Consider the following 72,089-nt stretch of genomic DNA (forward strand, 5'->3'; position numbering starts at 1 on the left):
AAAAGGGAATAACGTGGCCTAGCCTTATTGAATCGAAGCATGTAATAGTTCCGAGGAAATCTATCAAGCATATCTACGACTTCCATGGTTTATTTCAAAACTTTCAAAAACGGCCAAAATGGGGGTTAAGTGAATTTCCTTGTTAATTTACGGATTTTACTCTTTTTGACCCTTTATCTTTCACTAAAAAGGGCACAACGTGGCCTAGCCTTATTGAATCGAAGCGTGTTATAGTTCCTAGGAAATCTAACAAGCATATCTACGACTTCCATGGCTTATATTAAAATTTTCATAAACTGCCAAAATGGGGGATAAGTGAATTTCCTTGTTAATTTACGGATTTCACTCGTTTTTTTACCCTTTTTCTTTCACAAAAAAGGGCATAAAGTGGCCTAGCCTTATTGAATCAAAGCTTGCAATAGTTCCTAGGAAATCTAACCAGCATATCTACGACTTCCATGATTAATTTTAGAGTTTTCGAAAACAGCCGAAGTGGGGGTTAAGTGAATTTCCTTGTTAATTTACGGATTTTACTCTTTTTGACCCTTTTTCTTTCACTAAAAAGGGCATAACGTGGCCTAGCCTTATTGAATCGAAGCGTGTAATAGTTCCTAGGAAATCTAACAAGCATATCTACGACTTCCATGGTTTATTTTTAAATTTTCATAAACGGCCAAAATGGGGGTTAAGTGAATTTCCTTGTTAATTTACGGATTTCACTCGTTTTTGACCCTTTTTCTTTCACTAAAAAGGGCATAAAGTGGCCTAGCCTTATTGAATCGAAGCGTGTAATAGTTCCTAGCAAATCTAACAAGCATATCTACGACTTCCATGGTTTATTTTAAAATTTTCATAAACGGCCAAAATGGGGGTTAAGTGAATTTCCTTGTTAATTTACGGATTTCACTCATTTTTTTACCCTTTTTCTTTCACTAAAAAGGGAATAACGTGGCCTAGCCTTATTGAATCGAAGCATGTAATAGTTCCGAGGAAATCTATCAAGCATATCTACGACTTCCATGGTTTATTTCAAAACTTTCAAAAACGGCCAAAATGGGGGTTAAGTGAATTTCCTTGTTAATTTACGGATTTTACTCTTTTTGACCCTTTATCTTTCACTAAAAAGGGCACAACGTGGCCTAGCCTTATTGAATCGAAGCGTGTTATAGTTCCTAGGAAATCTAACAAGCATATCTACGACTTCCATGGCTTATATTAAAATTTTCATAAACTGCCAAAATGGGGGATAAGTGAATTTCCTTGTTAATTTACGGATTTCACTCGTTTTTTTACCCTTTTTCTTTCACAAAAAAGGGCATAAAGTGGCCTAGCCTTATTGAATCAAAGCTTGCAATAGTTCCTAGGAAATCTAACCAGCATATCTACGACTTCCATGATTAATTTTAGAGTTTTCGAAAACAGCCGAAGTGGGGGTTAAGTGAATTTCCTTGTTAATTTACAGATTTCACTCGTTTTTAACCCTTTTTCTTTCACTAAAAAGGGCATAATGTGGCCTAGCCTTATTGAATCGAAGCATGTAATAGTTCCTAGGAAATCTAACAAGCATATCTACGACTTCCATGGTTGATTTTAGACTTTTCAAAATTGACCAAATGGTGGTTAAGTGAATTTCCTTGTTAAATTACGGATTTTACTCTTTTTGACCCTTTTTTTTCACTAAAAAGGACATAACGTGGCCTAGCCTTATTGAATCGAAGCATGTAATAGTTCCTAGGAAATCTAACAAGCATATCTACGACTTCCATGGTATATTTCAAAATTTTCAAAAATGGCCGAAATGAGGGTTAAGTGAATTTCCTTGTTAATTTACGGATTTCACTCGTTTTTGACCATTTTTCTTTCACTAAAAAGGGCATAATGTGGCCTAGCCTTATTGAATCGAAGCATGTAATAGTTCCTAAGAAATCTAACAAGCATATCTACGACTTCCATGGTTGATTTTAGACTTTTCAAAATTGACCGAATGGGGGTTAAGTGAATTTCCTTGTTAATTTACGGATTTTACTCTTTTTGACCCTTTTTCTTTCACTAAAAAGGGCATAACGTGGCCTAGCCTTATTGAATCGAAGCATGTAATAGTTCCTAGGAAATCTAACAAGCATATCTACGATTTCCATGGTATATTTTAAAATTTTAAAAAACGGCCGAAATGGGGGTTAAGTGAATTTTCTTGTTAATTTACGGATTTCACTCGTTTTTGACCCTTTTTCTTTCACTAAAAAGGGCATAAAGTGGCCTAGCCTTATTGAATCGAAGCGTGTTATAGTTCCTAGGAAATCTAACAAGCATATCTACGACTTCCATGGCTTATATTAAAATTTTCATAAACTGCCAAAATGGGGGATAAGTGAATTTCCTTGTTAATTTACGGATTTCACTCGTTTTTTTACCCTTTTTCTTTCACAAAAAAGGGCATAAAGTGGCCTAGCCTTATTGAATCAAAGCTTGCAATAGTTCCTAGGAAATCTAACCAGCATATCTACGACTTCCATGATTAATTTTAGAGTTTTCAAAAACAGCCGAAGTGGGGGTTAAGTGAATTTCCTTGTTAATTTACAGATTTCACTCGTTTTTAACCCTTTTTCTTTCACTAAAAAGGGCATAATGTGGCCTAGCCTTATTGAATCGAAGCATGTAATAGTTCCTAGGAAATCTAACAAGCATATCTACGACTTCCATGGTTGATTTTAGACTTTTCAAAATTGACCAAATGGTGGTTAAGTGAATTTCCTTGTTAATTTACGGATTTTACTCTTTTTGACCCTTTTTTTTCACTAAAAAGGACATAACGTGGCCTAGCCTTATTGAATCGAAGCATGTAATAGTTCCTAGGAAATCTAACAAGCATATCTACGACTTCCATGGTATATTTCAAAATTTTCAAAAACGGCCGAAATGGGGGTTAAGTGAATTTCCTTGTTAATTTACGGATTTCACTCGTTTTTGACCCTTTTTCTTTCACTAAAAAGGGCATAATGTGGCCTAGCCTTATTGAATCGTAGCATGTAATAGTTCCTAAGAAATCTAACAAGCATATCTACGACTTCCATGGTTGATTTTAGACTTTTCAAAATTGACCGAATGGGGGTTAAGTGAATTTCCTTGTTAATTTACGAATTTTACTCTTTTTGACCCTTTTTCTTTCACTAAAAAGGGCATAACGTGGCCTAGCCTTATTGAATCGAAGCGTGTAATAGTTCCTAGGAAATCTAACAAGCATATCTACGACTTCCATGGTTTATTTTAAAATTTTCATAAACGGCCAAAATGGGGGTTAAGTGAATTTCCTTGTTAATTTACGGATTTCACTCATTTTTTTACCCTTTTTCTTTCACTAAAAAGGGAATAACGTGGCCTAGCCTTATTGAATCGAAGCATGTAATAGTTCCGAGGAAATCTATCAAGCATATCTACGACTTCCATGGTTTATTTCAAAACTTTCAAAAACGGCCAAAATGGGGGTTAAGTGAATTTCCTTGTTAATTTATGGATTTTACTCTTTTTGACCCTTTATCTTTCACTAAAAAGGGCACAACGTGGCCTAGCCTTATTGAATCGAAGCATGTAAAAGTTCCTAGGAAATCTAGCAAGCATATCTACGATTTCCATGGTATATATTAAAATTTTAAAAAACAGCCGAAATGGGGGTTAAGTGAATTTTCTTGTTAATTTACGGATTTCACTCGTTTTTGACCCTTTTTCTTTCACTAAAAAGGGCATAAAGTGGCCTAGCCTTATTGAATCGAAGCGTGTTATAGTTCCTAGGAAATCTAACAAGCATATCTACGACTTCCATGGCTTATATTAAAATTTTCATAAACTGCCAAAATGGGGGATAAGTGAATTTCCTTGTTAATTTACGGATTTCACTCGTTTTTTTTACCCTTTTTCTTTCACAAAAAAGGGCATAAAGTGGCCTAGCCTTATTGAATCAAAGCTTGCAATAGTTCCTAGGAAATCTAACCAGCATATCTACGACTTCCATGATTAATTTTAGAGTTTTCAAAAACAGCCGAAGTGGGGGTTAAGTGAATTTCCTTGTTAATTTACAGATTTCACTCGTTTTTAACCCTTTTTCTTTCACTAAAAAGGGCATAATGTGGCCTAGCCTTATTGAATCGAAGCATGTAATAGTTCCTAGGAAATCTAACAAGCATATCTACGACTTCCATGGTTGATTTTAGACTTTTCAAAATTGACCGAAAAGTGGTTAAGTGAATTTCCTTGTTAATTTACGGATTTTACTCTTTTTGACCCTTTTTTTTCACTAAAAAGGACATAACGTGGCCTAGCCTTATTGAATCGAAGCATGTAATAGTTCCTAGGAAATCTAACAAGCATATCTACGACTTCCATGGTATATTTCAAAATTTTCAAAAACGGCCGAAATGGGGGTTAAGTGAATTTCCTTGTTAATTTACGGATTTCACTCGTTTTTGACCCTTTTTCTTTCACTAAAAAGGGCATAATGTGGCCTAGCCTTATTGAATCGAAGCATGTAATAGTTCCTAAGAAATCTAACAAGCATATCTACGACTTCCATGGTTGATTTTAGACTTTTCAAAATTGACCGAATGGGGGTTAAGTGAATTTCCTTGTTAATTTACGGATTTTACTCTTTTTGACCCTTTTTCTTTCACTAAAAAGGGCATAACGTGGCCTAGCCTTATTGAATCGAAGCGTGTAATAGTTCCTAGGAAATCTAACAAGCATATCTACGACTTCCATGGTTTATTTTTAAATTTTCATAAACGGCCAAAATGGGGGTTAAGTGAATTTCCTTGTTAATTTACGGATTTCACTCGTTTTTGACCCTTTTTCTTTCACTAAAAAGGGCATAAAGTGGCCTAGCCTTATTGAATCGAAGCGTGTAATAGTTCCTAGCAAATCTAACAAGCATATCTACGACTTCCATGGTTTATTTTAAAATTTTCATAAACGGCCAAAATGGGGGTTAAGTGAATTTCCTTGTTAATTTACGGATTTCACTCATTTTTTTACCCTTTTTCTTTCACTAAAAAGGGAATAACGTGGCCTAGCCTTATTGAATCGAAGCATGTAATAGTTCTGAGGAAATCTATCAAGCATATCTACGACTTCCATGGTTTATTTCAAAACTTTCAAAAACGGCCAAAATGGGGGTTAAGTGAATTTCCTTGTTAATTTACGGATTTTACTCTTTTTGACCCTTTATCTTTCACTAAAAAGGGCACAACGTGGCCTAGCCTTATTGAATCGAAGCGTGTTATAGTTCCTAGGAAATCTAACAAGCATATCTACGACTTCTATGGCTTATATTAAAATTTTCATAAACTGCCAAAATGGGAGATAAGTGAATTTCCTTGTTAATTTACGGATTTCACTCGTTTTTTTACCCTTTTTCTTTCACAAAAAAGGGCATAAAGTGGCCTAGCCTTATTGAATCAAAGCTTGCAATAGTTCCTAGGAAATCTAACCAGCATATCTACGACTTCCATGATTAATTTTAGAGATTTCGAAAACAGCCGAAGTGGGGGTTAAGTGAATTTCCTTGTTAATTTACAGATTTCACTCGTTTTTAACCCTTTTTCTTTCACTAAAAAGGGCATAAAGTGGCCTAGCCTTATTGAATCGAAGCATGTAATAGTTCCTAGGAAATCTAACAAGCATATCTACGACTTCCATGGTTGATTTTAGACTTTTCAAAATTGACCAAATGGTGGTTAAGTGAATTTCCTTGTTAATTTACGGATTTTACTCTTTTTGACCCTTTTTTTTCACTAAAAAGGACATAACGTGGCCTAGCCTTATTGAATCGAAGCATGTAATAGTTCCTAGGAAATCTAACAAGCATATCTACGACTTCCATGGTATATTTCAAAATTTTCAAAAATGGCCGAAATGAGGGTTAAGTGAATTTCCTTGTTAATTTACGGATTTCACTCGTTTTTGACCATTTTTCTTTCACTAAAAAGGGCATAATGTGGCCTAGCCATATTGAATCGAAGCATGTAATAGTTCCTAAGAAATCTAACAAGCATATCTACGACTTCCATGGTTGATTTTAGACTTTTCAAAATTGACCGAATGGGGGTTAAGTGAATTTCCTTGTTAATTTACGGATTTTACTCTTTTTGACCCTTTTTCTTTCACTAAAAAGGGCATAACGTGGCCTAGCCTTATTGAATCGAAGCATGTAATAGTTCCTAGGAAATCTAACAAGCATATCTACGATTTCCATGGTATATTTTAAAATTTTAAAAAACGGCCGAAATGGGGGTTAAGTGAATTTTCTTGTTAATTTACGGATTTCACTCGTTTTTGACCCTTTTTCTTTCACTAAAAAGGGCATAAAGTGGCCTAGCCTTATTGAATCGAAGCGTGTTATAGTTCCTAGGAAATCTAACAAGCATATCTACGACTTCCATGGCTTATATTAAAATTTTCATAAACTGCCAAAATGGGGGATAAGTGAATTTCCTTGTTAATTTACGGATTTCACTCGTTTTTTTACCCTTTTTCTTTCACAAAAAAGGGCATAAAGTGGCCTAGCCTTATTGAATCAAAGCTTGCAATAGTTCCTAGGAAATCTAACCAGCATATCTACGACTTCCATGATTAATTTTAGAGTTTTCAAAAACAGCCGAAGTGGGGGTTAAGTGAATTTCCTTGTTAATTTACAGATTTCACTCGTTTTTAACCCTTTTTCTTTCACTAAAAAGGGCATAATGTGGCCTAGCCTTATTGAATCGAAGCATGTAATAGTTCCTAGGAAATCTAACAAGCATATCTACGACTTCCATGGTTGATTTTAGACTTTTCAAAATTGACCAAATGGTGGTTAAGTGAATTTCCTTGTTAATTTACGGATTTTACTCTTTTTGACCCTTTTTTTTCACTAAAAAGGACATAACGTGGCCTAGCCTTATTGAATCGAAGCATGTAATAGTTCCTAGGAAATCTAACAAGCATATCTACGACTTCCATGGTATATTTCAAAATTTTCAAAAACGGCCGAAATGGGGGTTAAGTGAATTTCCTTGTTAATTTACGGATTTCACTCGTTTTTGACCCTTTTTCTTTCACTAAAAAGGGCATAATGTGGCCTAGCCTTATTGAATCGAAGCATGTAATAGTTCCTAAGAAATCTAACAAGCATATCTACGACTTCCATGGTTGATTTTAGACTTTTCAAAATTGACCGAATGGGGGTTAAGTGAATTTCCTTGTTAATTTACGGATTTTACTCTTTTTGACCCTTTTTCTTTCACTAAAAAGGGCATAACGTGGCCTAGCCTTATTGAATCGAAGCGTGTAATAGTTCCTAGGAAATCTAACAAGCATATCTACGACTTCCATGGTTTATTTTTAAATTTTCATAAACGGCCAAAATGGGGGTTAAGTGAATTTCCTTGTTAATTTACGGAATTCACTCATTTTTTTACCCTTTTTCTTTCACTAAAAAGGGAATAACGTGGCCTAGCCTTATTGAATCGAAGCATGTAATAGTTCCGAGGAAATCTATCAAGCATATCTACGACTTCGATGGTTTATTTCAAAACTTTCAAAAACGGCCAAAATGGGGGTTAAGTGAATTTCCTTGTTAATTTACGGATTTTACTCTTTTTGACCCTTTATCTTTCACTAAAAAGGGCACAACGTGGACTAGCCTTATTGAATCGAAGCGTGTTATAGTTCCTAGGAAATCTAACAAGCATATCTACAACTTCCATGGCTTATATTAAAATTTTCATAAACTGCCAAAATGGGGGATAAGTGAATTTCCTTGTTAATTTACGGATTTCACTCGTTTTTTTACCCTTTTTCTTTCACAAAAAAGGGCATAAAGTGGCATAGCCTTATTGAATCAAAGCTTGCAATAGTTCCTAGGAAATCTAACCAGCATATCTACGACTTCCATGATTAATTTTAGAGTTTTCAAAAACAGCCGAAGTGGGGGTTAAGTGAATTTCCTTGTTAATTTACAGATTTCACTCGTTTTTAACCCTTTTTCTTTCACTAAAAAGGGCATAATGTGGCCTAGCCTTATTGAATCGAAGCATGTAATAGTTCCTAGGAAATCTAACAAGCATATCTACGACTTCCATGGTTGATTTTAGACTTTTCAAAATTGACCAAATGGTGGTTAAGTGAATTTCCTTGTTAATTTACGGATTTTACTCTTTTTGACCCTTTTTTTTCACTAAATAGGACATAACGTGGCCTAGCCTTATTGAATCGAAGCATGTAATAGTTCCTAGGAAATCTAACAAGCATATCTACGACTTCCATGGTATATTTCAAAATTTTCAAAAACGGCCGAAATGGGGGTTAAGTGAATTTCCTTGTTAATTTACGGATTTCACTCGTTTTTGACCCTTTTTCTTTCACTAAAAAGGGCATAATGTGGCCTAGCCTTATTGAATCGAAGCATGTAATAGTTCCTAAGAAATCTAACAAGCATATCTACGACTTCCATGGTTGATTTTAGACTTTTCAAAATTGACCGAATGGGGGTTAAGTGAATTTCCTTGTTAATTTACGGATTTTACACTTTTTGACCCTTTTTCTTTCACTAAAAAGGGCATAACGTGGCCTAGCCTTATTGAATCGAAGCGTGTAATAGTTCCTAGGAAATCTAACAAGCATATCTACGACTTCCATGGTTTATTTTTAAATTTTCATAAACGGCCAAAATGGGGGTTAAGTGAATTTCCTTGTTAATTTACGGATTTCACTCATTTTTTTACCCTTTTTCTTTCACTAAAAAGGGAATAACGTGGCCTAGCCTTATTGAATCGAAGCATGTAATAGTTCCGAGGAAATCTATCAAGCATATCTACGACTTCCATGGTTTATTTCAAAACTTTCAAAAACGGCCAAAATGGGGGTTAAGTGAATTTCCTTGTTAATTTACGGATTTTACTCTTTTTGACCCATTATCTTTCACTAAAAAGGGCACAACGTGGACTAGCCTTATTGAATCGAAGCGTGTTATAGTTCCTAGGAAATCTAACAAGCATATCTACAACTTCCATGGCTTATATTAAAATTTTCATAAACTGCCAAAATGGGGGATAAGTGAATTTCCTTGTTAATTTACGGATTTCACTCGTTTTTTTACCCTTTTTCTTTCACAAAAAAGGGCATAAAGTGGCCTAGCCTTATTGAATCAAAGCTTGCAATAGTTCCTAGGAAATCTAACCAGCATATCTACGACTTCCATGATTAATTTTAGAGTTTTCAAAAATAGCCGAAGTGGGGGTTAAGTGAATTTCCTTGTTAATTTACAGATTTCACTCGTTTTTAACCCTTTTTCTTTCACTAAAAAGGGCATAATGTGGCCTAGCCTTATTGAATCGAAGCATGTAATAGTTCCTAGGAAATCTAACAAGCATATCTACGACTTCCATGGTTGATTTTAGACTTTTCAAAATTGACCAAATGGTGGTTAAGTGAATTTCCTTGTTAATTTACGGATTTTACTCTTTTTGACCCTTTTTTTTCACTAAAAAGAACATAACGTGGCCTAGCCTTATTGAATCGAAGCATGTAATAGTTCCTAGGAAATCTAACAAGCATATCTACGACTTCCATGGTATATTTCAAAATTTTCAAAAACGGCCGAAATGGGGGTTAAGTGAATTTCCTTGTTAATTTACGGATTTCATCGTTTTTGACCCTTTTTCTTTCACTAAAAAGGGCATAATGTGGCCTAGCCTTATTGAATCGAAGCATGTAATAGTTCCTAAGAAATCTAACAAGCATATCTACGACTTCCATGGTTGATTTTAGACTTTTCAAAATTGACCGAATGGGGGTTAAGTGAATTTCCTTGTTAATTTACGGATTTTACTCTTTTTGACCCTTTTTCTTTCACTAAAAAGGGCATAACGTGGCCTAGCCTTATTGAATCGAAGCATGTAATAGTTCCTAGGAAATCTAACAAGCATATCTACGATTTCCATGGTATATTTTAAAATTTTAAAAAACGGCCGAAATGGGGGTTAAGTGAATTTTCTTGTTAATTTACGGATTTCACTCGTTTTTGACCCTTTTTCTTTCACTAAAAAGGGCATAAAGTGGCCTAGCCTTATTGAATCGAAGCGTGTTATAGTTCCTAGGAAATCTAACAAGCATATCTACAACTTCCATGGCTTATATTAAAATTTTCATAAACTGCCAAAATGGGGGATAAGTGAATTTCCTTGTTAATTTACGGATTTCACTCGTTTTTTTACCCTTTTTCTTTCACAAAAAAGGGCATAAAGTGGCCTAGCCTTATTGAATCAAAGCTTGCAATAGTTCCTAGGAAATCTAACCAGCATATCTACGACTTCCATGATTAATTTTAGAGTTTTCAAAAATAGCCGAAGTGGGGGTTAAGTGAATTTCCTTGTTAATTTACAGATTTCACTCGTTTTTAACCCTTTTTCTTTCACTAAAAAGGGCATAATGTGGCCTAGCCTTATTGAATCGAAGCATGTAATAGTTCCTAGGAAATCTAACAAGCATATCTACGACTTCCATGGTTGATTTTAGACTTTTCAAAATTGACCAAATGGTGGTTAAGTGAATTTCCTTGTTAATTTACGGATTTTACTCTTTTTGACCCTTTTTTTTCACTAAAAAGAACATAACGTGGCCTAGCCTTATTGAATCGAAGCATGTAATAGTTCCTAGGAAATCTAACAAGCATATCTACGACTTCCATGGTATATTTCAAAATTTTCAAAAACGGCCGAAATGGGGGTTAAGTGAATTTCCTTGTTAATTTACGGATTTCATCGTTTTTGACCCTTTTTCTTTCACTAAAAAGGGCATAATGTGGCCTAGCCTTATTGAATCGAAGCATGTAATAGTTCCTAAGAAATCTAACAAGCATATCTACGACTTCCATGGTTGATTTTAGACTTTTCAAAATTGACCGAATGGGGGTTAAGTGAATTTCCTTGTTAATTTACGGATTTTACTCTTTTTGACCCTTTTTCTTTCACTAAAAAGGGCATAACGTGGCCTAGCCTTATTGAATCGAAGCATGTAATAGTTCCTAGGAAATCTAACAAGCATATCTACGATTTCCATGGTATATTTTAAAATTTTAAAAAACGGCCGAAATGGGGGTTAAGTGAATTTTCTTGTTAATTTACGGATTTCACTCGTTTTTGACCCTTTTTCTTTCACTAAAAAGGGCATAAAGTGGCCTAGCCTTATTGAATCGAAGCGTGTTATAGTTCCTAGGAAATCTAACAAGCATATCTACAACTTCCATGGCTTATATTAAAATTTTCATAAACTGCCAAAATGGGGGATAAGTGAATTTCCTTGTTAATTTACGGATTTCACTCGTTTTTTTACCCTTTTTCTTTCACAAAAAAGGGCATAAAGTGGCCTAGCCTTATTGAATCAAAGCTTGCAATAGTTCCTAGGAAATCTAACCAGCATATCTACGACTTCCATGATTAATTTTAGAGGTTTCAAAAACAGCCGAAGTGGGGGTTAAGTGAATTTCCTTGTTAATTTACAGATTTCACTCGTTTTTAACCCTTTTACTTTCACTAAAAAGGGCATAATGTGGCCTAGCCTTATTGAATCGAAGCATGTAATAGTTCCTAGGAAATCTAACAAGCATATCTACGGCTTCCATGGTTGATTTTAGACTTTTCAAAATTGACCGAATGGTGGTTAAGTGAATTTCCTTGTTAATTTACGGATTTTACTCTTTTTGACCCTTTTTTTCACCAAAAAGGACATAACGTGGCCTAGCCTTATTGAATCGAAGCATGTAATAGTTCCTAGGAAATCTAACAAGCATATCTACGACTTCCATGGTATATTTCAAAATTTTCAAAAACGGCCGAAATGGGGGTTAAGTGAATTTCCTTGTTAATTTACGGATTTCACTCGTTTTTGACCCTTTTTCTTTCACTAAAAAGGGCATAATGTGGCCTAGCCTTATTGAATCGAAGCATGTAATAGTTCCTAAGAAATCTAACAAGCATATCTACGACTTCCATGGTTGATTTTAGACTTTTCAAAATTGACCGAATGGGGGTTAAGTGAATTTCCTTGTTAATTTACGGATTTTACTCTTTTTGACCCTTTTTCTTTCACTAAAAAGGGCATAACGTGGCCTAGCCTTATTGAATCGAAGCGTGTAATAGTTCCTAGGAAATCTAACAAGCATATCTACGACTTCCATGGTTTATTTTAAAATTTTCATAAACGGCCAAAATGGGGGTTAAGTGAATTTCCTTGTTAATTTACGGATTTCACTCGTTTTTGACCCTTTTTCTTTCACTAAAAAGGGCCTAAAGTGGCCTAGCCTTATTGAATCGAAGCGTGTAATAGTTCCTAGGAAATCTAACAAGCATATCTACGACTTCCATGGTTTATTTTAAAATATTCATAAACGGCCAAAATGGGGGTTAAGTGAATTTCCTTGTTAATTTACGGATTTCACTCATTTTTTTACCCTTTTTCTTTCACTAAAAAGAGAATAACGTGGCCTAGCCTTATTGAATCGAAGCATGTAATAGTTCCGAGGAAATCTATCAAGCATATCTACGACTTCCATGGTTTATTTCAAAACTTTCAAAAACGGCCAAAATGGGGGTTAAGTGAATTTCCTTGTTAATTTACGGATTTTACTCTTTTTGACCCTTTATCTTTCACTAAAAAGGGCACAACGTTGCCTAGCCTTATTGAATCGAAGCATGTAATAGTTCCTAGGAAATCTAACAAGCATATCTACGATTTCCATGGTATATTTTAAAATTTTAAAAAACAGCCGAAATGGGGGTTAAGTGAATTTTCTTGTTAATTTACGGATTTCACTCGTTTTTGACCCTTTTTCTTTCACTAAAAAGGGCATAAAGTGGCCTAGCCTTATTGAATCGAAGCGTGTTATAGTTCCTAGGAAATCTAACAAGCATATCTACGACTTCCATGGCTTATATTAAAATTTTCATAAACTGCCAAAATGGGGGATAAGTGAATTTCCTTGTTAATTTACGGATTTCACTCGTTTTTTTACCCGTTTTCTTTCACAAAAAAGGGCATAAAGTGGCCTAGCCTTGTTGAATCAAAGCTTGCAATAGTTCCTAGGAAATCTAACCAGCATATCTACGACTTCCATGATTAATTTTAGAGTTTTCAAAAACAGCCGAAGTGGGGGTTAAGTGAATTTCCTTGTTAATTTACAGATTTCACTCGTTTTAACCCTTTTTCTTTCACTAAAAAGGGCATAATGTGGCCTAGCCTTATTGAATCGAAGCATGTAATAGTTCCTAGGAAATCTAACAAGCATATCTACGACTTCCATGGTTGATTTTAGACTTTTCAAAATTGACCGAAAAGTGGTTAAGTGAATTTCCTTGTTAATTTACGGATTTTACTCTTTTTGACCCTTTTTTTTCACCAAAAAGGACATAGCGTGGCCTAGCCTTATTGAATCGAAGCATGTAATAGTTCCTAGGAAATCTAACAAGCATATCTACGACTTCCATGGTATATTTCAAAATTTTCAAAAACGGCCGAAATGGGGGTTAAGTGAATTTCCTTGTTAATTTACGGATTTCACTCGTTTTTGACCCTTTTTCTTTCACTAAAAAGGGCATAATGTGGCCTAGCCTTATTGAATCGAAGCATGTAATAGTTCCTAAGAAATCTAACAAGCATATCTACGACTTCCATGGTTGATTTTAGACTTTTCAAAATTGACCGAATGGGGGTTAAGTGAATTTCCTTGTTAATTTACGGATTTTACTCTTTTTGACCCTTTTTCTTTCACTAAAAAGGGCATAACGTGGCCTAGCCTTATTGAATCGAAGCGTGTAATAGTTCCTAGGAAATCTAACAAGCATATCTACGACTTCCATGGTTTATTTTTAAATTTTCATAAACGGCCAAAATGGGGGTTAAGTGAATTTCCTTGTTAATTTACGGATTTCACTCGTTTTTGACCCTTTTTCTTTCACTAAAAAGGGCATAAAGTGGCCTAGCCTTATTGAATCGAAGCGTGTAATAGTTCCTAGGAAATCTAACAAGCATATCTATGACTTCCATGGTTTATTTTAAAATTTTCATAAACGGCCAAAATGGGGGTTAAGTGAATTTCCTTGTTAATTTACGGATTTCACTCGTTTTTGACCCTTTTTCTTTCACTAAAAAGGGCATAAAGTGGCCTAGCCTTATTGAATCGAAGCGTGTTATAGTTCCTAGGAAATCTAACAAGCATATCTACGACTTCCATGGCTTATATTAAAATTTTCATAAACGGCCAAAATGGGGGATAAGTGAATTTCCTTGTTAATTTACGGATTTCACTCGTTTTTTTACCCTTTTTCTTTCACAAAAAAGGGCATAAAGTGGCCTAGCCTTATTGAATCAAAGCTTGCAATAGTTCCTAGGAAATCTAACCAGCATATCTACGACTTCCATGATTAATTTTAGAGGTTTCAAAAACAGCCGAAGTGGGGGTTAAGTGAATTTCCTTGTAAATTTACAGATTTCACTCGTTTTTAACCCTTTTACTTTCACTAAAAAGGGCATAATGTGGCCTAGCCTTATTGAATCGAAGCATGTAATAGTTCCTAGGAAATCTAACAAGCATATCTACGGCTTCCATGGTTGATTTTAGACTTTTCAAAATTGACTGAATGGTTGTTAAGTGAATTTCCTTGTTAATTTACGGATTTTACTCTTTTTGACCCTTTTTTTTCACCAAAAAGGACATAACGTGGCCTAGCCTTATTGAATCGAAGCATGTAATAGTTCCTAGGAAATCTAACAAGCATATCTACGACTTCCATGGTATATTTCAAAATTTTCAAAAACGGCCGAAATGGGGGTTAAGTGAATTTCCTTGTTAATTTACGGATTTCACTCGTTTTTGACCCTTTTTCTTTCACTAAAAAGGGCATAATGTGGCCTAGCCTTATTGAATCGAAGCATGTAATAGTTCCTAAGAAATCTAACAAGCATATCTACGACTTCCATGGTTGATTTTAGACTTTTCAAAATTGACCGAATGGGGGTTAAGTGAATTTCCTTGTTAATTTACGGATTTTTCTCTTTTTGACCCTTTTTCTTTCACTAAAAAGGGCATAACGTGGCCTAGCCTTATTGAATCGAAGCGTGTAATAGTTCCTAGGAAATCTAACAAGCATATCTACGACTTCCATGGTTTATTTTAAAATTTTCATAAACGGCCAAAATGGGGGTTAAGTGAATTTCCTTGTTAATTTACGGATTTCACTCGTTTTTGACCCTTTTTCTTTCACTAAAAAGGGCCTAAAGTGGCCTAGCCTTATTGAATCGAAGCGTGTAATAGTTCCTAGGAAATCTAACAAGCATATCTACGACTTCCATGGTTTATTTTAAAATATTCATAAACGGCCAAAATGGGGGTTAAGTGAATTTCCTTGTTAATTTACGGATTTCACTCATTTTTTTACCCTTTTTCTTTCACTAAAAAGAGAATAACGTGGCCTAGCCTTATTGAATCGAAGCATGTAATAGTTCCGAGGAAATCTATCAAGCATATCTACGACTTCCATGGTTTATTTCAAAACTTTCAAAAACGGCCAAAATGGGGGTTAAGTGAATTTCCTTGTTAATTTACGGATTTTACTCTTTTTGACCCTTTATCTTTCACTAAAAAGGGCACAACGTGGCCTAGCCTTATTGAATCGAAGCATGTAATAGTTCCTAGGAAATCTAACAAGCATATCTACGATTTCCATGGTATATTTTAAAATTTTAAAAAACAGCCGAAATGGGGGTTAAGTGAATTTTCTTGTTAATTTACGGATTTCACTCGTTTTTGACCCTTTTTCTTTCACTAAAAAGGGCATAAAGTGGCCTAGCCTTATTGAATCGAAGCGTGTTATAGTTCCTAGGAAATCTAACAAGCATATCTACGACTTCCATGGCTTATATTAAAATTTTCATAAACTGCCAAAATGGGGGATAAGTGAATTTCCTTGTTAATTTACGGATTTCACTCGTTTTTTTACCCTTTTTCTTTCACAAAAAAGGGCATAAAGTGGCCTAGCCTTGTTGAATCAAAGCTTGCAATAGTTCCTAGGAAATCTAACCAGCATATCTACGACTTCCATGATTAATTTTAGAGTTTTCAAAAACAGCCGAAGTGGGGGTTAAGTGAATTTCCTTGTTAATTTACAGATTTCACTCGTTTTTAACCCTTTTTCTTTCACTAAAAAGGGCATAATGTGGCCTAGCCTTATTGAATCGAAGCATGTAATAGTTCCTAGGAAATCTAACAAGCATATCTACGACTTCCATGGTTGATTTTAGACTTTTCAAAATTGACCGAAAAGTGGTTAAGTGAATTTCCTTGTTAATTTACGGATTTTACTCTTTTTGACCCTTTTTTTTCACCAAAAAGGACATAACGTGGCCTAGCCTTATTGAATCGAAGCATGTAATAGTTCCTAGGAAATCTAACAAGCAAATCTACGACTTCCATGGTATATTTCAAAATTTTCAAAAACGGCCGAAATGGGGGTTAAGTGAATTTCCTTGTTAATTTACGGATTTCACTCGTTTTTGACCCTTTTTCTTTCACTAAAAAGGGCATAATGTGGCCTAGCCTTATTGAATCGAAGCATGTAATAGTTCCTAAGAAATCTAACAAGCATATCTACGACTTCCATGGTTGATTTTAGACTTTTCAAAATTGACCGAATGGGGGTTAAGTGAATTTCCTTGTTAATTTACGGATTTTACTCTTTTTGACCCTTTTTCTTTCACTAAAAAGGGCATAACGTGGCCTAGCCTTATTGAATCGAAGCGTGTAATAGTTCCTAGGAAATCTAACAAGCATATCTACGACTTCCATGGTTTATTTTTAAATTTTCATAAACGGCCAAAATGGGGGTTAAGTGAATTTCCTTGTTAATTTACGGATTTCACTCGTTTTTGACCCTTTTTCTTTCACTAAAAAGGGCATAAAGTGGCCTAGCCTTATTGAATCGAAGCGTGTAATAGTTCCTAGGAAATCTAACAAGCATATCTATGACTTCCATGGTTTATTTTAAAATTTTCATAAACGGCCAAAATGGGGGTTAAGTGAATTTCCTTGTTAATTTACGGATTTCACTCATTTTTTTACCCTTTTTCATTCACTAAAAAGGGAATAACGTGGCCTAGCCTTATTGAATCGAAGCATGTAATAGTTCCGAGGAAATCTATCAAGCATATCTACGACTTCCATGGTTTATTTCAAAACTTTCAAAAACGGCCAAAATGGGGGTTAAGTGAATTTCCTTGTTAATTTACGGATTTTACTCTTTTTGACCCTTTATCTTTCACTAAAAAGGGCACAACGTGGCCTAGCCTTATTGAATCGAAGCGTGTTATAGTTCCTAGGAAATCTAACAAGCATATCTACGACTTCCATGGCTTATATTAAAATTTTCATAAACTGCCAAAATGGGGGATAAGTGAATTTCCTTGTTAATTTACGGATTTCACTCGTTTTTTTACCCTTTTTCTTTCACAAAAAAGGGCATAAAGTGGCCTAGCCTTATTGAATCAAAGCTTGCAATACTTCCTAGGAAATCTAACCAGCATATCTACGACTTCCATGATTAATTTTAGAGTTTTCAAAAACAGCCGAAGTGGGGGTTAAGTGAATTTCCTTGTTAATTTACAGATTTCACTCGTTTTTAACCCTTTTTCTTTCACTAAAAAGGGCATAATGTGGCCTAGCCTTATTGAATCGAAGCATGTAATAGTTCCTAGGAAATCTAACAAGCATATCTACGACTTCCATGGTTGATTTTAGACTTTTCAAAATTGACCAAATGGCGGTTAAGTGAATTTCCTTGTTAATTTACGGATTTTACTCTTTTTGACCCTTTTTTTTCACTAAAGAGGACATAACGTGGCCTAGCCTTATTGAATCGAAGCATGTAATAGTTCCTAGGAAATCTAACAAGCATATCTACTTCTTCCATGATATTTCAAAATTTTCAAAAACGGCCGAAATGGGGGTTAAGTGAATTTCCTTGTTAATTTACGGATTTCACTCGTTTTTGACCCTTTTTCTTTCACTAAAAAGGGCATAATGTGGCCTAGCCTTATTGAATCGAAGCATGTAATAGTTCCTAAGAAATCTAACAAGCATATCTACGACTTCCATGGTTGATTTTAGACTTTTCAAAATTGACCGAATGGGGGTTAAGTGAATTTCCTTGTTAATTTACGGATTTTACTCTTTTTGACCCTTTTTCTTTCACTAAAAAGGGCATAACGTGGCCTAGCCTTATTGAATCGAAGCGTGTAATAATTCCTAGGAAATCTAACAAGCATATCTACGACTTCCATGGTTTATTTTTAAATTTTCATAAACGGCCAAAATGGGGGTTAAGTGAATTTCCTTGTTAATTTACGGAATTCACTCGTTTTTGACCCTTTTTCTTTCACTAAAAAGGGCATAAAGTGGCCTAGCCTTATTGAATCGAAGCGTGTAATAGTTCCTAGGAAATCTAACAAGCATATCTACGACTTCCATGGTTTATTTTAAAATTTTCATAAACGGCCAAAATGGGGGTTAAGTGAATTTCCTTGTTAATTTACGGATTTCACTCATTTTTTACCCTTTTTCTTTCACTAAAAAGGGAATAACGTGGCCTAGCCTTATTGAATCGAAGCATGTAATAGTTCCGAGGAAATCTATCAAGCATATCTACGACTTCCATGGTTTATTTCAAAACTTTCAAAAATGGCCAAAATGGGGGTTAAGTGAATTTCCTTGTTAATTTACGGATTTTACTCTTTTTGACCCTTTATCTTTCACTAAAAAGGGCACAACGTGGCCTAGCCTTATTGAATCGAAGCATGTAATAGTTCCTAGGAAATCTAACAAGCATATCTACGATTTCCATGGTATATTTTAAAATTTTAAAAAACGGCCGAAATGGGGGTTAAGTGAATTTTCTTGTTAATTTACGGATTTCACTCGTTTTTGACCCTTTTTCTTTCACTAAAAAGGGCATAAAGTGGCCTAGCCTTATTGAATCGAAGCGTGTTATAGTTCCTAGGAAATCTAACAAGCATATCTACGACTTCCATGGCTTATATTAAATTTTTCATAAACTGCCAAAATGGGGGATAAGTGAATTTCCTTGTTAATTTACGGATTTCACTCGTTTTTTTACCCTTTTTCTTTCACAAAAAAGGGCATAAAGTGGCCTAGCCTTATTGAATCAAAGCTTGCAATAGTTCCTAGGAAATCTAACCAGCATATCTACGACTTCCATGATTAATTTTAGAGTTTTCAAAAACAGCCGAAGTGGGGGTTAAGTGAATTTCCTTGTTAATTTACAGATTTCACTCGTTTTTAACCCTTTTTCTTTCACTAAAAAGGGCATAATGTGGCCTAGCCTTTTTGAATCGAAGCTTGTAATAGTTCCTATGAAATCTAACAAGCATATCTACGACTTCCATGGTTGATTTTAGACTTTTCAAAATTGACCGAATGGTGGTTAAGTGAATTTCCTTGTTAATTTACGGATTTTACTCTTTTTGACCCTTTTTTTCACTAAAAAGGACATAACGTGGCCTAGCCTTATTGAATCGAAGCATGTAATAGTTTCTACGAAATCTAACAAGCATATCTACGACTTCCATGGTATATTTCAAAATTTTCAAAAACGGCCGAAATGGGGGTTAAGTGAATTTCCTTGTTAATTTACGGATTTCACTCGTTTTTGACCCTTTTTCTTTCACTAAAAAGGGCATAACGTGGCCTGGCCTTATTGAATCGAAGCGTGTAATAGTTCCTAGGAAATCTAACAAGCATATCTACGACTTCCATGGTTTATTTTAAAATTTTCATAAACGGCAAAAATGGGGGTTAAGTGAATTTCCTTGTTAATTTACGGATTTCACTCATTTTTTTTACCCTTTTTCTTTCACAAAAAAGGGCATAAAGTGGCCTAGTCTTATTGAATCGAAGATTGTAATAGTTCCTAGGAAATCTAACTAGCATATCTACGACTTCCATGATTAATTTTAGAGTTTTCAAAAACAGCCGAAGTGGGGGTTAAGTGAATTTCCTTGTTAATTTACAGATTTCACTCGTTTTTAACCCTTTTTCTTTCACTAAAAAGGGAATAACGTGGCCTAGCTTATTGAATCGAAGCATGGAATAGTTCCTAGGAAATCTAACAAGCATAACTACGACTTCCATGGTTGATTTTAGACTTTTCAAAATTGACCGAATGGGGGTTAAGTGAATTTCCTTGTTAATTTACGGATTTTACTCTTTTTGACCCTTTTTCATTCACTAAAAAGGGCATAAAGTGGCCTAGCCTTATTATATCGAAGCATGCAATAGTTCCTAGGAAATCTAACAAGCATATCTACGACTTCCATGGTTGATTTTAGTGTTTTCAAAAATGGCCGAAATGGGGGTTAAGTGAATTTCCTTGTTAATTTACGTATTTTAATCGTTTTTGACCTTTTTCATTCACTAAAAAGGGCATAAAGTGGCCTAGCCTTATTGAATCGAAGCATGTAATAGTTCCTAGGAAATCTAACAAGCATATCTACGACTTCCCTGGTATATTTTAAAATTTTCAAAAACGGCCAAAATGGGGGTTAAGTGATTTTCCTTGTTAATTTACGGATTTTACTCTTTTTGACCCTTTTTCTTTCACTAAAAAGGGCATAACATGGCCTAGCCTTATTGAATCGAAGTATGTAATAGTTCCTAGGAAATCTAACAAGCATATCTACTACTTCCATGGTTTATTTTTAAATTTTTAAAAACGGCCAAAATGGGGGTTAAGTGAATTTCCTTGTTAAGTTACGGATTTCACTCGTTTTTGACCCTTTTTCTTTCACTAAAAAGGGCATAAAGTGGCCTAGCCTTATTGAATCGAAGCATGCAATAGTTCCTAGGAAATCTAACAAGCATATCTACGACTTCCATGATTGATTTTTGTGTTTTCAAAAATGGCCGAAATGGGGGTTAAGTGAATTTCCTTGTTAATTTACGTATTTTAATCGTTTTTGACCTTTTTCATTCACTAAAAAGGGCATAAAGTGGCATAGCCTTATTGAATTGAAGCATGTAATAGTTCCTAGGAAATCTAACAAGCATATCTACGACTTCCATGGTATATTTTAAAATTTTCAAAAACGGCCAAAATGGGGGTTAAGTGAATTTCCTTGTTAATTTACGGATTTTACTCTTTTTGACCCTTTTTCTTTCACTAAAAAGGGCATAACATGGCCTAGCCTTATTGAATCGAAGTATGTCGTAGTTCCTAGGAAATCTAGCAAGCATATCTACGACTTCCATGGTTTATTTTAAAATTTTCAAAAACGGCCAAAATGGGGGTTAAGTGAATTTCCTTGTTAATTTACGGATTTCACTTGTTTTTGACCTTTTTTCTTTCACAAAAAAAGGGCATAAAGTGGCCTAGCCTTATTGAATCGAAGCATGCAATAGTTCCTAGGAAATCTAACTAGCGTATCTACGACTTCCATAGTTGATTTTAGAGTTTTTAAAAACGGCCGAAGTGGGGGTTAAGTGAATTTCCATGTTAATTTACAGATTTCACTCGTTTTTAACCCTTTTTCTTTCACTAAAAAGGGAATAACGTCGCCTAGCCTTATGGAATCGAAGCATGGAATAGTTCCTAGGAAATCTAACAAGCATAACTACGACTTCCATGGTTGATTTTAGACTTTTCAAAATTGACCGAATGGGGGTTAAGTGATTTTCCTTGTTAATTTACGGATTTTACTCTTTTTGACCCTTTTTCATTCACTAAAAAGGGCATAAAGTGGCCTAGCCTTATTGAATCGAAGCATCTAATAGTTCATAGGAAATCTAACAAGCATATCTACGACTTCCTTGGTTTATTTTAAAATTTTCAAAAACGGGCAAAATGGGGGTTAAGTGAATTTCCTTGTTAATTTACGGATTTCACTCGTTTTTGACCCTTTTTCTTTCACTAAAAAGGGCATAAAGTGGCCTAGCCTTATTGAATCGAAGCATGCAATAGTTCCTAGGAAATCTAACAAGCATATCTACGACTTCCATGATTGATTTTTGTGTTTTCAAAAATGGCCGAAATGGGGGTTAAGTGAATTTCCTTGTTAATTTACGTATTTTAATCGTTTTTGACCTTTTTCATTCACTAAAAAGGGCATAAAGTGGCCTAGCCTTATTGAATTGAAGCATGTAATAGTTCCTAGGAAATCTAACAAGCATATCTACGACTTCCATGGTATATTTTAAAATTTTCAAAAACGGCCAAAATGGGGGTTAAGTGAATTTCCTTGTTAATTTACGGATTTTACTCTTTTTGACCCTTTTTCTTTCACTAAAAAGGGCATAACATGGCCTAGCCTTATTGAATCGAAGTATGTCGTAGTTCCTAGGAAATCTAGCAAGCATATCTACGACTTCCATGGTTTATTTTAAAATTTTCAAAAACGGCCAAAATGGGGGTTAAGTGAATTTCCTTGTTAAGTTACAGATTTCACTCGTTTTTGACCTTTTTTCTTTCACAAAAAAAGGGCATAAAGTGGCCTAGCCTTATTGAATCGAAGCATGTAATAGTTCCTAGGAAATCTAACTAGTGTATCTACGACTTCCATAGTTGATTTTAGAGTTTTTAAAAACGGCCGAAGTGGGGGTTAAGTGAATTTCCATGTTAATTTACAGATTTCACTCGTTTTTAACCCTTTTTCTTTCACTAAAAAGGGAATAACGTGGCCTAGCCTTATGGAATCGAAGCATGGAATAGTTCCTAGGAAATCTAACAAGCATAACTACGACTTCCATGGTTGATTTTAGACTTTTCAAAATTGACCGAATGGGGGTTAAGTGATTTTCCTTGTTAATTTACGGATTTTACTCTTTTTGACCCTTTTTCATTCACTAAAAAGGGCATAAAGTGGCCTAGCCTTATTGAATCGAAGCATCTAATAGTTCATAGGAAATCTAACAAGCATATCTACGACTTCCTTGGTTTATTTTAAAATTTTCAAAAACGGGCAAAATGGGGGTTAAGTGAATTTCCTTGTTAATTTACGTATTTTAATCGTTTTTGACCTTTTTCATTCACTAAAAAGGGCATAAAGTGGCCTAGCCTTATTGAATTGAAGCATGTAATAGTTCCTAGGAAATCTAACAAGCATATCTACGACTTCCATGGTATATTTTAAAATTTTCAAAAACGGCCAAAATGGGGGTTAAGTGAATTTCCTTGTTAATTTACGGATTTTACTCTTTTTGACCCTTTTTCTTTCACTAAAAAGGGCATAACATGGCCTAGCCTTATTGAATCGAAGTATGTCGTAGTTCCTAGGAAATCTTGCAAGCATATCTACGACTTCCATGGTTTATTTTAAAATTTTCAAAAACGGCCAAAATGGGGGTTAAGTGAATTTCCTTGTTAATTTACGGATTTTACTCTTTTTGACCCTTTTTCTTTCACTAAAAAGGGCATAACATGGCCTAGCCTTATTGAATCGAAGTATGTCGTAGTTCCTAGGAAATCTAGCAAGCATATCTACGACTTCCATGGTTTATTTTAAAATTTTCAAAAACGGCCAAAATGGGGGTTAAGTGAATTTCCTTGTTAAGTTACGGATTTCACTCGTTTTTGACCTTTTTTCTTTCACAAAAAAAGGGCATAAAGTGGCCTAGCCTTATTGAATCGAAGCATGTAATAGTTCCTAGGAAATCTAACTAGTGTATCTACGACTTCCATAGTTGATTTTAGAGTTTTTAAAAACGGCCGAAGTGGGGGTTAAGTGAATTTCCATGTTAATTTACAGATTTCACTCGTTTTTAACCCTTTTTCTTTCACTAAAAAGGGAATAACGTGGCCTAGCCTTATGGAATCGAAGCATGGAATAGTTCCTAGGAAATCTAACAAGCATAACTACGACTTCCATGGTTGATTTTAGACTTTTCAAAATTGACCGAATGGGGGTTAAGTGATTTTCCTTGTTAATTTACGGATTTTACTCTTTTTGACCCTTTTTCATTCACTAAAAAGGGCATAAAGTGGCCTAGCCTTATTGAATCGAAGCATCTAATAGTTCATAGGAAATCTAACAAGCATATCTACGACTTCCTTGGTTTATTTTAAAATTTTCAAAAACGGGCAAAATGGGGGTTAAGTGAATTTCCTTGTTAATTTACGGATTTCACTCGTTTTTGACCCTTTTTCTTTCACTAAAAAGGGCATAAAGTGGCCTAGCCTTATTGAATCGAAGCATGCAATAGTTCCTAGGAAATCTAACAAGCATATCTACGACTTCCATGATTGATTTTTGTGTTTTCAAAAATGGCCGAAATGGGGGTTAAGTGAATTTCCTTGTTAATTTACGTATTTTAATCGTTTTTGACCTTTTTCATTCACTAAAAAGGGCATAAAGTGGCCTAGCCTTATTGAATTGAAGCATGTAATAGTTCCTAGGAAATCTAACAAGCATATCTACGACTTCCATGGTATATTTTAAAATTTTCAAAAACGGCCAAAATGGGGGTTAAGTGAATTTCCTTGTTAATTTACGGATTTTACTCTTTTTGACCCTTTTTCTTTCACTAAAAAGGGCATAACATGGCCTAGCCTTATTGAATCGAAGTATGTCGTAGTTCCTAGGAAATCTTGCAAGCATATCTACGACTTCCATGGTTTATTTTAAAATTTTCAAAAACGGCCAAAATGGGGGTTAAGTGAATTTCCTTGTTAATTTACGGATTTCACTCGTTTTTGACCTTTTTTCTTTCACAAAAAAAGGGCATAAAGTGGCCTAGCCTTATTGAATCGAAGCATGTAATAGTTCCTAGGAAATCTAACTAGTGTATCTACGACTTCCATAGTTGATTTTAGAGTTTTTAAAAACGGCCGAAGTGCGGTTTAAGTGAATTTCCATGTTAATTTACAGATTTCACTCGTTTTTAACCCTTTTTCTTTCACTAAAAAGGGAATAACGTGGCCTAGCCTTATGGAATCGAAGCATGGAATAGTTCCTAGGAAATCTAACAAGCATAACTACGACTTCCATGGTTGATTTTAGACTTTTCAAAATTGACCGAATGGGGGTTAAGTGATTTTCCTTGTTAATTTACGGATTTTACTCTTTTTGACCCTTTTTCATTCACTAAAAAGGGCATAAAGTGGCCTAGCCTTATTGAATCGAAGCATCTAATAGTTCATAGGAAATCTAACAAGCATATCTACGACTTCCTTGGTTTATTTTAAAATTTTCAAAAACGGGCAAAATGGGGGTTAAGTGAATTTCCTTGTTAATTTACGGATTTCACTCGTTTTTGACCCTTTTTCTTTCACTAAAAAGGGCATAAAGTGGCCTAGCCTTATTGAATCGAAGCATGCAATAGTTCCTAGGAAATCTAACAAGCATATCTACGACTTCCATGATTGATTTTTGTGTTTTCAAAAATGGCCGAAATGGGGGTTAAGTGAATTTCCTTGTTAATTTACGTATTTTAATCGTTTTTGACCTTTTTCATTCACTAAAAAGGGCATAAAGTGGCCTAGCCTTATTGAATTGAAGCATGTAATAGTTCCTAGGAAATCTAACAAGCATATCTACGACTTCCATGGTATATTTTAAAATTTTCAAAAACGGCCAAAATGGGGGTTAAGTGAATTTCCTTGTTAATTTACGGATTTTACTCTTTTTGACCCTTTTTCTTTCACTAAAAAGGGCATAACATGGCCTAGCCTTATTGAATCGAAGTATGTCGTAGTTCCTAGGAAATCTTGCAAGCATATCTACGACTTCCATGGTTTATTTTAAAATTTTCAAAAACGGCCAAAATGGGGGTTAAGTGAATTTCCTTGTTAATTTACGGATTTCACTCGTTTTTGACCTTTTTTCTTTCACAAAAAAAGGGCATAAAGTGGCCTAGCCTTATTGAATCGAAGCATGTAATAGTTCCTAGGAAATCTAACTAGTGTATCTACGACTTCCATAGTTGATTTTAGAGTTTTTAAAAACGGCCGAAGTGGGGGTTAAGTGAATTTCCATGTTAATTTACAGATTTCACTCGTTTTTAACCCTTTTTCTTTCACTAAAAAGGGAATAACGTGGCCTAGCCTTATGGAATCGAAGCATGGAATAGTTCCTAGGAAATCTAACAAGCATAACTACGACTTCCATGGTTGATTTTAGACTTTTCAAAATTGACCGAATGGGGGTTAAGTGATTTTCCTTGTTAATTTACGGATTTTACTCTTTTTGACCCTTTTTCATTCACTAAAAAGGGCATAAAGTGGCCTAGCCTTATTGAATCGAAGCATGCAATAGTTCCTAGTAAATCTAACAAGCATATCTACGACTTCCATGGTTGATTTTAGTGTTTTCAAAAACGGCCGAAATGGGGGTTAACTGAATTTCCTTGTTAATTTACGTATTTTAATCGTTTTTGACCCTTTTTCATTCATTAAAAAGGGCATAAAGTGGCGTAGCCTTATTGAATCGAAGCATGTAATAGTTCATAGGAAATCTAACAAGCATATCTACGACTTCCTTGGTTTATTTTAAAATTTTCAAAAACGGCCAAAATGGGGGTTAAGTGAATTTCCTTGTTAATTTACGGATTTCACTCGTTTTTGACCCTTTTTCTTTCACTAAAAAGGGCATAAGGTGGCCTAGCCTTATTGAATCGAAGCATGCAATAGTTCCTAGTAAATCTAACAAGCATATCTACGACTTCCATGGTTGATTTTAGTGTTTTCAAAAACGGCCGAAATGGGGGTTAACTGAATTTCCTTGTTAATTTACGTATTTTAATCGTTTTTGACCCTTTTTCATTCATTAAAAAGGGCATAAAGTGGCGTAGCCTTATTGAATCGAAGCATGTAATAGTTCCTAGGAAATCTAACAAGCATATCTACGACTTCCATGGTTTATTTTAAAATTTTCAAAACGGCCAAAATGGGGGTTAAGTGAATTTCCATGTTAATATACGGATTTCACTCGTTTTTGACCCTTTTTCTTTCAGTAAAAAGGGCATAAAGTAGCCTAGCCTTATTGAATCGAAGCATGTAATAGTTCCTAGGAAATCTAACTAGAATATCTACGACTTCTATCTTTTATTTTAGAATTTTCATAAACGGCCAAAATGGGGGTTAAGTGAATTTCCTTGTTAATTTACGGATTTTACTCTTTTTGACCCTTTTTCATTCACTAAAAATGGCATAAAGTGGCCTAGCCTTATTGAATCGAAGCATGTAATAGTTCCTAGGAAATCTAACAAGCTTATCAATGACTTCCATGGTTTATTTTAAAATTTTCAAAAACGGCCAAAATGGCGGTTAAGTGAATTTCCTTGTTAATTTACGGATTTCACTCGTTTTTGACCCTTTTTCTTTCACTAAAAAGGACATAAAATGGCCTAGCCTTATTGAAGGGAAGCATGCAATAGTTCCTAGGAAATCTAACAAGCATATCTACGACTTCCATGGTTGATTTTAGTGTTTTCAAAAACGGCCGAAATGGGGGTTAAGTAAATTTCCTAGTTAATTTACGTATTTTAATCGTTTTTGACCCTTTTTCATTCACTAAAAAGGGCATAAAGTGGCCTAGCCTTATTATATCGAAGCATGTAATAGTTCCTAGGAAATCTAACAAGCATATCTACGACTTCCATGGTTTATTTTAAAATTTTTAAAAACGGCCAAAATGGGGGTTAAGTGAATCTCCTTGTTAATTTACGGATTTCACTCGTTTTTGACCCTTTTTCTTTCACTAAAAAGGGCATAAAGTGGCCTAGCCTTATTGAATCGAAGCATGCAATAGTTCCTAGGAAATCTAACAAGCATATCTACGACTTCCATGGTTGATTTTAGTGTTTTCAAAAATGGCCGAAATGGGGGTTAAGTGAATTTCCTTGTTAATTTACGTATTTTAATCGTTATTGACCTTTTTCTTTCACAAAAAAGGGCATAAAGTGGCTAGCCTTATTGAATCGTAGCAAGTAATAGTTCCTATGAAGTATAACTAGCATATCTACGACTTCCATGGTTGATTTTAGAGTTTTCAAAAATGGCCAAAGTGTGGGTTTAATTTGCTTGTTAATTTACGGATTTCACTCGTTTTTGACCCTTTTTCTTTAACTAAATAGGACATAAAGTGACCTAGCCTTATTGAATCGAAGCATGGAATAGTTCCTAGGAAATCTAACAAGCATATCTACGACTTCCATGGTTAATTTTAGAGTTTTCAAAACGGCCGAAATGGGGGTTAAGTGAATTTCCTTTTTAATTTACAGATTTCACTCGTTTTTAACCCTTTTTTCTTTCACTAAAAAGGGCATAACGTGGCCTAGCCTTATTGAATTGAAGCATGTAATAGTTCATAGGAAATATAACTAGAATATCTACGACTACTATGGTTTATGTTAGAATTTTCATAAACGGCTAAAATGGGGGTTAAGTGAATTTCCTTGTTAATTTACGTATTTTACTCGTTTTTGACCATTTTTCATTCACTAAAAAGGGCGTAAAGTGGCCTAGCCTTATTGAATCGAAGCATGTAATAGTTCCTAGGAAATCTAACAAGCATATCTACGACTTCCATGGTATATTTTAAAATTTCCAAAAACGGCCGAAAAGGGATTTTAGTGAATTTCCTTGTTAATTTACGGATTTCACTCGTTTTTGACCCTTTTTCTTTAACTAAAAAGGGCATAAAGTGGTCTAGCCTTATTGAATCGAAGCATGTAATAGTTCCTAGGAAATCTAACAAGCATATCTACGACTTCCATGGTTGATTTTAGAGTTTTCAAAAAGGGCCGAAATGGGGGTTAAGTGAATTTCCTTTTTAATTTACGGATTTCACTCGTTTTTAACCCTTTTTCTTTCACTAAAAAGGGCATAACGTGGCCTAGCCTTATTGAATCGAAGCATGTAATAGTTCCTAGGAAATCTAACAAGCATATCTACGACTTCTATGGTTTATTTTAAAATTTTCAAAACGGCCGAAATGGGGGTTAAGTGAATTTCCTTTTTAATTTACAGATTTCACTCGTTTTTAACCCTTTTTTCTTTCACTAAAAAGGGCATAAAGTGGCCTAGCCTTATTGAATCGAAGCATGTAATAGTTCCTAGGAAATCTAACAAGCATATCTACGACTTCCATTGTATATTTTAAAATTTTCAAAAACGGCCGAAAAGGGATTTTAGTGAATTTCCTTGTTAATTTACGGATTTCACTCGTTTTTGACCCTTTTTCTTTAACTAAAAAGGGCATAAAGTGGCCTAGCCTTATTGAATCGAAGCATGTAATAGTTCCTAGGAAATCTAACAAGCATATCTACGACTTCCATGGTTGATTTTAGAGTTTTCAAAAACGGCCGAAATGGGGGTTAAGTGAATTTCCTTTTTAATTTACGGATTTCACTCGTTTTTAACCCTTTTTCTTTCACTAAAAAGGGCATAACGTGGCCTAGCCTTATTGAATCGAAGCATGTAATAGTTCCTAGGAAATCTAACAAGCATATCTACGACTTGCATGGTTGATTTTAGAGTTTTCAAAAACGGCCGAAATGGGGGTTAAGTGAATTTCCTTTTTAATTTACGGATTTCACTCGTTTTTAACCCTTTTTCTTTCACTAAAAAGGGCATAACGTGGCCTAGCCTTATTGAATCGAAGCATGCAATAGTTCCTAGGAAATCTAACAAGCATATCTACGACTTCCATGGTTGATTTTAGTGTTTTCAAAAATGGCCGAAATGGGGGTTAAGTGAATTTCCTTGTTAATTTACGTATTTTAATCGTTATTGACCTTTTTCTTTCACAAAAAAGGGCATAAAGTGGCCTAGCCTTATTGAATCGTAGCAAGTAATAGTTCCTATGAAGTATAACTAGCATATCTACGACTTCCATGGTTGATTTTAGAGTTCTCAAAAATGGCCGAAGTGTGGGTTTAATTTTCTTGTTAATTTACGGATTTCACTCGTTTTTGACCCTTTTTCTTTAACTAAATAGGACATAAAGTGACCTAGCCTTATTGAATCGAAGCATGGAATAGTTCCTAGGAAATCTAACAAGCATATCTACGACTTCCATGGTTAATTTTAGAGTTTTCAAAACGGCCGAAATGGGGGTTAAGTGAATTTCCTTTTTAATTTACAGATTTCACTCGTTTTTAACCCTTTTTTCTTTCACTAAAAAGGGCATAACGTGGCCTAGCCTTATTGAATTGAAGCATGTAATAGTTCATAGGAAATATAACTAGAATATCTACGACTACTATGGTTTATGTTAGAATTTTCATAAACGGCTAAAATGGGGGTTAAGTGAATTTCCTTGTTAATTTACGTATTTTACTCGTTTTTGACCATTTTTCATTCACTAAAAAGGGCGTAAAGTGGCCTAGCCTTATTGAATCGAAGCATGTAATAGTTCCTAGGAAATCTAACAATCATATCTACGACTTCCATGGTATATTTTAAAATTTCCAAAAACGGCCGAAAAGGGATTTTAGTGAATTTCCTTGTTAATTTACGGATTTCACTCGTTTTTGACCCTTTTTCTTTAACTAAAAAGGGCATAAAGTGGTCTAGCCTTATTGAATCGAAGCATGTAATAGTTCCTAGGAAATCTAACAAGCATATCTACGACTTCCATGGTTGATTTTAGAGTTTTCAAAAACGGCCGAAATGGGGGTTAAGTGAATTTCCTTTTTAATTTACGGATTTCACTCGTTTTTAACCCTTTTTCTTTCACTAAAAAGGGCATAACGTGGCCTAGCCTTATTGAATCGAAGCATGTAATAGTTCCTAGGAAATCTAACAAGCATATCTACGACTTCTATGGTTTATTTTAAAATTTTCAAAACGGCCGAAATGGGGGTTAAGTGAATTTCCTTTTTAATTTACAGATTTCACTCGTTTTTAACCCTTTTTTCTTTCACTAAAAAGGGCATAAAGTGGCCTAGCCTTATTGAATCGAAGCATGTAATAGTTCCTAGGAAATCTAACAAGCATATCTACGACTTCCATTGTATATTTTAAAATTTTCAAAAACGGCCGAAAAGGGATTTTAGTGAATTTCCTTGTTAATTTACGGATTTCACTCGTTTTTGACCCTTTTTCTTTAACTAAAAAGGGCATAAAGTGGCCTAGCCTTATTGAATCGAAGCATGTAATAGTTCCTAGGAAATCTAACAAGCATATCTACGACTTCCATGGTTGATTTTAGAGTTTTCAAAAACGGCCGAAATGGGGGTTAAGTGAATTTCCTTTTTAATTTACGGATTTCACTCGTTTTTAACCCTTTTTCTTTCACTAAAAAGGGCATAACGTGGCCTAGCCTTATTGAATCGAAGCATGTAATAGTTCCTAGGAAATCTAACAAGCATATCTACGACTTGCATGGTTGATTTTAGAGTTTTCAAAAACGGCCGAAATGGGGGTTAAGTGAATTTCCTTTTTAATTTACGGATTTCACTCGTTTTTAACCCTTTTTCTTTCACTAAAAAGGGCATAACGTGGCCTAGCCTTATTGAATCGAAGCATGCAATAGTTCCTAGGAAATCTAACAAGCATATCTACGACTTCCATGGTTGATTTTAGTGTTTTCAAAAATGGCCGAAATGGGGGTTAAGTGAATTTCCTTGTTAATTTACGTATTTTAATCGTTATTGACCTTTTTCTTTCACAAAAAAGGGCATAAAGTGGCCTAGCCTTATTGAATCGTAGCAAGTAATAGTTCCTATGAAGTATAACTAGCATATCTACGACTTCCATGGTTGATTTTAGAGTTCTCAAAAATGGCCGAAGTGTGGGTTTAATTTTCTTGTTAATTTACGGATTTCACTCGTTTTTGACCCTTTTTCTTTAACTAAATAGGACATAAAGTGACCTAGCCTTATTGAATCGAAGCATGTAATAGTTCCTAGGAAATCTAACAAGCATATCTACGACTTCCATGGTTAATTTTAGAGTTTTCAAAACGGCCGAAATGGGGGTTAAGTGAATTTCCTTTTTAATTTACAGATTTCACTCGTTTTTAACCCTTTTTTCTTTCACTAAAAAGGGCATAACGTGGCCTAGCCTTACTGAATTGAAGCATGTAATAGTTCATAGTTAATATAACTAGAATATCTACGACTACTATGGTTTATGTTAGAATTTTCATAAACGGCTAAAATGGGGGTTAAGTGAATTTCCTTGTTAATTTACGTATTTTACTCGTTTTTGACCATTTTTCATTCACTAAAAAGGGCATAAAGTGGCCTAGCCTTATTGAATCGAAGCATGTAATAGTTCCTAGGAAATCTAACAAGCATATCTACGACTTCCATGGTATATTTTAAAATTTCCAAAAACGGCCGAAAAGGGATTTTAGTGAATTTCCTTGTTAATTTACGGATTTCACTCGTTTTTGACCCTTTTTCTTTAACTAAAAAGGGCATAAAGTGGCCTAGCCTTATTGAATCGAAGCATGTAATAGTTCCTAGGAAATCTAACAAGCATATCTACGACTTCCATGGTTGATTTTAGAGTTTTCAAAAACGGCCGAAATGGGGGTTAAGTGAATTTCCTTTTTAATTTACGGATTTCACTCGTTTTTAACCCTTTTTCTTTCACTAAAAAGGGCATAACGTGGCCTAGCCTTATTGAATCGAAGCATGTAATAGTTCCTAGGAAATCTAACAAGCATATCTACGACTTCTATGGTTTATTTTAAAATTTTCAAAACGGCCGAAATGGGGGTTAAGTGAATTTCCTTTTTAATTTACAGATTTCACTCGTTTTTAACCCTTTTTTCTTTCACTAAAAAGGGCATAAAGTGGCCTAGCCTTATTGAATCGAAGCATGTAATAGTTCCTAGGAAATCTAACAAGCATATCTACGACTTCCATTGTATATTTTAAAATTTTCAAAAACGGCCGAAAAGGGATTTTAGTGAATTTCCTTGTTAATTTACGGATTTCACTCGTTTTTGACCCTTTTTCTTTAACTAAAAAGGGCATAAAGTGGCCTAGCCTTATTGAATCGAAGCATGTAATAGTTCCTAGGAAATCTAACAAGCATATCTACGACTTCCATGGTTGATTTTAGAGTTTTCAAAAACGGCCGAAATGGGGGTTAAGTGAATTTCCTTTTTAATTTACGGATTTCACTCGTTTTTAACCCTTTTTCTTTCACTAAAAAGGGCATAACGTGGCCTAGCCTTATTGAATCGAAGCATGTAATAGTTCCTAGGAAATCTAACAAGCATATCTACGACTTCTATGGTTTATTTTAAAATTTTCAAAACGGCCGAAATGGGGGTTAAGTGAATTTCCTTTTTAATTTACAGATTTCACTCGTTTTTAACCCTTTTTTCTTTCACTAAAAAGGGCATAAAGTGGCCTAGCCTTATTGAATCGAAGCATGTAATAGTTCCTAGGAAATCTAACAAGCATATCTACGACTTCCATGGTATATTTTAAAATTTCCAAAAACGGCCGAAAAGGGATTTTAGTGAATTTCCTTGTTAATTTACGGATTTCACTCGTTTTTGACCCTTTTTCTTTAACTAAAAAGGGCATAAAGTGGCCTAGCCTTATTGAATCGAAGCATGTAATAGTTCCTAGGAAATCTAACAAGCATATCTACGACTTCCATGGTTGATTTTAGAGTTTTCAAAAACGGCCGAAATGGGGGTTAAGTGAATTTCCTTTTTAATTTACGGATTTCACTCGTTCTTAACCCTTTTTCTTTCACTAAAAAGGGCATAACGTGGCCTAGCCTTATTGAATCGAAGCATGTAATAGTTCCTAGGAAATCTAACAAGCATATCTACGACTTCTATGGTTTATTTTAAAATTTTCAAAACGGCCGAAATGGGGGTTAAGTGAATTTCCTTTTTAATTTACAGATTTCACTCGTTTTTAACCCTTTTTTCTTTCACTAAAAAGGGCATAAAGTGGCCTAGCCTTATTGAATCGAAGCATGTAATAGTTCCTAGGAAATCTAACAAGCATATCTACGACTTCCATTGTATATTTTAAAATTTTCAAAAACGGCCGAAAAGGGATTTTAGTGAATTTCCTTGTTAATTTACGGATTTCACTCGTTTTTGACCCTTTTTCTTTAACTAAAAAGGGCATAAAGTGGCCTAGCCTTATTGAATCGAAGCATGTAATAGTTCCTAGGAAATCTAACAAGCATATCTACGACTTCCATGGTTGATTTTAGAGTTTTCAAAAACGGCCGAAATGGGGGTTAAGTAAATTTCCTTTTTAATTTACGGATTTCACTCGTTTTTAACCCTTTTTCTTTCACTAAAAAGGGCATAACGTGGCCTAGCCTTATTGAATCGAAGCATGTAATAGTTCCTAGGAAATCTAACAAGCATATCTACGACTTCCATGGTTGATTTTAGAGTTTTCAAAACGGCCGAAATGGGGGTTAAGTGAATTTCCTTTTTAATTTACAGATTTCACTCGTTTTTAACCCTTTTTTCTTTCACTAAAAAGGGCATAACGTGGCCTAGCCTTATTGAATTGAAGCATGTAATAGTTCCTAGGAAATCTAACAAGCATATCTACGACTTCCATGGTTTATTTTAAAATTGTTAAAAACGGCCAACATGGGGGTTAAGTGAATTTTCTTGTTAATTTACGGATTTCACTCGTTTTTGACCCTTTTTCTTTAACTAAAAAGGGCATAAAGTGGCCTAGCCTTATTGAATCGAAGCATGTAATAGTTCATAGGAAATCTAACAAGCATATCTATGTCTTCCATGGTTGATTTTAGAGTTTTCAAAAACGGCCGAAATGGGGGTTAAGTGAATTTCCTTTTTAATTTACAGATTTCGCTCGTTTTTAACCCTTTTTTCTTTCACTAAAAAGGGCATAACGTGGCCTAGCCTTATTGAATCGATGCATGTAATAGTTCCTAGGAAATCTAACTAGAATATCTACGAATTCTATGGTTTATGTTAGAATTTTCATAAACGGCCAAAATGGGGGTTAAGTGAATTTCTTTGTTAATTTACGTATTTTACTCGTTTTTGACCCTTTTTCATTCACTAAAAAGGGCATAAAGTGGCCTAGCATTATTGAATCGAAGCATGTAATAGTTCCTAGGAAATCTAACAAGCATATCCGCGACTTCCATGGTTTATTTTAAAATTTTTAAAAACGGCCAAAATGGGGGTTAAGTGAATTTCCTTGTTAATTTACGTATTTTACTCGTTTTTGACCATTTTTCATTCACTAAAAAGGGCGTAAAGTGGCCTAGCCTTATTGAATCGAAACATGTAATAGTTCCTAGGAAATTTAACAAGCATATCTACGACTTCCATGGTTGATTTTAGAGTTTTCAAAAACGGCCGAAATGGGGGTTAAGTGAATTTCCTTTTTAATTTACAGATTTCACTCGTTTTTAACCCTTTTTTCTTTCACTAAAAAGGGCATAACGTGGCCTAGCCTTATTGAATCGAAGCATGTAATAGTTCCTAGGAAATCTAACAAGCATATCTACGACTTCCATGGTTTATTTTAAAATTTTTAAAAACGGCCAAAATGGGGGTTAAGTGAATTTTCTTGTTAATTTACGGATTTCACTCGTTTTTGACCCTTTTTCTTTAACTAAAAAGGGCATAAAGTGGCCTAGCCTTATTGAATCGAAGCATGTAATAGTTCCTAGGAAATCTAACAAGCATATCTGTAATATCCCGCCTGACAGTATCGGTATATTAACCGTTGATCGTGTCAGATGAATTTTATTCATGGAAAGTAAGTGTGATGGAAATATTTATTACGAGATGTCAGCTTAATACGAGATAAGTATCAGAGACGGATGTAACACGTTTAAGGCAAGGGCATTTTGGTAATTGCTCGATTAAGAGATATTTATATGGAAATGGCCAAAGAATATCTCATTTCCAATCTTCTCTCTCTCTCTCTAGGTTTTTTGGGCAAGAGCTTTCTCTTCCTTCCCTCTTCTCATGCGCCACCCTCTCTTCTTTTTTCTTCCATAATTTCTTCCTTTTACTCATGTCAAGCTTGTGGGTTATGTTCCTATATGATCTTCCAAGTTGTGGGGGTTTGGTTTGGGTTGTTCCACTCTTTCTCCTTAAGATAAGTTCATGAAGAAATGGGGTTTGTTGATGTCAAGAGAAGATGATGCAAGCTAAGGTTTATTCATGGTTAAGAAACAAAGAAGAAGATGATTTGAAGATGGATTGTGGAGTTAAGGCCATAGTTGTTGGTGAGTCAAAAGTTAGGGTTTTGAGACATGGAGTAAAGAAGATGCTTGAAGCTTTGGAATCAAGTTCACAACATGACTAGGTGAGTTCTATAGATAGAGTAACCTACCTTTGGGTTGGATATTCATGTTTTGTGCTAGTTTAGCTTCTATGACATTTTATTGAACCTAAAGCCATGCCTTGTGTTACATGATAAATTGCCATGGAACTTGATCTTATATATGTTTTCGTAAGCTATTTTGAGTACATAAACTTGTTAACAATGTTTGGAATGAGTTGGTACATTTAGGAGATCAAAAATTGGAGTTTTGGGTCGAAAATGCCACGAACCCGCAGCCGAAACACGCAGGTTCGCAGCGCTGCGCCTGAACAAGGGCGCTAGGCGCCCAAAGTCAGAGAGGCCAGCGCTAGGCGCCCACTCTCTGGCGCCAGGCGCCCCTGACAGGGCAACTTTTGTGTTGTTTTGTGCTCGGGTGCTTGGGGCCAGTCGTGTGGGGGTCCGATGCGATCGTGTTGACGTATATTTTTACTGTTTTCACTTATTTTACAACTGGAACCATCTTGACTTGGTTAAAACTTTGAATTTCTAAATGGTTTGTTACTTGGGTCATGGCATTTTGGGTCCTCGGAATTAATAGAAAAATGTACCAGTCATCCATAGAACTCGAACCGATAATCATGGCAATTTAACATGGGTCACAAAGATGACTTAAGAGAGTTTAAGCATGATGGGGTAGTAATGAACTAAGAAAGGGAATGTATGTAGAGCCTCGGCTTAGCTAGTCGAGAACTAGTATGTTTAGCAAGAATCCCTAGAGTGATAAGACGCGAAGTGTAATCTCTTCGCACAAGAGCTAGTATGATTTAGCAAGTACGTAAGCCGTGGTTTGACTAGTTAGTCTCTCCACCATGATTAGGTATGAATATGAACAAGTAAGAGTTTACCACTAATCGGTTCGATTAAGGTTCCGAGGTAAGCACTCAAGTATGTATGTGTTTAACTTATGCACGACAAGACTATGACTAATAAGTGTAGGTGACATGTCTCTTGATATCCACATCAGGGGGATACAAGGGGTTCTCACTATGAGAACGATTCAAGCCGTAAGGGACCCGCATGTCACTGAGTAACAAGACGTAGGTGTTCGTGTCTCTTGTTATCCACGCCAGGGGGATACGGGAGGTTCTCGACCTAAGGGGAACGGTTTAAGCCGCAAGGGACCCGCACGACACCGAGGGAGTCCGATGTACGTACATCGGTCATGTATGGGATTGATTTCGGGGTTACTCCACCCGGGACTATCCGTAAAATGAACCAAGATAATAATGTTTGTTCAACGCTAACATAAATGAACTTAGTTACGTTTATGTATGTTATGATTATGGTTCCATGCACGATTATGATTATGAACACGTAGGAACTCATGTACGATTATGTACGAGAATAAGAGCATTAGATGCTTTAAGACAGGTACAGAACATGGATTAGAACAAGAAATGAACATGTTACCGATGACTATCTTAGGATTCCCCTAATCGTCCGGTTTAGAATCGTGTCATGATCATGTTATGCTTAGGCCTCGATACTTAGCGTGTATTCTTGGCAATGCGGTTCTAGGTTCCCTCTCGACCGCCATGACACGTATAGGAAGTGAAGCCTATAACAAGTGAGATAAGACTATGACGGCTCTAGTATGCACTACCGTCTAAGTATGCAAGTCCCCACACACGTATAATCAACCGTCAGGTTGTAATGTAGACACGTGGTGACCGTAGGTTTCCCCCTGAGGTTGCCTATAGCCTAGGATTTAGGGGAACTCACTGAGACATTATGTCTCATCCCAATCCTTATTTGTTTCAGATAAGCAGGATGTTTATGCATGTTCGGTGCCGGATGGATATTACTTCAAGAGTTCGTTGTGAAGCTGCAGGATGTTATGGACTTCAAGGATGTATTTTTATGTATGGATGAGTTGTATTGTATTATTATTTATACGAACGGAACTTGATGTAAATATTATTCATTCGAAGATTTTAATTGTTGTATATTTTAATGTATCCAGTACTAATATTAACGCACGTGCCAGACTTTCTAGATACGTCTGGTATGGGTGTTACAATTGGTATCAGAGCAGGTCGATTCAGACCGTGCCTTGGGTCATTAAATTACAACTAAGGTAGTGGGACCATTGGGTTCTGGGTAGATGTTCTAATTGTTGATGTTAGTTGAGCCTGATCAACTCAATTTAACATTCAGTGATTAGAATGGATGCCTGAGAGCTGAATAGGACCCAGGAGGAATGAAGTATATGATGAAGTAGTTTGATCGTGCCAAAAGGTGGCCGGTGAACTAATCAAGTAGAAGTGTGAATCCTCTGGGAATGTAAGGCATGTTAAGAAGAAACGTTCCGACAATGTCGGGTAAGATGATAACGATACTCCATGTACCCGTAAGTGAAGAAGTTGGATATACGTATCTAACCATGACCGAAAGTTTCGGTAAGGGTTGTTGTTGGAACGGGTTTAAGATATTCTAGAATGTCCGAACAAGGCTACAAGGTAGTAAGAGGTCGGTGTATGTTGACGGAGTCAGCAGGCTCTCAGGAATAGCATTATATGAATGAAGTTAACTATATGTATGTTTGGAAGTTGCATGAGTAGCAACGTAATGAAGTAAGCCATTCTTAGCAGAAGAAGTTAAGGATTAGGTGGAAATTTTACGTTAAGAGACGTGATGACAAGATATCAGTTTCTAATGTGCCTTGAATGGAACCGAATGATGTTAATGCTTGCCATGCAAATGTTATAGAATTGTTTTAATATGTTTGGAAGGAATGATATGCATTGGGATACTTGAAGAAATAAGATTTTTATGTGAAATACGATTTTTCTTTTTGGAAAACTGAGTTGAAGAAAATATGCCAATAGCGAAAATTTCGCTAATAGCGAAATTACTCCAGAGGATTTCGCTAATAGCGAACCTGGATCGAATTTTTCAGTTTTTTTTGAGAACTGTTATTTCATCTCTAGGGTCAGTAGTAGCTATTGGGGGTTGTTTTCACAATCTTTTATATAACCAACACTCTCTATAACATCAAGTATCGAATGCACATCATATCTTAAGATTTCTGAGGAAGAAAATGCATGGACAAGTATTAACGGAAATCAATCCGGTTTAAGGTAGCTTTGGAGGTTATTGTGTCAAGAGCCAAGATCAATAGTACAAAGTTCCTGCATATGACTGGATAAAGTGAATGCGTATGCATGAGGTATGAAGCAAGAAATTTAATTGGTGCAAAGTTATAAGACATCACAAAGTTTTCGGATTATGTGGAATTATGGCGTATCTCTCGAACTTATGTTTTGCTTAACGAACATGCTAGGGCTCGATATGATGTTGGATCATTAAGTTTAAATAATTTTAGAAAGATTTACGCGTATGGGTGATTGAAGTTGACTTTTGAAAAATTCACGAGATTTTCTAGGAACCGGTTTGCTACGACACTCGTAGAGCGAGCTAGACTCATTAGAATCTAGAATTGATGACACGTATATGTTATCAACTCTTTCTATGATTTTGTATTAACGGCCGGGGCCTAAATTCAATATATTTATAAAGTAGAAAATTTTCGACGTCAATGACCTATGCGCTAGTTTACATAGTTACTTTAAAAGAAAAATCAACGAGCAAGCATTGGTATGATTAAGCAAAATGTAGTATGCGAAGATACGAAGGTACCAGGCTAGAGGTTTAAGGAAGATATGTTCAAGTGTTAGAGGAGTTGTTAAAGGAATTCGAGTTTCCTCGGAAACAAGTTCAAGTGTGATATGCATGGTAAATGCAACCAGCAAGAACGTAAGGTTTACCCCCAAGTCAAGTATTATGAGCATAAGATAAAATATCATGAGTTTTGAATTTACAAGTTAAGAGTAAGGTTGTGATAGTGTTTGCAACATAGAATATTCTGAGAATAGTTCAAGAAGTAAGTATCCAAGTGATAAGCATGAATTGAAGTCTCAATTGCTCTAACGGGTTATAGTGTTCGTGTAAACCAACCGGAGGGAATCAGAGTAGCGCCATGGAAGTAATTGTTAAACACGAAACATGGTAAATTTAGTATGTATGAATCTTCGTGAAGAATGTTCGGTTGGTAAGGCAAGTTTAGCAGAAGCATCATAAGACAAGTGAGGAGTTCTTGGTGTGATAAGTAAGAATGGATGTTTACATAAATATCATTGGCTAAGGTAAAAGTTTTAAGTATGTGTCGTCATCTAGGTAAGATGAAAAGGACAAGAATTGTCGTATGATAATTGGTCAAGATGCATGGATGATGATAATAGAAAACATGTAAGGATCAGAAGATTACGTTCCGTGACTTAGGTAAAGAATCAAAGCATCAAGAGCGATAACCGAATGAGATAATGCGGAGAATCAAGTTTAGTGTTTCGAAGAAGAGAAATAAGTTTATGTTAAGAGGTCCAAGGATTTCTTATGGATATAAAAGCGGTATGGCAAGTATGTATATCGGTTGAATAAGAAAAGAATTTATCTTCGAAGTTAAGTATGCTATCATGAAAGAAGGTGCAACTCTCGAGTTGATGCAAAGAGAATCATACTCTCGTACGCAATACTTGTTGAGTGAAAACGATACTTGTTAAGACATGTTAAGTTATGATTTTAAAACTTTTAAAAGTTAAGATTGGTATTATGGAACTTGGGAACGATGTTTTTATTTAAACTTATGGAATTATACATTTTTGAAACTGATGAGGTCCGTTGTAAGTGGACTCACTTACAACGTACAAACTTCAGGACCAACTTGTCGGGGACAAGTTTTGGGCGAGTTGTTAAATCTTTTCCAAAAAAAAAAAATATTGAAACTCGTCCGGTGGTTTTGTGGCACCTTTATACAATCAGTTTTAGAAATGATAAAATTGTTTTAGTCATGTATAAATTCGTTCCAAGAACCCGAATACCAAAAATTTAAGAAAGATTTCTTTAAAGAAGATTTTAGAACACGTATCGTTATCATTTAACAAGAGGCGGCACTTGAAAGTATGTACAGGTTATGGAAACGACAAGGTTCGTATGAAGCCAATGTCAGGTAGGATACACGGAAATGTTACAAGAATGTTGACGTAAGTGCAAGTAGAATTTCTAGCAAGTTTCAAGAGCATGTGAACCGCAACGTTGGCTGTTAGATTGTCAGATGACGTGGCTAATCGATATCACTTTTTCATGCCAAGCAATATGAGTTACCTCTTAGTACGGGTGATAAGATGCAATAAGATTGCAATGAGATCGAAGATTTCCTAAGACTCAGAAAGGGATAAGTGAATCGTGGAATCGTCTTGTGAGTAATGTACGTAAGAGGCATAAGTCGCAAAGTGCGGCAAGAAAGATTATGAATGTATGAAAGATGTTTTAATGTTGCAAGTAAGCACTGCAGGGCAAACCTGGTTTCCGGTAGGATTCCAGTTAAAAGGCAAATCCTGAGTGTTCATGTTTATGATAAGATACCTTTATGAACGATTTATGTTAAGCGGGTAAGATACGAGACCGAGACAATAAGTTTATGTGTAGCAAGGTAAGTTCTGAATCATGATATACTAAGATAACTCTACATAAGAATGGTATTAAGATCAAGGAGGTTACGCTCAGTTATATGCGGGTTAAGAAATGAGATGAGGACATGATACGACAGAACCTTTGGATATGTATGAATGGAAAATGTTTGGTTCAGACCATAGATGGCAAGTTCTATCATAGGGATTGGTAGTCAATATCTAAATTTCGAGGACGAAATTTTTTTAAGGGGGGTAGAGTGTAATATCCCGCCTGACAGTATCGGTATATTAACCGTTGATCGTGTCAGATGAATTTTATTCATGGAAAGTAAGTGTGATGAAAATATTTATTACGAGATGTCAGCTTAATACGAGATAAGTATCAGAGACGGATGTAACACGTTTAAGGCAAGGGCATTTTGGTAATTGCTCGATTAAGAGATATTTATATGGAAATGGCCAAAGAATATCTCATTTCCAATCTTCTCTCTCTCTCTCTAGGTTTTTTGGGCAAGAGCTTTCTCTTCCTTCCCTCTTCTCATGCGCCACCCTCTCTTCTTTTTTCTTCCATAATTTCTTCCTTTTACTCATGTCAAGCTTGTGGGTTATGTTCCTATATGATCTTCCAAGTTGTGGGGGTTTGGTTTGGGTTGTTCCACTCTTTCTCCTTAAGATAAGTTCATGAAGAAATGGGGTTTGTTGATGTCAAGAGAAGATGATGCAAGCTAAGGTTTATTCATGGTTAAGAAACAAAGAAGAAGATGATTTGAAGATGGATTGTGGAGTTAAGGCCATAGTTGTTGGTGAGTCAAAAGTTAGGGTTTTGAGACATGGAGTAAAGAAGATGCTTGAAGCTTTGGAATCAAGTTCACAACATGACTAGGTGAGTTCTATAGATAGAGTAACCTACCTTTGGGTTGGATATTCATGTTTTGTGCTAGTTTAGCTTCTATGACATTTTATTGAACCTAAAGCCATGCCTTGTGTTACATGATAAATTGCCATGGAACTTGATCTTATATATGTTTTCGTAAGCTATTTTGAGTACATAAACTTGTTAACAATGTTTGGAATGAGTTGGTACATTTAGGAGATCAAAAATTGGAGTTTTGGGTCGAAAATGCCACGAACCCGCAGCCGAAACACGCAGGTTCGCAGCGCTGCGCCTGAACAAGGGCGCTAGGCGCCCAAAGTCAGAGAGGCCAGCGCTAGGCGCCCACTCTCTGGCGCCAGGCGCCCCTGACAGGGCAACTTTTGTGTTGTTTTGTGCTCGGGTGCTTGGGGCCAGTCGTGTGGGGGTCCGATGCGATCGTGTTGACGTATATTTTTACTGTTTTCACTTATTTTACAACTGGAACCATCTTGACTTGGTTAAAACTTTGAATTTCTAAATGGTTTGTTACTTGGGTCATGGCATTTTGGGTCCTCGGAATTAATAGAAAAATGTACCAGTCATCCATAGAACTCGAACCGATAATCATGGCAATTTAACATGGGTCACAAAGATGACTTAAGAGAGTTTAAGCATGATGGGGTAGTAATGAACTAAGAAAGGGAATGTATGTAGAGCCTCGGCTTAGCTAGTCGAGAACTAGTATGTTTAGCAAGAATCCCTAGAGTGATAAGACGCGAAGTGTAATCTCTTCGCACAAGAGCTAGTATGATTTAGCAAGTACGTAAGCCGTGGTTTGACTAGTTAGTCTCTCCACCATGATTAGGTATGAATATGAACAAGTAAGAGTTTACCACTAATCGGTTCGATTAAGGTTCCGAGGTAAGCACTCAAGTATGTATGTGTTTAACTTATGCACGACAAGACTATGACTAATAAGTGTAGGTGACATGTCTCTTGATATCCACATCAGGGGGATACAAGGGGTTCTCACTATGAGAACGATTCAAGCCGTAAGGGACCCGCATGTCACTGAGTAACAAGACGTAGGTGTTCGTGTCTCTTGTTATCCACGCCAGGGGGATACGGGAGGTTCTCGACCTAAGGGGAACGGTTTAAGCCGCAAGGGACCCGCACGACACCGAGGGAGTCCGATGTACGTACATCGGTCATGTATGGGATTGATTTCGGGGTTACTCCACCCGGGACTATCCGTAAAATGAACCAAGATAATAATGTTTGTTCAACGCTAACATAAATGAACTTAGTTACGTTTATGTATGTTATGATTGTGGTTCCATGCACGATTATGATTATGAACACGTAGGAACTCATGTACGATTATGTACGAGAATAAGAGCATTAGATGCTTTAAGACAGGTACAGAACATGGATTAGAACAAGAAATGAACATGTTACCGATGACGATCTTAGGATTCCCCTAATCGTCCGGTTTAGAATCGTGTCATGATCATGTTATGCTTAGGCCTCGATACTTAGCGTGTATTCTTGGCAATGCGGTTCTAGGTTCCCTCTCGACCGCCATGACACGTATAGGAAGTGAAGCCTATAACAAGTGAGATAAGACTATGACGGCTCTAGTATGCACTACCGTCTAAGTATGCAAGTCCCCACACACGTATAATCAACCGTCAGGTTGTAATGTAGACACGTGGTGACCGTAGGTTTCCCCCTGAGGTTGCCTATAGCCTAGGATTTAGGGGAACTCACTGAGACATTATGTCTCATCCCAATCCTTATTTGTTTCAGATAAGCAGGATGTTTATGCATGTTCGGTGCCGGATGGATATTACTTCAAGAGTTCGTTGTGAAGCTGCAGGATGTTATGGACTTCAAGGATGTATTTTTATGTATGGATGAGTTGTATTGTATTATTATTTATACGAACGGAACTTGATGTAAATATTATTCATTCGAAGATTTTAATTGTTGTATATTTTAATGTATCCAGTACTAATATTAACGCACGTGCCAGACTTTCTAGATACGTCTGGTATGGGTGTTACAATATCTACGACTTCCATGGTTGATTTTAGAGTTTTCAAAAACGGCCAAAATGGGGGTTAAGTGAATTTCCTTTTTAATTTACAGATTTCACTCGTTTTTAACCCTTTTTTCTTTCACTAAAAAGGGCATAACGTGGCCTAGCCTTATTGAATCGAAGCATGTAATAGTTCCTAGGAAATCTAACAAGCATATCTACGACTTCCATGGTTTATTTTAAAAATTTTAAAAACGGCCAAAATGGGGGTTAAGTGAATTTTCTGGTTAATTTACAGATTTCACTCGTTTTTGACCCTTTTTCTTTAACTAAAAAGGGCATAAAGTGGCCTAGCCTTATTGAATCGAACCATGTAATAGTTCCTAGGAAATCTAACAAGCATATCTACGACTTCCATGGTTGATTTTAGAGTTTTCAAAAACGGCCGAAATGGTGGTTAAGTGAATTTCCTTTTTAATTTACAGATTTCGCTCGTTTTTATCCCTTTTTTCATTCACTAAAAAGGGCATAACGTGGCCTAGCCTATTTGAATCGATGCATGTAATAGTTCCTAGGAAATCTAACTAGAATATCTACGAATTCTATGGTTTATGTTAGAATTTTCATAAACGGCCAAAATGGGGGTTAAGTGAATTTCCTTATTAATTTACGGATTTCACTCGTTTTTAACCCTTTTTCTTTCACTAAAAAGGGCATAACGTGGCCTAGCCTTATTGAATCGAAGCATGTAATAGTTCCTAGGAAATCTAACAAGCATATCTACGACTTCTATGGTTTATTTTAAAATTTTTAAAAACGGCCAAAATGGGGGTTAAGTGAATTTTCTTGTTAATTTACGGATTTCACTCGTTTTTGACCCTTTTTCTTTCACAAAAAAGGGCATAAAGTGGCCTAGCCTTATTGAATCGTAGCAAGTAATAGTTCCTATGAAATCTAACTAGCATATCTACGACTTCCATGGTTGATTTTAGAGTTTTCAAAAATGGCCGAAGTGGGGGTTAAATTTCCTTGTTAATTTACGGATTTCACTCATTTTTAACCCTTTTTCTTTCACTAAAAAGGGCATAACGTGGCCTAGACTTTTTGAATCGAAGCATGTAATAGTTCCTAGGAAATCTAACAAGCATATCTACGACTTCCATGGTATATTTTAAAATTTTCAAAAACGGCCGAAATGGGGTTAAGTGAATTTCCTTGTTAATTTACGGATTTCACTCGTTTTTGACCCTTTTTTTTCACTAAAAAGGGCATAACGTGGCCTAGCCTTATTGAATCGAAGCATGTAATAGTTCCTTGGAAATCTAACAAGCATATCTACAACTTCTATGGTTTATTTTAGAATTTTCATAAACGGCAAAAATGGGGGTTAAGTGAATTTCCTTGTTAATTTACGGATTTCACTCGTTTTTGACCCTTTTTCTTTCACTAAAAAGGGCATAAAGTGGCCTAGCCTTATTGAATCGAAGCATGTAATAGTTTCTAGGAAATCTAACAAGCATATCTACGACTTCCATGGTTGATTTTAGAGTTTTCAAAAATGGCCGAAATGGGGGTTAAGTGAATTTCCTTTTTAATTTACAGATTTCACTCGTTTTTAACCCTTTTTTCTTTCACTAAAAAGGGCATAACGTGGCCTAGCCTTATTGAATTGAAGCATGTAATAGTTCCTAGGAAATCTAACAAGCATATCTACGACTTCCATGGTATATTTTAAAATTTTCAAAAACGGCCGAAAAGGGTTTTTAGTGAATTTCCTTGTTAATTTACGGATTTCACTCGTTTTTGACCCTTTTTCTTTAACTAAAAAGGGCATAAAGTGGCCTAGCCTTATTGAATCGAAGCATGTAATAGTTCCTAGGAAATCTAACAAGCATATCTACGACTTCCATGGTTTATTTTAAAATTTTTAAAAACGGCCAAAATGGGGGTTAAGTGAACTTTATTGTTAATTTACGGATTTCACTCGTTTTTGACCATTTTTCTTTAACTAAAAAGGGCATAAAGTGGCCTAGCCTTATTGAATCGAAGCATGTAATAGTTCCTAGGAAATCTAACAAGTATATCTACGACTTCCATGGTTGATTTTAGAGTTTTCAAAAACGGCCGAAATGGTGGTTAAGTGAATTTCCTTTTTAATTTACAGATTTCGCTCGTTTTTATCCCTTTTTTCATTCACTAAAAAGGGCATAACGTGGCCTAGCCTATTTGAATCGATGCATGTAATAGTTCCTAGGAAATCTAACTAGAATATCTACGAATTCTATGGTTTATGTTAGAATTTTCATAAACGGCCAAAATGGGGGTTAAGTGAATTTCCTTATTAATTTACGGATTTCACTCGTTTTTAACCCTTTTTCTTTCACTAAAAAGGGCATAACGTGGCCTAGCCTTATTGAATCGAAGCATGTAATAGTTCCTAGGAAATCTAACAAGCATATCTACGACTTCTATGGTTTATTTTAAAATTTTTAAAAACGGCCAAAATGGGGGTTAAGTGAATTTTCTTGTTAATTTACGGATTTCACTCGTTTTTGACCCTTTTTCTTTCACAAAAAAGGGCATAAAGTGGCCTAGCCTTATTGAATCGTAGCAAGTAATAGTTCCTATGAAATCTAACTAGCATATCTACGACTTCCATGGTTGATTTTAGAGTTTTCAAAAATGGCCGAAGTGGGGGTTAAATTTCCTTGTTAATTTACGGATTTCACTCATTTTTAACCCTTTTTCTTTCACTAAAAAGGGCATAACGTGGCCTAGACTTTTTGAATCGAAGCATGTAATAGTTCCTAGGAAATCTAACAAGCATATCTACGACTTCCATGGTATATTTTAAAATTTTCAAAAACGGCCGAAATGGGGTTAAGTGAATTTCCTTGTTAATTTACGGATTTCACTCGTTTTTGACCCTTTTTTTTCACTAAAAAGGGCATAACGTGGCCTAGCCTTATTGAATCGAAGCATGTAATAGTTCCTTGGAAATCTAACAAGCATATCTACAACTTCTATTGTTTATTTTAGAATTTTCATAAACGGCAAAAATGGGGGTTAAGTGAATTTCCTTGTTAATTTACGGATTTCACTCGTTTTTGACCCTTTTTCTTTCACTAAAAAGGGCATAAAGTGGCCTAGCCTTATTGAATCGAAGCATGTAATAGTTTCTAGGAAATCTAACAAGCATATCTACGACTTCCATGGTTGATTTTAGAGTTTTCAAAAATGGCCGAAATGGGGGTTAAGTGAATTTCCTTTTTAATTTACAGATTTCACTCGTTTTTAACCCTTTTTTCTTTCACTAAAAAGGGCATAACGTGGCCTAGCCTTATTGAATTGAAGCATGTAATAGTTCCTAGGAAATCTAACAAGCATATCTACGACTTCCATGGTATATTTTAAAATTTTCAAAAACGGCCGAAAAGGGTTTTTAGTGAATTTCCTTGTTAATTTACGGATTTCACTCGTTTTTGACCCTTTTTCTTTAACTAAAAAGGGCATAAAGTGGCCTAGCCTTATTGAATCGAAGCATGTAATAGTTCCTAGGAAATCTAACAAGCATATCTATGACTTCCATGGTTGATTTTAGAGTTTTCAAAAGCGGCCGAAATGGGGGTTAAGTGAATTTCCTTTTCAATTTACAGATTTCACTCGTTTTTAACCCTTTTTTCTTTCACTAAAAAGGGCATAACGTGGCCTAGCCTTATTGAATCGAAGCATGTAATAGTTCCTAGGAAATCTAACAAGCAGATCTACGACTTCCATGGTTTATTTTAAATTTTTAAAAACGGCCAAAATGGGGGTTAAGTGAACTTTATTGTTAATTTACTGATTTCACTCGTTTTTGACCCTTTTTCTTTAACTAAAAAGGGCATAAAGTGGCCTAGCCTTATTGAATCGAAGCATGTTATAGTTCCTAGGAAATCTAACAAGCATATCTACGACTTCCATGGTATATTTTAAAATTTTCAAAAACGGCCGAAATGGGGTTAAGTGAATTTCCTTGTTAATTTACGGATTTCACTCGTTTTTGACCCTTTTTATCACTAAAAAGGGCATAACGTGGCCTAGCCTTATTGAATCGAAGCATGTAATAGTTCCTTGGAAATCTAACAAGCATATCTACAACTTCTATGGTTTATTTTAGAATTTTCATAAACGGCAAAAATGGGGGTTAAGTGAATTTCCTTGTTAATTTACGGATTTCACTCGTTTTTGACCCTTTTTCTTTAACTAAAAAGGGCATAAAGTGGCCTAGCCTTATTGAATCGAAGCATGTAATAGTTCCTAGGAAATCTAACAAGCATATCTATGACTTCCATGGTTGATTTTAGAGTTTTCAAAAGCGGCCGAAATGGGGGTTAAGTGAATTTCCTTTTCAATTTACAGATTTCACTCGTTTTTAACCCTTTTTTCTTTCACTAAAAAGGGCATAACGTGGCCTAGCCTTATTGAATCGAAGCATGTAATAGTTCCTAGGAAATCTAACAAGCATATCTACGACTTCCATGGTTTATTTTAAAATTTTCAAAAACGGCCGAAATGGGGTTAAGTGAATTTCCTTGTTAATTTACGGATTTCACTCGTTTTTGACCCTTTTTTTTCACTAAAAAGGGCATAACGTGGCCTAGCCTTATTGAATCGAAGCATGTAATAGTTCCTTGGAAATCTAACAAGCATATCTACAACTTCTATTGTTTATTTTAGAATTTTCATAAACGGCAAAAATGGGGGTTAAGTGAATTTCCTTGTTAATTTACGGATTTCACTCGTTTTTGACCCTTTTTCTTTCACTAAAAAGGGCATAAAGTGGCCTAGCCTTATTGAATCGAAGCATGTAATAGTTTCTAGGAAATCTAACAAGCATATCTACGACTTCCATGGTTGATTTTAGAGTTTTCAAAAATGGCCGAAATGGGGGTTAAGTGAATTTCCTTTTTAATTTACAGATTTCACTCGTTTTTAACCCTTTTTTCTTTCACTAAAAAGGGCATAACGTGGCCTAGCCTTATTGAATTGAAGCATGTAATAGTTCCTAGGAAATCTAACAAGCATATCTACGACTTCCATGGTATATTTTAAAATTTTCAAAAACGGCCGAAAAGGGTTTTTAGTGAATTTCCTTGTTAATTTACGGATTTCACTCGTTTTTGACCCTTTTTCTTTAACTAAAAAGGGCATAAAGTGGCCTAGCCTTATTGAATCGAAGCATGTAATAGTTCCTAGGAAATCTAACAAGCATATCTATGACTTCCATGGTTGATTTTAGAGTTTTCAAAAGCGGCCGAAATGGGGGTTAAGTGAATTTCCTTTTCAATTTACAGATTTCACTCGTTTTTAACCCTTTTTTCTTTCACTAAAAAGGGCATAACGTGGCCTAGCCTTATTGAATCGAAGCATGTAATAGTTCCTAGGAAATCTAACAAGCAGATCTACGACTTCCATGGTTTATTTTAAATTTTTAAAAACGGCCAAAATGGGGGTTAAGTGAACTTTATTGTTAATTTACTGATTTCACTCGTTTTTGACCCTTTTTCTTTAACTAAAAAGGGCATAAAGTGGCCTAGCCTTATTGAATCGAAGCATGTTATAGTTCCTAGGAAATCTAACAAGCATATCTACGACTTCCATGGTATATTTTAAAATTTTCAAAAACGGCCGAAATGGGGTTAAGTGAATTTCCTTGTTAATTTACGGATTTCACTCGTTTTTGACCCTTTTTATCACTAAAAAGGGCATAACGTGGCCTAGCCTTATTGAATCGAAGCATGTAATAGTTCCTTGGAAATCTAACAAGCATATCTACAACTTCTATGGTTTATTTTAGAATTTTCATAAACGGCAAAAATGGGGGTTAAGTGAATTTCCTTGTTAATTTACGGATTTCACTCGTTTTTGACCCTTTTTCTTTAACTAAAAAGGGCATAAAGTGGCCTAGCCTTATTGAATCGAAGCATGTAATAGTTCCTAGGAAATCTAACAAGCATATCTATGACTTCCATGGTTGATTTTAGAGTTTTCAAAAGCGGCCGAAATGGGGGTTAAGTGAATTTCCTTTTCAATTTACAGATTTCACTCGTTTTTAACCCTTTTTTCTTTCACTAAAAAGGGCATAACGTGGCCTAGCCTTATTGAATCGAAGCATGTAATAGTTCCTAGGAAATCTAACAAGCATATCTACGACTTCCATGGTTTATTTTAAAATTTTTAAAAACGGCCAAAATAGGGGTTAAGTGAACTTTCTTGTTAATTTACGGATTTCACTCGTTTTTGACCCTTTTTCTTTAACTAAAAAGGGCATAAAGTGGCCTAGCCTTATTGAATCGAAGCATGTAATAGTTCCTAGGAAATCTAACAAGCATATCTATGACTTCCATGGTTGGATTTAGAGTTTTCAAAAGCGGCCGAAATGGGGGTTAAGTGAATTTCCTTTTCAATTTACAGATTTCACTCGTTTTTAACCCTTTTTTCTTTCACTAAAAAGGGCATAACGTGGCCTAGCCTTATTGAATCGAAGCATGTAATAGTTCCTAGGAAATCTAACAAGCATATCTACGACTTCCATGGTTTATTTTAAAATTTTTAAAAACGGCCAAAATGGGGATTAAGTGAACTTTCTTGTTAATTTACGGATTTCACTCGTTTTTGACCCTTTTTCTTTAACTAAAAATGGCATAAAGTGGCCTAGCGTTATTGAATCGAAGCATGTAATAGTTCCTAGGAAATCTAACAAGCATATCTATGACTTCCATGGTTGATTTTAGAGTTTTCAAAAGCGGCCGAAATGGGGGTTAAGTGAATTTCCTTTTCAATTTATAGATTTCACTCGTTTTTAACCCTTTTTTCTTTCACTAAAAAGGGCATAACGTGGCCTAGCCTTATTGAATCGAAGCATGTAATAGTTTCTAGGAAATCTAACAAGCATATCTACGACTTCCATGGTTTATTTTAAAATTTTTAAAAACGGCCAAAATGGGGGTTAAGTGAACTTTCTTGTTAATTTACGGATTTCACTCGTTTTTGACCCTTTTTCTTTAACTAAAAAGGGCATAAAGTGGCCTAGCCTTATTGAATCGAAGCATGTTATAGTTCCTAGGAAATCTAACAAGCATATATACGACTTCCATGGTATATTTTAAAATTTTCAAAAACGGCCGAAATGGGGTTAAGTGAATTTCCTTGTTAATTTACGGATTTCACTCGTTTTTGACCCTTTTTTTCACTAAAAAGGGCATAACGTGGCCTAGCCTTATTGAATCGAAGCATGTAATAGTTCCTTGGAAATCTAACAAGCATATCTACAACTTCTATGGTTTATTTTAGAATTTTCATAAACGGCAAAAATGGGGGTTAAGTGAATTTCCTTGTTAATTTACGGATTTCACTCGTTTTTGACCCTTTTTCTTTCACTAAAAAGGGCATAAAGTGGCCTAGCCTTATTGAATCGAAACATGTAATAGTTTCTAGGAAATCTAACAAGCATATCTACGACTTCCATGGTTAATTTTAGAGTTTTCAAAAATGGCCGAAATGGGGGTTAAGTGAATTTCCTTTTTAATTTACAGATTTCACTCGTTTTTAACCCTTTTTTCTTTCACTAAAAAGGGCATAACGTGGCCTAGCCTTATTGAATTGAAGCATGTAATAGTTCCTAGGAAATCTAACAAGCATATCTACGACTTCCATGGTATATTTTAAAATTTTCAAAAAAGGCCGAAAAGGGATTTTAGTGAATTTCCTTGTTAATTTACGGATTTCACTCGTTTTTGACCCTTTTTCTTTAACTAAAAAGGGCATAAAGTGGCCTAGCCTTATTGAATCGAAGCATGTAATAGTTCCTAGGAAATCTAACAAGCATATCTATGACTTCCATGGTTGATTTTAGAGTTTTCAAAAGCGGCCGAAATGGGGGTTAAGTGAATTTCCTTTTCAATTTACAGATTTCACTCGTTTTTAACCCTTTTTTCTTTCACTAAAAAGGGCATAACGTGGCCTAGCCTTATTGAATCGAAGCATGTAATAGTTCCTAGGAAATCTAACAAGCATATCTATGACTTCCATGGTTGATTTTAGAGTTTTCAAAAGCGGCCGAAATGGGGGTTAAGTGAATTTCCTTTTCAATTTATAGATTTCACTCGTTTTTAACCCTTTTTTCTTTCACTAAAAAGGGCATAACGTGGCCTAGCCTTATTGAATCGAAGCATGTAATAGTTTCTAGGAAATCTAACAAGCATATCTACGACTTCCATGGTTTATTTTAAAATTTTTAAAAACGGCCAAAATGGGGGTTAAGTGAACTTTCTTGTTAATTTACGGATTTCACTCGTTTTTGACCCTTTTTCTTTAACTAAAAAGGGCATAAAGTGGCCTAGCCTTATTGAATCGAAGCATGTTATAGTTCCTAGGAAATCTAACAAGCATATATACGACTTCCATGGTATATTTTAAAATTTTCAAAAACGGCCGAAATGGGGTTAAGTGAATTTCCTTGTTAATTTACGGATTTCACTCGTTTTTGACCCTTTTTTTCACTAAAAAGGGCATAACGTGGCCTAGCCTTATTGAATCGAAGCATGTAATAGTTCCTTGGAAATCTAACAAGCATATCTACAACTTCTATGGTTTATTTTAGAATTTTCATAAACGGCAAAAATGGGGGTTAAGTGAATTTCCTTGTTAATTTACGGATTTCACTCGTTTTTGACCCTTTTTCTTTCACTAAAAAGGGCATAAAGTGGCCTAGCCTTATTGAATCGAAACATGTAATAGTTTCTAGGAAATCTAACAAGCATATCTACGACTTCCATGGTTAATTTTAGAGTTTTCAAAAATGGCCGAAATGGGGGTTAAGTGAATTTCCTTTTTAATTTACAGATTTCACTCGTTTTTAACCCTTTTTTCTTTCACTAAAAAGGGCATAACGTGGCCTAGCCTTATTGAATTGAAGCATGTAATAGTTCCTAGGAAATCTAACAAGCATATCTACGACTTCCATGGTATATTTTAAAATTTTCAAAAAAGGCCGAAAAGGGATTTTAGTGAATTTCCTTGTTAATTTACGGATTTCACTCGTTTTTGACCCTTTTTCTTTAACTAAAAAGGGCATAAAGTGGCCTAGCCTTATTGAATCGAAGCATGTAATAGTTCCTAGGAAATCTAACAAGCATATCTATGACTTCCATGGTTGATTTTAGAGTTTTCAAAAGCGGCCGAAATGGGGGTTAAGTGAATTTCCTTTTCAATTTACAGATTTCACTCGTTTTTAACCCTTTTTTCTTTCACTAAAAAGGGCATAACGTGGCCTAGCCTTATTGAATCGAAGCTGTAATAGTTCCTAGGAAATCTAACAAGCATATCTACGACTTCCATGGTTTATTTTAAAATTTTTAAAAACGGCCAAAATGGGGGTTAAGTGAACTTTCTTGTTAATTTACGGATTTCACTCGTTTTTGACCCTTTTTCTTTAACTAAAAAGGGCATAAAGTGGCCTAGCCTTATTGAATCGAAGCATGTTATAGTTCCTAGGAAATCTAACAAGCATATCTATGACTTCCATGGTTGATTTTAGAGTTTTCAAAAACGGCCGAAATGGGGGTTAAGTGAATTTCCTTTTTAATTTACAGATTTCGCTCGTTTTTAACCCTTTTTTCTTTCACTAAAAAGGGCATAACGTGGCCTAACCTTATTGAATCGATGCATGTAATAGTTCCTAGGAAATCTAACTAGAATATCTACGAATTCTATGGTTTATGTTAGAATTTTCATAAACGGCCAAAATGGGGGTTAAGTGAATTTCCTTGTTAAATTACGTATTTTACTCGTTTTTGACCCTTTTTCATTCACTAAAAAGGGCATAAAGTGGCCTAGCCTTATTGAATCGAAGCATGTAATAGTTGCTAGGAAATCTAACAAGCATATCTACGACTTCCATGGTATATTTTAAAATTTTCAAAAACGGCCGAAAAGGGATTTTAGTGAATTTCCTTGTTAATTTACAGATTTCACTCGTTTTTAACCCTTTTTTCTTTCACTAAAAAGGGCATAACGTGGCCTAGCCTTATTGAATTGAAGCATGTAATAGTTCCTAGGAAATATAACTAGAATATCTACGAATTCTATGGTTTATGTTAGAATTTTCATAAACGGCCAAAATGGGGGTTAAGTGAATTTCCTTTTTAATTTACGGATTTCACTCGTTTTTAACCCTTTTTCTTTCACTAAAAAGGGCATAACGTGGCCTAGCCTTATTGAATCGAAGCATGTAATAGTTCCTAGGAAATCTAACAAGCATATCTACGACTTCTATGGTTTATTTTAGAGTTTTCATAAACGGCAAAAATGGGGGTTAAGTGAATTTCCTTGTTAATTTATGGATTTTACTCGTTTTTGACCCTTCTTCTTTCACTAAAAAGGGCATAAAGTGGCCTAGCCTTATTGAATCGAAGCACGTAATAGTTCTTAGGAAATCTAACAAGCATATCTACGACTTCCATGGTTGATTTTAGAGTTTTCAAAAACGGCCGAAATGGGGGTTAAGTGAATTTCCTTTTTAATTTACAGATTTCACTCGTTTTTAACCCTTTTTTATTTCACTAAAAAGGGCATAACGTGGCCTAGCCTTATTGAATCGAAGCATGTAATAGTTCCTAGGAAATATAACTAGAATATCTACGAATTCTATGGTTTATGTTAGAATTTTCATAAACGGCCAAAATGGGGGTTAAGTGAATTTCCTTTTTAATTTACGGATTTCACTCGTTTTTAACCCTTTTTCTTTCACTAAAAAGGGCATAACGTGGCCTAGCCTTATTGAATCGAAGCATGTAATAGTTCCTAGGAAATCTAACAAGCATATCTACGACTTCTATGATTTATTTTAAAATTTTTAAAAACGGCCAAAATGGGGGTTAAGTGAATTTTCTTGTTAATTTACGGATTTCACTCGTTTTTGACCCTTTTTCTTTCACAAAAAAGGGCATAAAGTGGCCTAGCCTTATTGAATCGTAGCAAGTAATAGTTCCTATGAAATCTAACTAGCATATCTACGACTTCTATGGTTTATTTTAGAATTTTCATAAACCGCAAAAATGGGGGTTAAGTGAATTTCCTTGTTAATTTATGGATTTTACTCGTTTTTGACCCTTTTTCTTTCACTAAAAAGGGCATAAAGTGGCCTAGCCTTATTGAATCGAAGCATGTAATAGTTTCTAGGAAATCTAACAAGCATATCTACGACTTCCATGGTTGATTTTAGAGTTTTCAAAAATGGCCGAAATGGGGGTTAAGTGAATTTCCTTTTTAATTTACAGATTTCACTCGTTTTTAATCCTTTTTTATTTCACTAAAAAGGGCATAACGTGGCCTAGCCTTATTGAATTGAAGCATGTAATAGTTGCTAGGAAATCTAACAAGCATATCTACGACTTCCATGGTATATTTTAAAATTTTCAAAAACGGCCGAAAAGGGATTTTAGTGAATTTCCTTGTTAATTTACGGATTTCACTCGTTTTTGACCCTTTTTCTTTAACTAAAAAGGGCATAAAGTGGCCTAGCCTTATTGAATCGAAGCATGTAATAGTTTCTAGGAAATCTAACAAGCATATCTACGACTTCCATGGTTGATTTTAGAGTTTTCAAAAACGGCCGAAATGGGGGTTAAGTGAATTTCCTTTTTAATTTACAGATTTCACTCGTTTTTAACCCTTTTTTATTTCACTAAAAAGGGCATAACGTGGCCTAGCCTTATTGAATCGAAGCATGTAATAGTTCCTAGGAAATATAACTAGAATATCTACGAATTCTATGGTTTATGTTAGAATTTTCATAAACGGCCAAAATGGGGGTTAAGTGAATTTCCTTTTTAATTTACGGATTTCACTCGTTTTTAACCCTTTTTCTTTCACTAAAAAGGGCATAACGTGGCCTAGCCTTATTGAATCGAAGCATGTAATAGTTCCTAGGAAATCTAACAAGCATATCTACGACTTCTATGGTTTATTTTAGAGTTTTCATAAACGGCAAAAATGGGGGTTAAGTGAATTTCCTTGTTAATTTATGGATTTTACTCGTTTTTGACCCTTCTTCTTTCACTAAAAAGGGCATAAAGTGGCCTAGCCTTATTGAATCGAAGCATGTAATAGTTTCTAGGCAATCTAACAAGCATATCTACGACTTCCATGGTTGATTTTAGAGTTTTCAAAAATGGCCGAAATGGGGGTTAAGTGAATTTCCTTTTTAATTTACAGATTTCACTCGTTTTTAACCCTTTTTTCTTTCACTAAAAAGGGCATAACGTGGCCTAGACTTATTGAATTGAAGCATGTAATAGTTGCTAGGAAATCTAACAAGCATATCTACGACTTCCATGGTATATTTTAAAATTTTCAAAAACGGCCGAAAAGGGATTTTAGTGAATTTCCTTGTTAATTTACGGATTTCACTCGTTTTTGACCCTTTTTCTTTAACTAAAAAGGGCATAAAGTGGCCTAGCCTTATTGAATCGAAGCATGTAATAGTTTCTAGGAAATCTAACAAGCATATCTACGACTTCCATGGTTGATTTTAGAGTTTTCAAAAACGGCCGAAATGGGGGTTAAGTGAATTTCCTTTTTAATTTACAGATTTCACTCGTTTTTAACCCTTTTTTATTTCACTAAAAAGGGCATAACGTGGCCTAGCCTTATTGAATCGAAGCATGTAATAGTTCCTAGGAAATATAACTAGAATATCTACGAATTCTATGGTTTATGTTAGAATTTTCATAAACGGCCAAAATGGGGGTTAAGTGAATTTCCTTTTTAATTTACGGATTTCACTCGTTTTTAACCCTTTTTCTTTCACTAAAAAGGGCATAACGTGGCCTAGCCTTATTGAATCGAAGCATGTAATAGTTCCTAGGAAATCTAACAAGCATATCTACGACTTCTATGATTTATTTTAAAATTTTTAAAAACGGCCAAAATGGGGGTTAAGTGAATTTTCTTGTTAATTTACGGATTTCACTCGTTTTTGACCCTTTTTCTTTCACAAAAAAGGGCATAAAGTGGCCTAGCCTTATTGAATCGTAGCAAGTAATAGTTCCTATGAAATCTAACTAGCATATCTACGACTTCTATGGTTTATTTTAGAATTTTCATAAACCGCAAAAATGGGGGTTAAGTGAATTTCCTTGTTAATTTATGGATTTTACTCGTTTTTGACCCTTTTTCTTTCACTAAAAAGGGCATAAAGTGGCCTAGCCTTATTGAATCGAAGCATGTAATAGTTTCTAGGAAATCTAACAAGCATATCTACGACTTCCATGGATGATTTTAGAGTTTTCAAAAATGGCCGAAATGGGGGTTAAGTGAATTTCCTTTTTAATTTACAGATTTCACTCGTTTTTAATCCTTTTTTATTTCACTAAAAAGGGCATAACGTGGCCTAGCCTTATTGAATTGAAGCATGTAATAGTTGCTAGGAAATCTAACAAGCATATCTACGACTTCCATGGTATATTTTAAAATTTTCAAAAACGGCCGAAAAGGGATTTTAGTGAATTTCCTTGTTAATTTACGGATTTCACTCGTTTTTGACCCTTTTTCTTTAACTAAAAAGGGCATAAAGTGGCCTAGCCTTATTGAATCGAAGCATGTAATAGTTTCTAGGAAATCTAACAAGCATATCTACGACTTCCATGGTTGATTTTAGAGTTTTCAAAAACGGTCGAAATGGGGGTTAAGTGAATTTCCTTTTTAATTTACAGATTTCACTCGTTTTTAACCCTTTTTTCTTTCACTAAAAAGGGCATAACGTGGCCTAGCCTTATTGAATTGAAGCATGTAATAGTTCCTAGGAAATATAACTAGAATATCTACGAATTCTATGGTTTATGTTAGAATTTTCATAAACGGCCGAAATGGGGGTTAAGTGAATTTCCTTTTTAATTTACAGATTTCACTCGTTTTTAACCCTTTTTTTCTTTCACTAAAAAGGGTATAACGTGGTCTAGCCTTATTGAATCGAAGCATGTAATAGTTCCTAGGAAATCTAACAAGCATATCTACGACTTCCATGGTTTATTTTAAAATTTTTAAAAACGGCCAAAATGGGGGTTAAGTGAACTTTCTTGTTAATTTACGGATTTCACTCGTTTTTGACCCTTTTTCTTTAACTAAAAAGGGCATAAAGTGGCCTAGCCTTATTGAATCGAAGCATGTTATAGTTCCTAGGAAATCTAACAAGCATATCTACGACTTCCATGGTTGATTTTAGAGTTTTCAAAAATGGCCGAAGTGGGGGTTAAATTTCCTTGTTAATTTACGGATTTCACTCATTTTTAACCCTTTTTCTTTCACTAAAAAGGGCATAACGTGGCCTAGCCTTTTTGAATCGAAGCATGTAATAGTTCCTAGGAAATCTAACAAGCATATCTACGACTTCCATGGTATATTTTAAAATTTTCAAAAACGGCCGAAATGGGGTTAAGTGAATTTCCTTGTTAATTTACGGATTTCACTCGTTTTTGACCCTTTTTTTTTCACTAAAAAGGGCATAACGTGGCCTAGCCTTATTGAATCGAAGCATGTAATAGTTCCTTGGAAATCTAACAAGCATATCTACAACTTCTATGGTTTATTTTAGAATTTTCATAAATGGCAAAAATGGAGGTTAAGTGAATTTCCTTGTTAATTTACGGATTTCACTCGTTTTTGACCCTTTTTCTTTCACTAAAAAGGGCATAAAGTGGCCTGGCCTTATTGAATCGAAGCATGTAATAGTTTCTAGGAAATCTAACAAGCATATCTACGACTTCCATGGTTGATTTTAGAGTTTTCAAAAATGGCCGAAATGGGGGTTAAGTGAATTTCCTTTTTAATTTACAGATTTCACTCGTTTTTAGCCCTTTTTTCTTTCACTAAAAAGGGCATAACGTGGCCTAGCCTTATTGAATTGAAGCATGTAATAGTTCCTAGGAAATCTAACAAGCATATCTACGACTTCCATGGTATATTTTAAAATTTTCAAAAACGGCCGAAAAGGGATTTTAGTGAATTTCCTTGTTAATTTACTGATTTCACTCGTTTTTGACCCTTTTTCTTTAACTAAAAAGGGCATAAAGTGGCCTAGCCTTATTGAATCGAAGCATGTAATAGTTCCTAGGAAATCTAACAAGCATATCTATGACTTCCATGGTTGATTTTAGAGTTTTCAAAAGCGGCCGAAATGGGGGTTAAGTGAATTTCCTTTTTAATTTACAGATTTCACTCGTTTTTAACCCTTTTTTTCTTTCACTAAAAAGGGCATAACGTGGTCTAGCCTTATTGAATCGAAGCATGTAATAGTTCCTAGGAAATCTAACAAGCATATCTACGACTTCCATGGTTTATTTTAAAATTTTTAAAAACGGCCAAAATGGGGGTTAAGTGAACTTTCTTGTTAATTTACGGATTTCACTCGTTTATGACCCTTTTTCTTTAACTAAAAAGGGCATAAAGTGGCCTAGCCTTATTGAATCGAAGCATGTTATAGTTCCTAGGAAATCTAACAAGCATATCCATGACTTCCATGGTTGATTTTAGAGTTTTCAAAAACGGCCGAAATGGGGGTTAAGTGAATTTCCTTTTTAATTTACAGATTTCGCTCGTTTTTAACCCTTTTTTCTTTCACTAAAAAGGGCATAACGTGGCCTAGCCTTATTGAATCGATGCATGTAATAGTTCCTAGGAAATCTAACTAGAATATCTACGAATTCTATGGCTTATGTTAGAATTTTCATAAACGGCCAAAACGGGGGTTAAGTGAATTTCCTTGTTAATTTACGTATTTTACTCGTTTTTGACCCTTTTTCATTCACTAAAAAGGGCATAAAGTGGCCTAGCCTTATTGAATCGAAGCATGTAATAGTTCCTAGGAAATCTAACAAGCATATCTACGACTTCTATGGTTGATTTTAGAGTTTTCAAAAACGGCCGAAATGGGGGTTAAGTGAATTTCCTTTTTAATTTACAGATTTCACTCGTTTTTAACCCTTTTTTCTATCACTAAAAAGGGCATAACGTGGCCTAGCCTTATTGAATCGAAGCATGTAATAGTTCCTAGGAAATCTAACAAGCATATCTACGACTTCCATGGTTTATTTTAAAATTTTTAAAAACGGCCAAAATGGGGGTTAAGTGAATTTTCTTGTTAATTTACAGATTTCACTCGTTTTTAACCCTTTTTCTTTAACTAAAAAGGGCATAAAGTGGCCTAGCCTTATTGAATCGAAGCATAATATAGTTCCTAGGAAATCTAACAAGCATATCTACGACTTCCATGGTTGATTTTAGAGTTTTCAAAAACGGCCGAAATGGGGGTTAAGTGAATTTCCTTTTTAATTTACAGATTTCGCTCGTTTTTAACCCTTTTTTCTTTCACAAAAAAGGGCATAACGTGGCCTAGCCTTATTGAATCGATGCATGTAATAGTTCCTAGGAAATCTAACAAGCATATCTACGACTTCCATGGTTTATTTTAAAATTTTTAAAAACGGCCAAAATGGGGGTTAAGTGAATTTTCTTGTTAATTTACAGATTTCACTCGTTTTTAACCCTTTTTCTTTAACTAAAAAGGGCATAAAGTGGCCTAGCCTTATTGAATCGAAGCATAATATAGTTCCTAGGAAATCTAACAAGCATATCTACGACTTCCATGGTTGATTTTAGAGTTTTCAAAAACGGCCGAAATGGGGGTTAAGTGAATTTCCTTTTTAATTTACAGATTTCACTCGTTTTTGACCCTTTTTCTTTAACTAAAAAGGGCATAAAGTGGCCTAGCCTTATTGAATCGAAGCATGTAATAGTTCCTAGGAAATCTAACAAGCATATCTACGACTTCTATGGTTGATTTTAGAGTTTTCAAAAACGGCCGAAATGGGGGTTAAGTGAATTTCCTTTTTAATTTACAGATTTCACTCGTTTTTAACCCTTTTTTCTATCACTAAAAAGGGCATAACGTGGCCTAGCCTTATTGAATCGAAGCATGTAATAGTTCCTAGGAAATCTAACAAGCATATCTACGACTTCCATGGTTTATTTTAAAATTTTTAAAAACGGCCAAAATGGGGGTTAAGTGAATTTTCTTGTTAATTTACAGATTTCACTCGTTTTTGACCCTTTTTCTTTAACTAAAAAGGGCATAAAGTGGCCTAGCCTTATTGAATCGTAGCAAGTAATAGTTCCTATGAAATCTAACTAGCATATCTACAACTTCCATGGTTGATTTTAGAGTTTTCAAAAATGGCCGAAGTGGGGGGTTAAATTTCCTTGTTAATTTACGGATTTCACTCATTTTTAACCCTTTTTCTTTCACTAAAAAGGGCATAACGTGGCCTAGCCTTTTTGAATCGAAGCATGTAATAGTTCCTAGGAAATCTAACAAGCATATCTACGACTTCCATGGTATATTTTAAAATTTTCAAAAACGGCCGAAATGGGGTTAAGTGAATTTCCTTGTTAATTTACGGATTTCACTCGTTTTTGACCCTTTTTTTTCACTAAAAAGGGCATAACTTGGCCTAGCCTTATTGAATCGAAGCATGTAATAGTTCCTTGGAAATCTAACAAGCATATCTACAACTTCTATGGTTTATTTTAGAATTTTCATAAACGGCAAAAATGGAGGTTAAGTGATTTTCCTTGTTAATTTACGGATTTCACTCGTTTTTGACCCTTTTTCTTTCACTAAAAAGGGCATAAAGTGGCCTAGCCTTATTGAATCGAAGCATGTAATAGTTTCTAGGAAATCTAACAAGCATATCTACGACTTCCATGGTTGATTTTAGAGTTTTCAAAAATGGCCGAAATGGGGGTTAAGTGAATTTCCTTTTTAATTTACAGATTTCACTCGTTTTTAGCCCTTTTTTCTTTCACTAAAAAGGGCATAACGTGGCCTAGCCTTATTGAATTGAAGCATGTAATAGTTCCTAGGAAATCTAACAAGCATATCTACGACTTCCATGGTATATTTTAAAATTTTCAAAAACGGCCGAAAAGGGATTTTAGTGAATTTCCTTGTTAATTTACGGATTTCACTCGTTTTTGACCCTTTTTCTTTAACTAAAAAGGGCATAAAGTGGCCTAGCCTTATTGAATCGAAGCATGTAATAGTTCCTAGGAAATCTAACAAGCATATCTATGACTTCCATGGTTGATTTTAGAGTTTTCAAAAGCGGCCGAAATGGGGGTTAAGTGAATTTCCTTTTTAATTTACAGATTTCACTCGTTTTTAACCCTTTTTTTCTTTCACTAAAAAGGGCATAACGTGGCCTAGCCTTATTGAATCGAAGCATGTAATAGTTCCTAGGAAATCTAACAAGCATATCTACGACTTCCATGGTTTATTTTAAAATTTTTAAAAACGGCCAAAATGGGGGTTAAGTGAACTTTCTTGTTAATTTACGGATTTCACTCGTTTTTGACCCTTTTTCTTTAACTAAAAAGGGCATAAAGTGGCCTAGCCTTATTGAATCGAAGCATGTTATAGTTCCTAGGAAATCTAACAAGCATATCCATGACTTCCATGGTTGATTTTAGAGTTTTCAAAAACGGCCGAAATGGGGGTTAAGTGAATTTCCTTTTTAATTTACAGATTTCGCTCGTTTTTAACCCTTTTTTCTTTCACTAAAAAGGGCATAACGTGGCCTAGCCTTATTGAATCGATGCATGTAATAGTTCCTAGGAAATCTAACTAGAATATCTACGAATTCTATGGCTTATGTTAGAATTTTCATAAACGGCCAAAATGGGGGTTAAGTGAATTTCCTTGTTAATTTACGTATTTTACTCGTTTTTGACCCTTTTTCATTCACTAAAAAGGGCATAAAGTGGCCTAGCCTTATTGAATCGAAGCATGTAATAGTTCCTAGGAAATCTAACAAGCATATCTACGACTTCTATGGTTGATTTTAGAGTTTTCAAAAATGGCCGAAATGGTGGTTAAGTGAATTTCCTTTTTAATTTACAGATTTCGCTCGTTTTTAACCCTTTTTTCTTTCACTAAAAAGGGCTTAATGTGGCCTAGCCTTATTGAATCGATGCATGTAATAGTTCCTAGGAAATCTAATTAGAATATCTAAGAATTCTATGGTTTATGTTAGAATTTTCATAAACGGCCAAAATGGGGGTTAAGTGAATTTCCTTGTTAATTTACGTATTTTACTCGTTTTTGACCCTTTTTCATTCACTAAAAAGGGCATAAAGTGGCCTAGCCTATTTGAATCGAAGCATGTAATAGTTCCTAGGAAATCTAACAAGCATATCTACGACTTCTATGGTTGATTTGAGAGTTTTCAAAAACGGCCGAAATGGGGGTTAAGTGAATTTCCTTTTTAATTTACAGATTTCACTCGTTTTTAACCCTTTTTTCTTTCACTAAAAAGGGCATAATGTGGCCTAGCCTTATTGAATCGAAGCATGTAATAGTTCCTAGGAAATCTAACAAGCATATCTACGACTTCCATGGTTTATTTTAAAATTTTTAAAAACGGCCAAAATGGGGGTTAAGTGAATTTTCTTGTTAATTTACGGATTTCACTTGTTTTTGACCCTTTTTCTTTAACTAAATAGGGCATAAAATGGCCTAGCCTTATTGAATCGAAGCATGTAATAGTTCCTAGGAAATCTAACAAGCATATCTACGACTTCCATGGTTGATTTTAGAGTTTTCAAAAATGGCCGAAATGGTGGTTAAGTGAATTTCCTTTTTAATTTACAGATTTCGCTCGTTTTTAACCCTTTTTTCTTTCACTAAAAAGGGCATAACGTGGCCTAGCCTTATTGAATCGATGCATGTAATAGTTCCTAGGAAATCTAACTAGAATATCTACGAATGCTATGGTTTATGTTAGAATTTTCATAAACGGCCAAAATGGGGGTTAAGTGAATTTCCTTGTTAACTTACGTATTTTACTCGTTTTTGACCCTTTTTCATTCACTAAAAAGAGCATAAAGTGGCCTAGCCTTATTGAATCGAAGCATGTAATAGTTCCTAGGAAATCTAACAAGCATATCTACGACTTCTATGGTTGATTTTAGAGTTTTCAAAAACGGCCGAAATGGGGGTTAAGTGAATTTCCTTTTTAATTTACAGATTTCACTCGTTTTTAACCCTTTTTTCTTCACTAAAAAGGGCATAACGTGGCCTACCTTATTGAATCGAAGCATGTAATAGTTCCTAGGAAATCTAACAAGCATATCTACGACTTCCATGGTTGATTTTAGAGTTTTCAAAAATGGCCGAAATGGTGGTTAAGTGAATTTCCTTTTTAATTTACAGATTTCGCTCGTTTTTAACCATTTTTTCTTTCACTAAAAAGGGCTTAATGTGGCCTAGCCTTATTGAATCGATGCATGTAATAGTTCCTAGGAAATCTAACTAGAATATCTACGAATTCTATGGTTTATGTTAGAATTTTCATAAACGGCCAAAATGGGGGTTAAGTGAATTTCCTTGTTAATTTACGTATTTTACTCGTTTTTTACCCTTTTTCATTCACTAAAAAGGGCATAAAGTGGCCTAGCCTTATTGAATCGAAGCATGTAATAGTTCCTAGGAAATCTAACAAGCATATCTACGACTTTTATGGTTGATTTTAGAGTTTTCAAAAACGGCCGAAATGGGGGTTAAGTGAATTTCCTTTTTAATTTACAGATTTCACTCGTTTTTAACCCTTTTTTCTTTCACTAAAAAGGGCATAATGTGGCCTAGCCTTATTGAATCGAAGCATGTAATAATTCCTATGAAATCTAACAAGCATATCTACGACTTCCATGGTTTATTTTAAAATTTTTAAAAACGGCCAAAATGGGGGTTAAGTGAATTTTCTTGTTAATTTACGGATTTCACTAGTTTTTGACCCTTTTTCTATAACTAAAAAGGGCATAAAGTGGCCTAGCCTTATTGAATTGAAGCATGTAATAGTTCCTAGGAAATCTAACAAGCATATCTACGACTTCCATGGTTGATTTTAGAGTTTTCAAAAACGGCCGAAATGGGGGTTAAGTGAATTTCCTTTTTAATTTACAGATTTCACTCGTTTTTAACCCTTTTTTCTTTCACTAAAAAGGGCATAACGTGGCCTAGCCTTATTGAATCGAAGCATGTAATAGTTCCTAGGAAATCTAACAAGCATATCTACGACTTCCATGGTTTATTTTAAAATTTTTAAAAACGGCCAAAATGGGGGTTAAGTGATTTTTCTTGTTAATTTACGGATTTCACTCGTTTTTGACCCTTTTTCTTTAACTAAAAAGGGCATAAAGTGGCCTAGCCTTATTGAATCGAAGCATGTAATAGTTCCTAGGAAATCTAACAAGCATATCTACGACTTCCATGGTTGATTTTAGAGTTTTCAAAAATGGCCGAAATGGTGGTTAAGTGAATTTCCTCTTTAATTTACAGATTTCGCTCGTTTTTAACCCTTTTTTCTTTCACTAAAAAGAGCTTAATGTGGCCTAGCCTTATTGAATCGATGCATGTAATAGTTCCTAGGAAATCTAACTAGAATATCTACGAATTCTATGGTTTATGTTAGAATTTTCATAAACGGCCAAAATGGGGGTTAAGTGAATTTCCTTGTTAATTTACGTATTTTACTCGTTTTTGACCCTTTTTCATTCACTAAAAAGGGCATAAAGTGGCCTAGCCTTAATGAATCGAAGCATGTAATAGTTCCTAGGAAATCTAACAAGCATATCTACGACTTCCATGGTTGATTTTAGAGTTTTCAAAAACGGCCGAAATGGGGGTTAAGTGAATTTCCTTTTTAATTTACAGATTTCACTCGTTTTTAACCCTTTTTTCTTTCACTAAAAAGGGCATAACGTGGCCTAGCCTTATTGAATCGAAGCATGTAATAGTTTCTAGGAAATCTAACAAGCATATCTACGACTTCCATGGTTTATTTTAAAATTTTTAAAAACGGCCAAAATGGGGGTTAAGTGAATTTTCTTGTTAATTTACGGATTTCACTCGTTTTTGACCCTTTTTCTTTAACTAAAAAGGGCATAAAGTGGCCTAGCCTTATTGAATCGAAGCATGTAATAGTTCCTAGGAAATCTAACAAGCATATCTACGACTTCCATGGTTGATTTTAGAGTTTTCAAAAACGGCCGAAATGGGGGTTAAGTGAATTTCCTTTTTAATTTACAGATTTCACTCGTTTTTAACCCTTTTTTCTTTCACTAAAAAGGGCATAACGTGGCCTAGCCTTATTGAATCGAAGCATGTAATAGTTCCTAGGAAATCAAACAAGCATATCTACGACTTCCATGGTTTATTTTACAATTTTTAAAAACGGCCAAAATGGGGGTTAAGTGAATTTTCTTGTTAATTAACGGATTTCACTCGTTTTTGACCCTTTTTCTTTAACTAAAAAGCGCATAAAGTGGCCTAGCCTTATTGAATCGAAGCATGTAATCGTTCCTAGGAAATCTAACAAGCATATCTACGACTTCCATGGTTGATTTTAGAGTTTTCAAAAATGGCCGAAATGGTGGTTAAGTGAATTTCCTTTTTAATTTACAGATTTCGCTCGTTTTTAACCCTTTTTTCTTTCACTAAAAAGGGCTTAATGTGGCCTAGCCTTATTGAATCGATGCATATAATAGTTCCTAGGAAATCTAACTAGAATATCTACGAATTCTATGGTTTATGTTAGAATTTTCATAAACGGCCAAAATGGGGGTTAAGTGAATTTCCTTGTTAATTTACGTATTTTACTCGTTTTTGACCCTTTTTCATTCACTAAAAAGGGCATAAAGTGGCCTAGCCTTATTGAATCGAAGCATGTAATAGTTCCTAGGAAATCTAACAAGCATATCTACGACTTCTATGGTTGATTTTAGTGTTTTCAAAAACGGCCGAAATGGGGGTTAAGTGAATTTCCTTTTTAATTTACAGATTTCACTCGTTTTTAACCCTTTTTTCTTTCACTAAAAAGGGCATAATGTGGCCTAGCCTTATTGAATCGAAGCATGTAATAGTTCCTATGAAATCTAACAAGCATATCTACGACTTCCATGGTTTATTTTAAAATTTTTAAAAACGGCCAAAATGGGGGTTAAGTGAATTTTCTTGTTAATTTACGGATTTCACTCGTTTTTGACCCTTTTTCTTTAACTAAAAAGGGCATAAAGTGGCCTAGCCTTATTGAATCGAAGCATGTAATAGTTCCTAGGAAATCTAACAAGCATATCTACGACTTCCATGGTTGATTTTAGAGTTTTCAAAAACGGCCGAAATGGGGGTTAAGTGAATTTCCTTTTTAATTTACGGATTTCACTCGTTTTTGACCCTTTTTCTTTAACTAAAAAGGGCATAAAGTGGCCTAGCCTTATTGAATCGAAGCATGTAATAGTTCCTAGGAAATCTAACAAGCTTATCTACGACTTCCATGGTTAATTTTAGAGTTTTCAAAAATGGCCGAAATGGTGGTTAAGTGAATTTCCTTTTTAATTTACAGATTTCGCTCGTTTTTAACCCTTTTTTCTTTCACTAAAAAGGGCAGAACGTGGCCTAGCCTTATTGAATCGATGCATGTAATAGTTCCTAGGAAATCTAACTAGAATATCTACGAATTCTATGGTTTATGTTAGAATTTTCATAAACGGCCAAAATGGGGGTTAAGTGAATTTCCTTGTTAATTTACGTATTTTACTCGTTTTTGACCCTTTTTCATTCACTAAAAAGGGCATAAAGTGGCCTAGCCTTATTGAATCAAAGCATGTAATAGTTCCTAGGAAATCTAACAAGCATATCTACGACTTCTATGGTTGATTTTAGAGTTTTCAAAAACGGCCGAAATGGGGGTTAAGTGAATTTCGTTTTTAATTTACAGATTTCACTCGTTTTAACCCTTTTTTCTTTCACTAAAAAGGGCATAACGTGGCCTAGCCTTATTGAATCGAAGCATGTAATAGTTCCTAGGAAATCTAACAAGCATATCTACGACTTCCATGGTTTATTTTAAAATTTTTAAAAACGGCCAAAATGGGGGTTAAGTGAATTTTCTTGTTAATTTACGGATTTCACTCGTTTTGACCCTTTTTCTTTAACTAAAAAGGGCATAAAGTGGCCTAGCCTTATTGAATCGAAGCATGTAATAGTTCCTAGGAAATCTAACAAGCATATCTACGACTTCCATGGTTGATTTTAGAGTTTTCAAAAACGGCCGAAATGGGGGTTAAGTGAATTTCCTTTTTAATTTACAGATTTCACTCGTTTTTAACCCTTTTTTCTTTCACTAAAAAGGGCATAACGTGGCCTAGCCTTATTGAATCGAAGCATGTAATAGTTCCTAGGAAATCTAACAAGCATATCTACGACTTCCATGGTTTATTTTAAAATTTTTAAAAACGGCCAAAATGGGGGTTAACTGAATTTTCTTGTTAATTAACGGATTTCACTCGTTTTTGACCCTTTTTCTTTAACTAAAAAGGGCATAAAGTGGCCTAGCCTTATTGAATCGAAGCATGTAATAGTTCCTAGGAAATCTAACAAGCATATCTACGACTTCCATGGTTGATTTTAGAGTTTTCAAAAATGGCCGAAATGGTGGTTAAGTGAATTTCCTTTTTAATTTACAGATTTCGCTCGTTTTTAACCCTTTTTTCTTTCACTAAAAAGGGCATAACGTGGCCTAGCCTTATTGAATCGAAGCATGTAATAGTTCCTAGGAAATCTAACAAGCATATCTACGACTTCCATGGTTTATTTTAAAATTTTAAAAAACGGCCAAAATGGGGGTTAAGTGAATTTTCTTGTTAATTTACGGATTTCACTCGTTTTGACCCTTTTTCTTTAACTAAAAAGGGCATAAAGTGGCCTAGCCTTATTGAATCGAAGCATGTAATAGTTCCTAGGAAATCTAACAAGCATATCTACGACTTCCATGGTTGATTTTAGAGTTTTCAAAAACGGCCGAAATGGGGGTTAAGTGAATTTCCTTTTTAATTTACAGATTTCACTCGTTTTTAACCCTTTTTTCTTTCACTAAAAAGGGCATAACGTGGCCTAGCCTTATTGAATCGAAGCATGTAATAGTTCCTAGGAAATCTAACAAGCATATCTACGACTTCCATGGTTTATTTTAAAATTTTTAAAAACGGCCAAAATGGGGGTTAACTGAATTTTCTTGTTAATTAACGGATTTCACTCGTTTTTGACCCTTTTTCTTTAACTAAAAAGGGCATAAAGTGGCCTAGCCTTATTGAATCGAAGCATGTAATAGTTCATAGGAAATCTAACAAGCATATCTACGACTTCCATGGTTGATTTTAGAGTTTTCAAAAACGGCCGAAATGGGGGTTAAGTGAATTTCCTTTTTAATTTACAGATTTCACTCGTTTTTGACCCTTTTTCTTTAACTAAAAAGGGCATAAAGTGGCCTAGCCTTATTGAATCGAAGCATGTAATAGTTCCTAGGAAATCTAACAAGCTTATCTACGACTTCCATGGTTAATTTTAGAGTTTTCAAAAATGGCCGAAATGGTGGTTAAGTGAATTTCCTTTTTAATTTACAGATTTCGCTCGTTTTTAACCCTTTTTTCTTTCACTAAAAAGGGCAGAACGTGGCCTAGCCTTATTGAATCGATGCATGTAATAGTTCCTAGGAAATCTAACTAGAATATCTACGAATTCTATGGTTTATGTTAGAATTTTCATAAACGGCCAAAATGGGGGTTAAGTGAATTTCCTTGTTAATTTACGTATTTTACTCGTTTTTGACCCTTTTTCATTCACTAAAAAGGGCATAAAGTGGCCTAGCCTTATTGAATCAAAGCATGTAATAGTTCCTAGGAAATCTAACAAGCATATCTACGACTTCTATGGTTGATTTTAGAGTTTTCAAAAACGGCCGAAATGGGGGTTAAGTGAATTTCGTTTTTAATTTACAGATTTCACTCGTTTTAACCCTTTTTTCTTTCACTAAAAAGGGCATAACGTGGCCTAGCCTTATTGAATCGAAGCATGTAATAGTTCCTAGGAAATCTAACAAGCATATCTACGACTTCCATGGTTTATTTTAAAATTTTTAAAAACGGCCAAAATGGGGGTTAAGTGAATTTTCTTGTTAATTTACGGATTTCACTCGTTTTGACCCTTTTTCTTTAACTAAAAAGGGCATAAAGTGGCCTAGCCTTATTGAATCGAAGCATGTAATAGTTCCTAGGAAATCTAACAAGCATATCTACGACTTCCATGGTTGATTTTAGAGTTTTCAAAAACGGCCGAAATGGGGGTTAAGTGAATTTCCTTTTTAATTTACAGATTTCACTCGTTTTTAACCCTTTTTTCTTTCACTAAAAAGGGCATAACGTGGCCTAGCCTTATTGAATCGAAGCATGTAATAGTTCCTAGGAAATCTAACAAGCATATCTACGACTTCCATGGTTTATTTTAAAATTTTTAAAAACGGCCAAAATGGGGGTTAACTGAATTTTCTTGTTAATTAACGGATTTCACTCGTTTTTGACCCTTTTTCTTTAACTAAAAAGGGCATAAAGTGGCCTAGCCTTATTGAATCGAAGCATGTAATAGTTCCTAGGAAATCTAACAAGCATATCTACGACTTCCATGGTTGATTTTAGAGTTTTCAAAAATGGCCGAAATGGTGGTTAAGTGAATTTCCTTTTTAATTTACAGATTTCGCTCGTTTTTAACCCTTTTTTCTTTCACTAAAAAGGGCATAACGTGGCATAGCCTTATTGAATCGAAGCATGTAATAGTTCCTAGGAAATCTAACAAGCATATCTACGACTTCCATGGTTTATTTTAAAATTTTAAAAAACGGCCAAAATGGGGGTTAAGTGAATTTTCTTGTTAATTTACGGATTTCACTCGTTTTGACCCTTTTTCTTTAACTAAAAAGGGCATAAAGTGGCCTAGCCTTATTGAATCGAAGCATGTAATAGTTCCTAGGAAATCTAACAAGCATATCTACGACTTCCATGGTTGATTTTAGAGTTTTCAAAAACGGCCGAAATGGGGGTTAAGTGAATTTCCTTTTTAATTTACAGATTTCACTCGTTTTTAACCCTTTTTTCTTTCACTAAAAAGGGCATAACGTGGCCTAGCCTTATTGAATCGAAGCATGTAATAGTTCCTAGGAAATCTAACAAGCATATCTACGACTTCCATGGTTTATTTTAAAATTTTTAAAAACGGCCAAAATGGGGGTTAACTGAATTTTCTTGTTAATTAACGGATTTCACTCGTTTTTGACCCTTTTTCTTTAACTAAAAAGGGCATAAAGTGGCCTAGCCTTATTGAATCGAAGCATGTAATAGTTCATAGGAAATCTAACAAGCATATCTACGACTTCCATGGTTGATTTTAGAGTTTTCAAAAACGGCCGA

At 35.0% G+C, this 72,089-nt stretch overlaps 2 long non-coding RNA genes across 2 annotated transcripts; both read left to right on the forward strand.

Moving 5' to 3' along the window:
- The first annotated feature begins 35,706 nt into the window (after positions 1 to 35,706).
- On the forward strand, positions 35,707 to 38,336 carry LOC146949350 (uncharacterized). Its single transcript, XR_015025400.1, has 2 exons — positions 35,707 to 36,319; positions 38,099 to 38,336. It is a non-coding gene; the product is annotated as an uncharacterized LOC146949350 (long non-coding RNA).
- A 2,508-nt stretch (positions 38,337 to 40,844) lies between these two features.
- Positions 40,845 to 44,735, forward strand: LOC146949351 (uncharacterized). The gene is made up of 2 exons (XR_015027229.1): positions 40,845 to 42,688; positions 44,468 to 44,735. It is a non-coding gene; the product is annotated as an uncharacterized LOC146949351 (long non-coding RNA).
- Positions 44,736 to 72,089: the final 27,354 nt, after the last annotated feature.

This window comes from Medicago sativa, chromosome 2, assembly GCF_051527215.1.
Source record: "Medicago sativa cultivar Bolivia chromosome 2, Bolivia_mono, whole genome shotgun sequence".
Lineage (NCBI taxonomy): Eukaryota > Viridiplantae > Streptophyta > Magnoliopsida > Fabales > Fabaceae > Medicago > Medicago sativa.